We start from the raw sequence: 72,089 nt of genomic DNA on the forward strand, positions 1-72,089 counted from the left end.
TATTGTATAATTCTAATTTACATATACATAGGTATGTATAGTATATAATATAAAGACAGTACATAAGTAAGTGCGTATATATTAAATATATATTATCTAACTAATGATTAGAGCACATAGTAACGTATAGGAAATGTCCGTTACAAGGAAAACAGGTTCTGTTTTTTCTAAATAGTGCAGAGTGATGCATCAGAAGCAGAACAGGACCTCAATATTTTACTAGGAGATATTCCTCAATACTCCAAGTATGAAACTCTGAAATTAGAATTAGCGTATTGTAATTACAGCCATATATATAACCACAACTACAAAACAGTGAGGGCAGAGAGGCAAGATGAGCATAAATGCCTCTAGTTATGCTATTACTGTATATATATATTGAGGGACCAATCTCTGAGTCTGCTGTGGAGGTGAAGAGACAAAAGCACAAGAGACGTTTTAAGGAACCAGCTTTCTCAGAGGTAATTAAATTACATTTCCAATCAGACCACAGTATGAATGTTTTCCTTGCTGCAGAATTATCAACCAGAACAAGCAGAAACTGTCACAGAAGTTCCATCATAGTCTGAATCATGGAGAGGCAAGTGCTGATGACAGTTGCATGCACTTACCTCAAACAATATAAATAGACATATACTATTTGTTTCTAAGGTAAGTAGCATAGCATAGAATGATTTTCAGGATGATACAGTAGATCACGTTTACATGAACATTCACATGATGGAAAGAACTCAATACAAACAAAGGGGATAAAACCCCTCTAGTACAAACAGTTCTGTTGAAGAAAAAACAGATTCACTCTGAGGCTAGGTGATACTTGTTTAGCATCCCAGCTATCTCCACTGATAAGTCATTGTCTTCTCTGGCTACGGTGCTAAGGCTACGGTGCTAAGGACTTATACAAATAACATTCAGCCACTGTGACATGCTACAACAGACCAATGCAAATTTTAACGTAATTAAGCTGTCTCTGCATATTTTCAGAAAACAATGCTTTAGTGCAGTGGGCCTGCTTATGCTCCAGTTTGTGCAAGTTGTGTGTACAGTCTCAATTCAGTCATACTGTGTGTTGACACAGACACTGGGTCAGGTTCTGACCACTCAATTGCATCCTCTCAGCTCAGGCAAACCTCCCAGAACAACTGAAACAATCTGTCTTCAAGTATCATGCATGTACATCATGCTTACATTCAATTACATCTTTTGTTACAGAGCACAGTCTTCACTTGGTCTTTGAAAAGGAAATTCAGCTTTCTGATGCCAACTAAACAAAGGTTAGGATGCCAAGCAAACAACTCTGAAGACCTCCAATCATCTGTTTAGATGTACTCTCTTCCTCTTTCAGAATTAGCTCAATCCCACACTTGTCCTTGTGAGATATAGACTCACAAGGACACTGCTATGATTCACACATGATCTACAGGACAAGAGGCATGTCTCTTAAATGCTCTGAATCACTGCCTACCTCTCTCATCTGCAATCTAGACATCCAGTTTCAATAGCAGAAATTGCATCTCCTTAATCATCCCTAGCCAATTATCTACTTTCAGGTACCCTCATAAGGAAGATAGATTCTGACATTATGTCAACTTAAGTGGTGATTACTCTTTTTTTATAGAATGGACCAAGATGTACTGAACTGGGGAATGCGCAAACACAAGGAGAGAGTATTTGTACCAGTATTACATAATTTGTTGCATAAGCTGGAAGGTATGCAGTGAATAAGATATGCAGGACACTGCAGGAATGGAAAAATACGTAGCAGCAAAGGCAGTTAAATGCTTCCTTGGAAGAACAAAATCCTCTCCTCCTTCTGCAGTTAAGATAGCTAAGGAAGTAATTAAGTAATCTTTTTCTTACATAGTAACTGTATTATCACTTTGAATTATCCTGTGATAGTCTGATTATGTTATTACCAATCATCCTTTCCTCTGTGTAATGTTGGTTTTTACGCCCTGTACTGAAGCCATGGCTTCAGTCTGCTTTCTGGTGCTCAAAGTCATGACCTGCTAAAGCTAAGCAAATGTATCCTTTCAAACTGTCTTAATGTGTTGACAAATGTTTGCATTCACACCCTGACTTTCTCAAACATATTCATTACCTGAAATTACTCAGTCTCCCTCTCCCAGATCAAATATGGAATCTGTGTACCACTCAGCTACTGCCAAATGCAGTTCTAAGTATAGCCCCAGTTTGCAAAACAACTTATGATCCAAAATTCACTGCAAATCAGACTCAGAACACACAGTGTCTTTACCTAGGTCTTGTAAGGTTGTTATTGGGATAGCTGCATTTGTTATCATAGACAGGGCAAATTTTTTTACTATTTCACGGAAAACCTGGTTTTTTTTCCAGTCAAAGAATTTCTATTGAAGGCAATAATGGAAGTACTGGTACCACCTGCAAGGTCAGGTACCCACAGCCAGACCTATAGGAACACCAATGAGTAAAAAAACACGGGAGCTGCCATCAAGAATAGTAAAATCTACCAAGTAATTTCCACGTGAAAGCAATGACACTCCATCTCCTGGATGATTTCTATTCCGATCAGGTGACAACTATCATGAAGCTATTTCCTTATGCCAGGAGGTCATTATAGTTTTCCTGCAGTTCATGCCTTCCTGCATGGAACCTGTACATGGAAGTATGAATTTCACACTATAATTTTTGTTTCTAAAGCCAAACAAAATGATAACCACAGATTTCTAGTAAGACAAAATTGATCTCTTCAGCTCTAATATTTGAAGACTATGTCCTCAAACACAGGTAAAATTCTTCTTTTTTTAATTTGTGTAGATTCATTTTTTAAAATTATACAGATGTCTTGACAGCCAAAATATTTTATGGACAGATCCCTAGGGCACTAAGTTTCAGTATTTATGGCTTAGGTGACATTTCCTTGTAAAATACATTAAATTTGCAGGAAGCTACAGAGTGACATAAATCTTACTTCAAGACATGTTTCCATAGCTCAATTCAATTGCATATAGATTGTGCAAATAGATTTCCACAAATATACTGTCAGTATTTGGCATACATGTGAATAAAACATGCACATCTATGGAAGTTTTGATTTATGCATACCATCACCTTGTAAGAGAAACATAACTTCCTGATTACTTCAGGAAAATAACAGCTTCGTACTTGGTCATCAATAAAAATCTTACCTATCCCAATCAGATTTCACTCTGTCTAGCACCTACTGATTCACACCATGACTGACAAAGATGGTGCTAAGGTGAAGCCTTCCTTCAGTACACCAATATCAGCTGAAATTAAACAAGATTATCTAGCCCCTTCTGGCCCTTAGGTGGAGGTTATCAGTCCCTCCTTCTGGCCTAAAACAAGGACAGTTTCATCCATGTAACTTTCAGCAGGTACCTTTCTCTCTTATTTTTGATTATGTCAAATACTGGCATACTACAGGGTTTCTTTATTATCTAACTTCAATTATCTTTGGTGCAATTTAAGCTACTTAACTCCTCTTTTTGCTGTAGACATAAGGAGGTTATTCCCTTCCTCTTTTTTAATGTATTTGATGACCAGAGTTTTTATTCCACCAAACTTTCTCTTTCTTACCCAAGAAGCAGTTTGCTTCTCTAAGCATAAGGACACTAACCTGTAAAGAAAATCAATACTGATGCCATGAACAAAGGGCCTTAATTTATTTCATATTTATTAACATAATGAGGGTGTAGGTATTACCTAGTTTAGGCTGACTTCCTTTAGCTGTATGTAATTCCAATGTACCAATGAGTAAGACCTTACAGCTTCCTCTTTTACTTTCTTAGTTCATACTTCTTCTTGAAAAGCTGTTCCAACTGACCAATGTACCATTTGGTATAGTAAAGTCGTAACAGCATAGACTCAGAGTAAGAAAAAGTTAGGGAACACATTAATCTTACTTATGTTAGCTACCTGTAAAACCCAAAGCTTTTATTACTTAACATTTATGTTAAATACTCAGCTCTCTGTTTCAGGTACTTAAGTCAGATTTCACAGTCAGGATTTCAGATGGTTTCCACTTATAATATGTGCACAATGGCTACCACAGAGACAGAGTATAGTCTACAACAGCTTCCCATGACCTAAAGCAGAAGCTGCACCAGATCAAATTTAAGCTTATTTTCCAGTGGGCAGTCTTCCAGACCACAAAAACTACCACCATTCACAGACTGCTGCTGTACAGGTTCAATGTCCAGGGTTTTAAAATTTCATAACATTTACCCTTGACATAAAACAATTTATACAGTATACTGAATGTAAACCTGTATACCAATGCTTACAAAAATCAAAAATCAGGGTTAAGGTTTCCAGAGCAACATGAAGCCATGGTCTCTTCTAGTTGTGTGTCACAAGGTACTCTTCACATGGTCCCGTAGCACTGAAAAATGTGACAGACTATTTGGCAAATGAGATATGACACTGAGTATCTTACACCCTTCCAATCTGTGAAGTATAGTTTTCATCTGGAAGTTTTATTACATCCAGAATTCAAGATTATAACCTGTAAAGATGCTGAAATTCCTTACCACATATACACTGTACTGTGTATTTCCAATACATACTGTGCTGCATATTCCCTGACAAAGACATGATAGAAGTTTATAAAAAAAGGGAGATGAAAATGTAAATGAGATTAAATTTGACACCTAACATAATTTAATGAGAAAGATCAAATAAAAAAACTTGGTGGTTCTTCACATCAACCAAGCTGAGAAACTCACTATATAGGATACTGTGAAGATTTCAAGGTCCACAGCTTCAGAGACTGAGCAAAATCATGGAAGATGGGAATCCATCAAACACAAAGGCATCATCTTTGTCTCAGGAAGTCCTCCAGTCTCTAGCACCTCAGAAAATATATGAAGTATCATTGTCAAATCCTGTTATCTCTAAATTGTGTTGAGATGACTGCTGGTGTCCAAATTTTAGTAAAGGGAAAAAATAACTTAGTACTTCTGTTGAGCTGAGGAATATAATCAGAATTAAAGAAAGTAGAGTGCATTCAGAAAATTCTAAAAAAATTTAATATAAAATCATTATATATCATAGGTTACAACACACAGTACATAGGCATGACTATGCACATATGTACTATACACTGCACATGTAATTGCATACATATTCCCTTGTAAATAATCACTTGTAAAATGTAATTATGTATCACTATAAATATGAATTCATCATTTTACCTTTAAATTCATGGAATTACCATATTTTGTGGCATAATACTGTCAAAGTCCAAATAAAATAGTTATAGGGCAACTTACATAGAAAATTTTCATTTTACTACACTACAAGATTTAGCAGTGGATGGTTCATCTCAATCATCTGCACTGTATTTTTTCCACAAAAAAGTTTCATTTCTTTTCCAAAGAGAACTTTCACACACTTCTCTCTCTTCTGTCACTGTGGAATGAGGGGCTCTTTCACAAAGCTTCTCTATGACTGCTATATCTGTGAGCTTTCTGAGGCTGTCCTCATTCTGTTCATTCAGCATATCCCAGAAATCTTTTGGTCTCCCCTTTGATTTTTCCGCTTGTCCTGAAGAAAATGTCCTTGGTGATCCTGTAGACCCATTTCCATCATTTCTGAAGATTTCATTGAGAATAGAGGTATCTCCAAGTAAGTTCTCAAAAGAATTTTTCTTGTAAATCTGAGCTTTTCTCTCTCCATTTTCTGACTGAGACACGGATCTTTCCTTTGGCAGCTGTGTTTCTTCTGAGTCTTGCTGTCCTTCACAACTTTTTACAGACAGCACGTCAATTATTTCTGATTTACTGCTTAGTGAGCCAGATGCCATAAAATCCTTGAATGCCTGACTGTTTCTTCTTTGGAAATGTTGAGTAGCAATAGTGGGTGATTGTTTATATTTTGCATCAACAAGCATATCTTGCAAGTAGGAGTCCTTGTGAAGCTGTTCTGCTTCTCCCTTATGGCCCTCCTGGGTCTGTGTTTCTGTAGTTCCACTCAGAAGTAGTCCTTTAGCTGATGAAGGTCTAGACTCGGATCTTCCAAAATTAACAATGGATTTTCTTTTTCTGAAGCGTGTTGTACCCAGGTCACTTTCCTCACAGTTATGTGAAGCTTCTGCTGGTATTTCAAGTGAGAAGAAAGACTCCATCTCTGGATGCTTGGAAACATAGAATTCCTTCAACATTTTCTGCCTGGTTTCTGATGTAGCTTTTGCAATGTGTTCTGCAAGGTCCTTCGCTGATCCCATACTAAAGTGAGATACCATTTCCTCAAATTGTCTCCTGTAATTATCAAGAAGGAAAAATGTGTTATGCTGACACCCTTAACAAGGGGGTGGGGGAAATGGGGAGGAAGTAGTTGTTCCAAGTCCTTTTAAAAAAGACTTGCTAAACAAAAATTGGATAAATGCATGCACAGGAGACATTGTCCACATCAACCTACCCAGTGAATTATGGAATATTTGTTTCTGCTAAAAAACCAACCTCTAATTAAAACAGATCACTCTAGTTGAGTGATCAACAATCCCACGATGGGAAAAGATATGAAATGTTGCCTTTCCTGTTATGAGGGCTCCAAAAGGCAGGAAGATTTAAGCCTGTTTGCCTCAAATACTACTTGACTGGGTAGCTCCAATCATTTGAGTGTGGTGACTGCAGACAGCTCCCCACTCTGCCCTCCAATTACAACAAACTGAGACACGTAATCATCCTCATTCACTCCGTGGCACATCCACATGTACTACAAAGTCTAGCTGCATGCCAGGTGCTAACAAACAACCTGCTCAATGCTCAAGAGTGAATTGCTTCAGCTCTTTGCTAGATATGGCTTAAGGCTCTTGGAATAACAGCCTAAGTCACTTCACCAACTTTGAAAATTTTACCTCAATAGATTTTTCATAACTAATTACAATTTTGAACATTTTTAGAATGAAGGGTTCTCCCTTACCTGCATAATAAATATTTATAATTTTAGTGTCTATAATAGTAAAAAAACCTAACAATTATTGGCACTTTGACAATAACAGTAGGGATAACTGAAGCCAGCTAGCGGATATAACAGCTTCTGAATGCTTACAGTCATTACCTAGATACCAACTTTCATATAGTAATTTACTTGTCTCAAGACAAATTGAAAATATTTACCAAATACCTATTCTGTAGATTTGATTAGCTAGCTACAGCTTTCCACTTTCTATTTCCACAAACCATCAGGCTATTTTTATTGAATTTCTATCTGCATAACAAGGGAAATCAATATTCCTATTAACAACAGCAATCATTTGGGAAAACAGAAAACAAGGAAACAAAAAATTATTATCCCTCCAAAAATAACAGGGGGGGAAAAGGATTAAAAGAGATATTGAAAAATACTGAGACCCATGCTAAAAAAGAAACATGAAGCCCATTTTTTTTAACAGCCATTCAATGCAAGTGATGAGATCTGGGCAAAATCAATAGGCAGTCAGAAGCTAACGTTATAAAATGCCTCCTTTCTATACAGTTTAAACGTGCATCATGGGCTACTACTGTTTTGTAGTAGCCCATGATGCACGTAATACAAACACTCATGGTGATGACATCTACAGAGTTATGTAATATATGACCAACACGTTCAAGTAATTTGTGGATTCAATTAATTTTATTAATCAATTACAGTACTCAGAGTAGTGTGAGTTGAAGTTTCTCACTAATTCCACTCTTGCCATAGAAAGTAACAGTATTGCCTCAGCAGGGTTGAAACAAAGACAAATGCAACTACTCAAAAGGAAGTTTGTTTCAACCTTAGAATTTTACTTCCAACTCAGCAAAGCAGTCTCACCTGCATATTCCTTTGGGTGTCCTTCCAATCAAGAAGGTGGTTGAACCTACTCTGTGTACTCTTTTGCTTCTCTGGGTCACAGGATGTGCAACATACAGATGCTGTTGCTTACTGTTCTTCAACATTTCTTGCCTTTCCTTAACAACTTTCTTCTCTGAAGTATTGTCTTCTGGAACTTCACAATTTTTCTAGTAAAAGGAGACATGGAAGTCATTAGAACAGCGGTGCCTCTGATGTAACAATGCACCCAATGGCACCCAATTCTGTCCCTTGTAACTAGCATTACTAGACTGAACACTAGGATTGGGATTTGGAGCAGAAATGCACACTCCCTGCTCAGTTGCAAAATTCCAGGGACATTGAAGGGAAGTCTTGGTTCTCTGACATCTTGCACAAAAATATGATCCTATTTAAACCTGAGTTATTTTTCTTAAACTCTCACAAATTCTCACCAAAATTTCCCCTTTGCCAAAACATAGCTGCTTAGTGATATCCTGAGTCTCCCTACAAACTCTACTTTAGAGATTAAATCACAAATTGCATTCACACCTTGTCATCTGCTGTTCAAAATCTGGTTTCAAATCTACACTGTTTCTTCCCAATGTTTTTCTACTTGATCCATGTCCATTTCCTTTATTTTCATGGGCTGTTCACAATGTTCTTGAGCCTTAGGATCTCACATGTGTTCTCACTCCACTACTTTGGTAAGTAACCTCAAACTAGCATACAGAGAGAGATGTTAATATTACAGAAACTAGAGGCATAAATTTTCACTGTAAGACAAATGTACAGCTCCAAAGACCAACATTTTACTTCACCATTACGTTACTCTAAACAACACTGAAAGCCCATCCCAATTAAGATAAAAACCCTATTCTCCCAATAATAGTATAATACTAGTAACAAAATTAAGACTGAATTAGTAGATGTTATCTACGGGATAAATATGCTACAGTTCTCTTGCTAGTTATATATATTTGTTAACTTTTTTACTTGGAAAATGTATTTTCAAAGAAGAAAGCAACCATGGTTTTAAAAAATATTTATTTTTATGGATTATTTTTGGGAAAAACACAGTATTCTGATCTCACTATGATATGACAGACTATTTTTCACTCTGTTAGGAAATTAGGGCTGTATAATTTAATTCAAGAAAATATAACTTGATTCAAGAAAGTATAACTTGAATAGAATACAAGGCAAACCATGTAAATGTCTGTCTTAAAGTTATGTTAAACCCCCATAAATGTACATCAATCTACCTCTCATTAAACAAGACTGAAGTATATAAGGCAGTAATACTTTGGTTTACACATCTGTTCAAACAAAGAAGATTTTTAATATCTTTGGGAAAAGAGCCAAGTATTTTAAACACACTGAAAGTCATAAAATTGCTTGTCTTTGCAAAGAACCACATTTAATGTTAGAAGTATTATTAATTGCATATAAATGCACAAAGGCAATACTGAGTTCAGGAAGCATAAAATTTTGGGTGCACAGGTACACTGCACCACCCAAAAGAACAACATCAAAATACCACCAAGTATATACAAAGAGCATGTCTTCTTCTACTTAAATAAGTTGTTTAAAGGTGGGGTTTTTTTAACTCATGGCAGAAATAGTTACTGTAAAAAAAATTATTGCAAGAACTGCAGGAGCAAATTCCAGTGAAAGTCTGCAGCCATTGTGAATTACTCCTGAAAAACTTCCCAGCTCCCCAGAGCAAAGGCAATTGGTTACTCAGGATACTCAGTAAGGCTGAAACACAACAACTGACTGCTGAACAGGCAAACATTTTAGAAAGCCCAATACCCAGCTCCTAAACCCAGGAACTTATTTTTTTAAAAAATAAACTTTTTTTTTTTTTTAATAAACCCAAAACACTTTGTTTTTTTAGATGGCTCCATGTTTGTTAAAGGTCAAATCTGATGTTTATTACTCTGAATGACACAATGTGCAACAAGGTCTACGCATTAGTAAGACTTGAAAAATGAGATGAAAATATTCTAACTTTCTATTAGCATTACTATCAAAAAGTGAAAACTTCAGTCATTATTCCAGTGCTGTCAATATTCTACACTATTTTGCTTTCTTTTGAATTTGACTTCCTGCATGGCCCTTCTAAATTCATTCATCTCATGGACAGTATATTTTCAATTATCTTTCAATATCTGCCCTCTGAATCACTGATCTCATAATGAAAACTTCTTTTCAACAGCTTTCTGTATTTTTCTGTTCCCCAAGCCCTTTCACTGACAAATTACTGTGTCCACACTCCTCGCTTCTACATGAAATGCCATGTATAGTGCTGGTCACGCTCACACGAATTATCACACTTATCACACGCATAAGACAATTTCATGAAGCAAGACAGAAATCAAGACAACTTGATTCAGCTAGAAGTCTCTGACTCTTGTTCTGCTACAGACACTAGCACATTTAATCTGCTTGTACTATTGAATGTCACACTCTGTATGACATTCAATATGTCATACTTGGATATTGTATGATGGAATAATAAAGGAAACAGAACTCCTTCTGTATGCTGTATATTAAAAGAATGCTGACAGACAGAAATGACAGCAAACAGGAAAGTCTTTACTAAATATTTAAATGCATTAAACACAATATGCCTTTGCAGTGCATGCTATAAAATTTCTATGGATCAAAGTGGAAAATTTCACTTAAACTGAACCAATCCTTTTTTGCCATCTGACAAATGATGTTTGTCTATATTGAATTATCCATAACACCATTATACATTTCTGTTTTCACAAATGTGAGGGGGAGGGGCACAAGGTGCAGCAAAATAATTACACTGACATCAAAGATAAAAAATTTTGATTGAATTACTGAATGCAGTATTTTTACTACTTTATTAAACTTTGCCCACTTCCATTTTGTCAAGAAAACCTTTACAGCAGGTTCAAAAGAAATGCACACTTTATTTACTTTCAAAGGCATACATTTAAGACAAAGACCATGCAAGCAGTTTCGCAGAAGGCAGTGTTTTTTAATTGAAAAAATGAAATGAGAAAAAGTTACACTCCAGAAATATCCAACTAAATGCAAAGAAAAAGTTAATAAAAGCACAATAAAGTGAAATTATGAAGTGCTATGGTGAACTACGGAAAAACCCACAAAACTGTAGTCGGTCCTTCCTGTCTTATCCTTGTTCTCTTCTCCTATTCCCCCTAGATCTACTACACTTAAGACATTTTTTATATATTGCAATGGAAAGAAGACTAAGTAGTTGTTCTGAAAATGGTTTCTAAAGTATTTAGAAAACTCAGGGATTATTACTACAATGGAAAAATACTCCAAAGAAAGCATATATTGACCCCTTTTACGTTCCATTTAGTCTATGACGGTTTTGATCCCTTCTTCTTTCGTTATGCAATTCCCTTACTCTTGAAAAAATATATTGAGTTTTGCATACCAATAACAAGTTTTGATTCCTTTGAATTATACATTACATAATGCAGCAATCAAGAGTATAGCAAAAATGCTAGACTATCTGCACATTAAGTGTCACAGAACCCATTTAAGGGTAACACTCTTCAAGAAGAATGGCAGCAGTAATACCTACTTCAAGTTTCCATCTTGAATCTACAACTCTTGGACCTGTTAGCTCTGTATGGCAATCTGTCTCCTGATGCCTAGTTACAGCAGTTATTTAAAAACAGTATCAACCTACCAAATCAAACTTCGTTCTATCTTTGACAGTACAAAACTTCAGTATCTGTCCTTTTAACACACATAAAGAGGCAGCTCTATACTCTGGAACAATGAATGCTAGTCCACATATATGCATCATCTGACATGACTCAGATGATTGGACACCTTAAGCCAGTAAATTCCTTTTCTTTAGTCCCTTCAAGCAAGGCAAAGGACAACAATGTTTCACTTTTTTAAATACAGCAAGAGGAAAAGGCATTGGAGAGTAAGTGGGAAGAAGCTGGGAGTAAGATTAAGTAGAGAAACAGAGATACTTGTTTTTTAAACTGTCTGATGTCTGTGGCAGTTTGTTAAGAAATCAGACTTGGAGGATAATGAACATCCTTCAGAAGCCTGAAGCTGAAAATGTTTGCATAATTATTCTTCAGCCATAGTTGCACCATGTTCAAGCACCTTCCTCTCTTTTAGTACTTCATTACCCAAAGTATCCCTGCAGTAACTATTTTGCCAGATATATATTGTCTTATAACACTGGGGGCAAGGTTTATTGATGACTGGAAGTCATCAATAAACCTTGCCCCCAGTGTTATAAGACTTTTCTCCTTAGGTGTGCATGAAACCACTGCTGTCAGATATCCAAGAAATTTATCATTGCACAGTTTCATTATTTACATTTCTATAATAAACAAGAATAGCCTTCTAAAATGTCTAGCTGCCTTGCAGTCACCCAAAAAACAGAAAAGAAAGAAACAGTAAATTCAGTATGACTAACCTCTTGAAAAACATCTTACAACAGATAACAAACCATTATGCCATATCTTAATTTATATTTTCCCACTTCCCTCAAAACTTGAGAAAACACATGACTTTCCCAATACATTGAGAGTTGAAGTTGGTTTTGGATTATTGCTATTAATTTGATTATTTGATACTGCATTCCAGTGTCTTTATCTATGCAAACTAAATTCTAAATTATTTCAACTAGTCTTTTTCCCCTTTGCAGTTTTTCCTTGTGGTTTTTTGGTCTATTTTGGAGGTTTTTGTTGGTTTGGGGTTTTTTTCCCCTAGCAATTTTTCCAATTATACATATTAATTATTATGACCCTTCTCTATGCTTTTCTTGAACATATGCTATTGCTACATATTATTTTTATTTTACCAATGTTTCTTTGCTGTCAGGACATACACAAAGTACCAAGAAATGTTTGATACCTGACTGTCCATTCTTGGTCTTGTTTCCTTCTCTCTTCTATACAGACTGATAGAGTAGTTTGAGTTGGAAGGGGACCTTTTAAACCCAATCTAGTACATGTCAGACAAGAATTTCTTCCTAAATTATTCTGTAGGTCAAGGAAGAAAAATTGTAATAGTAAATTGTAATAAATTTCATGCAGTTTCTTTAAAAATGAGGTCCACATGGTGAAGACAAAAAATACAATTAGCAAAAAAAAGTAACTACTTTCACATGAATTTTAAATAAACTAGAATTACTTTTCTACTTGCCAAGAACACACTACTGAACAAAATGTACTTCAGAGACATATGGTGAGTTATAAATTCCAGTTTGAAATGAGCCTTACAATATTTCAAAACTATTTTTGATGTGGACATTAGTTTTTCCTTTGAATTTAGCTTTTTTAATGGAAAAGCAGTCTCTGAATGAACACATCTGCTGTTCTAAAAAAATAAGGTTGTAGAATGAGAATTACAAGTAATATATAGTCAACAGTCAATACCTTAATTGTCTTAGAAAATGAAGGTAACCTACCTTAACATTTTAGAATACTTTAGGATAACCATATTTATATCAAGCTTTCTGATATTTCTGAGTTCAACAACGTATGTTTGGTATGATTTCAAGTGTATCTAATATTTGAATGTATTCTAGCAAACTAACAGCAGAAATATTTTTCAAGTTATAAAAACTGTTAAGATTCATTACAGATCTTAATTACTCCTCCAAAATATTTTGCCAGCACCAACACCCCAGGAGAATTAAATTTGATAAAATTACACAAATTTTAGAGTAATACATAGTCATTTCCCCATGTGTGTCACATGTAGCTTTACTGCATAAACAAACTCAGACAAGGACATTCCATAAGCTCTAATCTTTTGCTTGGTACAGGAAAATTGACTACTACATCAATTAAGAACAGATTGCATCCTCTCTATTTCACATTTACTTGAGTCTGTTTCTTCTATAATCAGGTAACAGAGCAAGAATTTCTCATTAGGATCAATCTTAAGTTTTTGAACCTTCACCTAAAGTAACTGCTATAAGACATACTACTGTCTTTGACCAAAAAGCTGACCTTGAATCAATATAGTTATTACTGTTGAGAATGAGAGGAGATACTCAGCCTGTCCCAGAATTCAAAGCTTAAGGTAATTGCTTATTCCAGCAGAAGCTGTGGACTTGCAGCCATCATCCTTCTGTCAAAGAGTAGTAAAACCAAAGGCGATGCACATACATCATAATGAAACCTCCACTACAAGCTTCAAAGAATGCCAGATTTTAACTCACTACATTATAAAAACACTACCAAAAGTGGAATAGTGGAATGGTTAATTCCATTGCAAACTGAACCAGTAAACTCAATAAAGCAGCATTACAGGCCAATCATTTTGGTACAATTACTTTAAAGCTGAGTATTTCCCCATCCTAGAAGAGCAAGGACAAAGGCATGTTATCTCTCAAAAGCCTACTCTTTGTAAACAACTATCTAAACTTGTTGAATCTGAAAGCTGTGCAAACACACTGCAATCAGAGTTCCTACAACTGATAGAAAGTCTTTGTTTAAATAATCTACAAAATGTCAGTGTAATACAAATAAGATAAAGTAGAATTCTTAATGACACAACTTTTGTATTTACAGTATTCTCAACAGTACTTAAATCTGCATTGGAGATACAAAGGGCATGTTTTTTCCTAGGCTGACAGCATGCTTAGTTTTCTCATTTACACCACATTGCAATAACATAAAGACGGGTTTACCATTAATCCAGGTTTTACTACAAAGCATCTCGTTATTTCTCTGTCAAACACTGGCAATAGTGCCAAATGTCTGTCATCCAATTCAGGGGATTAAGTCTTCCTTTATAGTGCAATTCTTGTACAAATTTATAAAAATACAGATAAAGTTTCTTAGAGCTGGTCACAGTCTATATTTTGGCCTGAATTCATGCTGCAGAGGTTGAATATGACAGCTGGCAGGAAGCTGAGGGGAGAATACATCCTCCCCCTTTTCAGTCACCACATTTCTGTTGCCATAGTGATTAATCCTCAATTGAATGGCTGTCTTTGTACATTTCTTTTCAGTAAAACTTTAAGTAAATTTAAGTTGAAAACATGTAGTTGACAGAAAAAAAGACTTTACATATTCAACAGGTATAGTACAAGCCCTTGTGACTAATACTTTTCCATATATTAATAAGTGCAACTCGCTCTAATATGGAACATCATCAGTTTTTCAAATTAGTTAGTAGGTCCTGTTCCCATCTTCTGTCTTTCTTTGTGAAACTTCCAGGCCTTCTCCAAAGACTTCCCCATGCTCACACAGCGCCCCCCCCCCCCCCCCGGACTCCTACTGAAGAAATACTACACAAATTCAGCTGTATAAGAACTAGAGAAAGCCTATCCCAGACTTCCATACTGTGCAAAACATTTAACGTAAGCTGTTTTTGCCAATTAACAGAGAAATTAGGAAATTCATTAGGAAATGCATTCATTTAATTCAGAATAGACTAGAAACATTAGAAGATATTTAAATCTTGCCTCTGGGAGTTTTCTCTTTCTTATGGTAGCTAAGAAAAAGTTTCACAAGTAGAAGTTTCAGTGCAAGTTACCAAAACCCCAAATATGTAAAAAGCTTCTGCACTGAAATCAGGTTGCTTTGGAACCTGGAGCCCACCAAGAAAATAAAATCTCTAAAAATACTTAGTAGATGACTAAGGCCTTACAGAGTTAGTTAACACTTCCTTTCTTTCCTCGAAATAATTGTCACAATAATTCTGAGCAAAGTATCACATTAATTACTCAAGACTTTTCTTTCTCTCCGAAAGGCTGAAGTAAATGTAGGTCTGCTCTGAAAATTACAGTCTGCCTTTCCAAGTCCACCATGTACAATCTACAAATTCATTCCACACATTTGCTTTAAGAAGCTTTTGTTTTCCATACGATTCTTTCTATGGTTACACAAGATAGTTATTTCTGGTTTTCATCTTAACATATGTTCTTAACATATAGTGATGTGACAATAGACAGCAATCTTCAATTTGTTCAATGAAAACACATTGTTTAAAAAGTTTATTAGCACAAGACTTGAATTTCAACTCAAGTGCAGAACACAGAGTGCTCAATGTCATCAAATCAGGCTAAACCAAACAAAATAATCCCAGAAAAAACCCAAGATATTTATTCCAGTAGATTAATTTGCAATATAATCTTTCTCCTTCACCTTTGTATATAACATAGGAAAACGCTTCCTATGAATAATCTTCAGTGAAGCAGCATATAAAGTATGTTTTGTTGTCATATAACGGCTCTTGGTAATCTTTACTGGAGTAGCCATGTGCCAAAATGAATGACATGCATTTTCTACCTCAAGGTGTTTACTATAGCCTCATGTGATTCTCTCTTCATCATGGCATCACAAATAGAAATGAAACTCACACTTTAACCCTCATGACTTCTTAGCAAAGATTATGAGTAGCATGAGATCTCAAACTGTACAGACACACCTGTCTACTTTCTGTGACACTTAGGTTCTGGGACATGCAAGTAAAGTTTATAACTATAAAGGAAGATGAGATGTACTATTGACCTATTGTACAGTATAATCCATATCTCCAAAATTTCTTCAAAAACAGCTGTCTACCACACTTTTGCATTGAACAGAAATCCCTGGCTTTGTTTTGATTACTGAGGCTCTAAACACCTCCAAGTATTGACACATCAGTCCCTTCTGCATAAGCAGCACTATCAGAAACATCATCTCTTTGAGGGAAGATTGTCATACTGTTCTGTGCTTCATCAAAAGAAGTGTGGCCACAGGTCAAGGCAGGTGATTCTGTACCTCTGCTCTTAGTGCAGAAAAAAGCCACATATATGAGTGGAGGGATGGAACACCTGTCCTATCAGGATAGGCTGAGAGACTTCGAGTTATTTAGCCTGGAGAAGAGAAGACTCTGAAGAGAACTTCCTTTGACCCTTCAGTACTTAACAGGGGTCTGTAAGAAAAATGGAAAAAGACTTTCCATCAGGGCCTGGTTTTGATCTAGACAAGACATAAGGAAGAAGGCTTTTTGACAGTGAAGATTGTAAAATACTGCAGCTGGTTGTTCAGAGAGGCGGTGGATGCCCCATCTCTGGAAACATTCAAGGTCAGGTTGGATATGGCTCTAAGCAACCTGATCTAGTTGAAGATGTCCCTGCTGATTGCAGGAGGGAGTTTGAACTAGAATAACTTTAAGGGTCATACCCTATAGATCTTATGTATTTTCTTCTCAAAATCTACAGCAATCTTATACTGACAGTGGTGGGCCATGGTCAGAATACAGACAATCTTCAAACAAAGGATAATAACATTCAATACAGGAACTATTAGTATTACAATATTTTTATTATAATTCTAATTCTAAGCATTCTGCATTTAAGACATATCATGCCACGTCCATCAAAAAACTCCAGTTAATCTTACTCTTTTCACTCATCATACTTGCAAAATAAACTATAAATGAATCTCCACTGCTGTAGATGATTATTTATGAAAATTTATTCTCTAACAACTTGACAATGTCTTTCTTCACTGAGAATGCTGCTTCAACTCACCTAACACCTAGAGCATCTTCTTCTATTTTTATGCAATCCCACTGACTTCTGTGATAAAAGGAACATGCTTCACAATGGATCACGTGATAAAACACCTTTCCACATATGCTAGCTGCTACTATTGTCATACACAGACTTTCTTTTATTCAGGTGCTGGACAGGATTTATTTTGGATAATGATATTAAATCAAATTATGGTTTATTCTCTTGCTTGTACAATTAATGCATAGTTTACACTGTTACATTTATTACTTCTGCATTTTATCTCACCTTTCACAGCTGCTAAGTTGTGAGACAGGTATCATGATGTCTTGTTTATGTTTCTTGATGGCATACTTTATATTCTAGTTGCCGCCACCAAACTGTGTCTTTCAGAGTCATACAGCACTTATAGAAATACAGACCAAACAAGCACTCAGTACTATAAATGTGAACATTCTAGCTAAACTAGTCAGTTGGCAAAATTCATTTAAAAACCTTATATAGACAATGTGACTACACTCCCTGTCAGCTCTGGGGAAAGAAGTGTAAAAGGCTCTGCAGTCTTGAATCCAGGACTGTTATGGAACCTGGAGAACAAAGAAAGCAAGAAAAAAAATAGTAGTAAGATCTATTTCTCATAAAAAGAATAAAAGTTTTGTCTCCTTAAGTCTTTAGAGGTACTGGGCAATAGCAGATTAAAATAATATGTTCTACCTGGTCAGAGAAAAGGTAGCTAGGATGTACGAATACTAGGCCAGGTAAAATTAAGGACAGACTGATAATAGACATATCACTGGATAAAAAAATAAGCTTAATTGAAGCCTACAGTTTAAAAGGTTAAGAGAGACTTGACCCAGAACTACACTAGTGCCAACTGCGCAGATTTAATACTGGCCTTCTAAACTCAAGAAAAGAAAATATCACCAAGGTGAAATTTGATGTAAGAAAAGGTGTTCAAGTCTTACACTTTTTTACAATAACCAATTTAAATACTAGCTTGTTAGTTACTTATGTTCTTAGGTTGTTCTACATACCTTCAGTTATTTTCTGAGGAACAAGACTTGCTGCCTCCCATCCCTTCTAAGTTGGCTCTCAAGGATCTTCTTGCCATGCAACCACTCTCACTTTCAAAGAGACCTCACAGGTTTTGCAATCTGCTCCAGATTTAAGCAGTTACTACAATTTAAGCTACCACATTAGTCTCCATGACTCAACAATAAATGAAGCACTAATAAACCAAATTGATACTTTTAGGTACTACAGGTAGACAATCAGGAAGAAGACATTGCTTTATAGTGCTTTCTAGTAACTTATTTTCTCTGTTACTCATGTTCACATTATTTCCATAAATTAGCTACTGAAACTAAAGACCTTAACCTCGGTTCTAAAAGTTCGAAAGAAGTAGTGAATCAAAAATGAGATTAGGTGGCTAGTCAATAGCAAGAAGTCAACATGTCAATGTTCTTGCAAGGGGTATTCTTTATTATTTGCTTTAGCTTATTATAATATTGCTTATTATCCCTGTCATTCCAGATTTCTATGTAAGCATGAAACAAAAATGTCACTCTCCTACCAAGATTTGTAGGATTTTGTATTTCCCAATTTACAACTCATCCAATTCAACAGAATACTTAAGGTTTTTGAAAATTCTTGAACCCCTTTCACAGAGATATAAGTTGTTGCTTGGAAAATGTTTTTACAATGTATTACATCAGAGAAGTATTATTACAGACTGCTCACTGAATGAAATTGGAAAGCAGGAAGACAGAGTTGCCATAGGTAAAATGAACACACAGGGCACAAATGAGCACAAATGACATACTTTTTGGTCCTGAGCAGACCTGTCTGTGAAATGAAAATAACCTTTCTTGATTGCTTCTACTTAGAAATAAAACAATTTGATTAGCTGTTCCTAAGAAGGGACATAAATATTATCAGAGTATAAATATTATTCAGATGCCTTCATGATGGTATCACATAAAGCTTCAGCCTAAATACACTGTAAAAAAAGCTTCTAATTAAGGATCTAATATAACTGATACCCAAAGCCAACAGAAAGAGCTACACAACAGTTTCTGAGAAACTATTAGACCAATGACACTTGAAATATACATTAATAAGGAATTTCAAAATTTCTGACAAAACTTTGTTTTTTCTTCAGTAACTGTCAGTTTCCAATTAACATTCCAACATTCAAAACTGTAATTTTATTTACGTAAAACAATTATGGAAATTTAAATGACTCAGCTGTATGTTTAATATTACACATGATGCTACTTTAATCTACTGAAAAACATTTTTATTAAGCAGCATTATTTACGATAAAACAGGTAGATGCTGAGACAGTGAATGTCCTAACTTTCAGCAAAAGCCTGAGGGCCAGAAGCACAACAGTGACCATGTTTTTTCACAAAATGTCTTCTAAGGAAATACCAAGTAATGAAGAAAGAAAAACAGTATCAATAAAATTCTAAGTAGAGAACCTTTCAAAATTGTCTAAGAAGCTCTCTTTTAAGCAGACCACAAAAAGCTCAAAACGCCACATCTAAGAATAGGCAGTCATCTATCTTTTATTTCTACTTTAGTGCCTTTATGTAAATGAATAACAGGAAGTGAAAAAACAGAGAGGCAGCCTTCTCTGTATGTTTTGATGCTCTTCCTACTTAGATCTCCAAGAGAAATGATACTACTGTTGCTTCTGAGTGAAAAGTGCATACCTTAAAAAACCTGATGAGTTAATCAAGGTAAGTTAATTTGCAATACTTGCAGTCACATAACTCTACATAATAAGCTCTAAGTTACATGAACATCACAAACTAGTTTTTAACAGAGGTGGATCACAGACATTTACTCAAAATACTCTCTTCAAAGTTTTCTTTCATTTTTATTTGGTTTTAATAATGTTGTCAGCCATTGCCAATTAATAAGTACCTTCCTACCGTACTCTTGAGTATTTTTGACCAACTTTTCTGCTAATGAGGAACATTCTAATGCAAATGTGTTAAAATTGAAAAGGCCTTACTTTTACTGGTTCGCCTGGTTTGATCTTCACAGTATAAAAATTTTTGGCAACTCTGCTAATGGCTTAATTAAATACAGTAAAACAACAGCACTGGAAGAAACTCTTCTGGCCACTGTGGATGTTCAACACCCCAGAACAACACAGTCATATGTCTACAATTTCTGTAAGGATAGCTAATGTGTCTGTAAAGACTAAGCTGCACATTCATCAATGACTTATTCTGTGCTTGTGGTTTATCTTAAAAATCAGTCTAGGAAATTGCAAATGTTTATTACAAAGCAAGCAACCAAGTACCCAGATAATCAGAGCATTGTGTAGTAAGAATAAAAAATATGAAAGATGTACCTGAATTTATTCCAGATTTGTGTGTATTCCAAATGCAATTAAACAAGCTACCAACAAGAACCAAGCTACAAGAACCAACAAAAAACATTAAACATATCCATTGCTGCCAATAAGAACTCCCAGTAAACTCTACTTCTATGTTTAAGACATTAAACATAGACAGTTTGACTTAACTATAGCAACTGCATATGCTCACCTCCCCAAGAGAGTCTGCAAAACTGATGTATGTTCAAATTTCTATGCTACAGAGTGTCCAGAACATACTGTGGCAACTGGATTTTTGTTAAATGGATCCAGGACAAACTGAAGATTTTTCAAGGCTCAAATCAGAAAAACATGGCACAGAATTTGATTTCAAAACTCTGCCTTTAATCTTAACATTTCTCCCACAGAAAAATCCCACAGAGGGTGCTGTGCTGTTTAATTCCCAGCTCTTTCAAAGCTGGCTAATGTAAAAGCCACCCCAAAAAAACAAAGTAATTTATTAGACTTCCAACTGAGCATTCTCTTCCTCCCATCCTCAGTGTCTTTGATCATTCACGGTGGCCAGTAACAGAAAAACAAGTTTTTTAGAGCTTTTTAAGATGAAAAATGAGGATAAAGAAAAGTTAAAATGACATTTCCAAAAATATCTCTTTACCTTGGCACTATAGACAGCTACATTAGCAGGGAGCTGGGAAAACTGCTTCAACTCAAACACGTCGTGCACCGCCCATCGGCTCAAGTGATTTTCAGCCTTGCTGGACCCAACCACATTCTGATTTGAGTGAATATATGCCACTTCTTGAACGCCATCTGATACATCATGAGAAAAATACAAGGATGTTAATCCAAAACACTGAAGGTACACATCTGCACTGAAGGATACTATAATTTAAAAAAAAATTACACTGAAGTTGTAAAATTTCTTACGATTTCACTCACCACCACATTACTCAGTTCTGTGAAATTAACAACAATCATTAGACTTATTTGTATTTATCCAGATAGTTTAATACTACTTCAGTTTTAGTGTGGTTATTTTCAGATTGACAAAGACATTTCAAAGCATCTATGACTTAACAGCTGCAACATCAGTGGTTAAAATTAAGTCTTTAGGGATCAAGTCTTCCACATGGTGTTTAAAACTCCCAAACCACATTTTTTTCTGTACACTTTATTTAATAGCCCTGTCAAGACTTGTAAGATTTTACAAATATTTAGTTTGTGAATTTTTAATAAATCTTCAATCTCAGCATATTTCAAGAGATCGTAAGAGTTTAACCAAGAATTACAAAGCAGCCTATCACTCCGTAAGACAGAAAAGTAAGACTAATAAAGAGAAAGACACACAAAGATATTTTTGAGTAACAACTTTTAGCAGAACATTTACTACAACTTATAACAAAAAAATGTACAGCAACAAGAATTTATAATCTGCTGACAATGGTAAATTAGACATATGGGATTACTTTAGCTGAAATAAAATTAAACAAATTAACTTAATAGTCACCTAAATATTTGTCCATTGATTCCATTCTTTTCTCTTGATGCTCAAATACAGTTTTACTTGCGTAAGTGCTATGCATAGCATAATTACTTGACTTCATTTGTGCAGCAGATGTGTCTTGAATAGGACACAGCATTTTAGACCCAAACTGAATTCTGCTACTCTGTTTACTCCTATAGCTTTTCTTCCTGGCATGAATTTTCTCAACTGGAAAGTTATCTTCAGAGGATGAGAATTCATCTATATTCTGGGAATCACTTTCCTTTCCTTTTCCATAGGGCTTCTTTGCTTGTGGTAGAGATTTCTTCCACTTGGGAAAACTCAGAGTTCCTGGCTTTCTTGATTCAGAATTATGGGGAAGTTCAATATCATCAGACTCATCGCTTACATCGCTCGTTCCTTTCAAATCTACGTCATTCTTGACATCTTCAAAAGACATGGCAAAATTTGACTCAGTCCTGTGGAATCCAAATTGTCTACTGTTTCCCTTAAATACAAACCCAGCTTTTTCTAACTCTTCACAATTTTCAGATGTTGACCTATGTATTTTAACTTCTTTAGTAAGTACTGGTTGCTGGCATACTTGAACTTGGGTAGGAAAGATGACATCATCCTCTGCTTCAGAACTACTTTCAGTTTCCATGACTATGTCACATTGCTTTAAAATGCTTTGATTCTCATTTTTTGTGTCGCCTTCCTCCTCAGAGCCTGATAAACCAAGCCATGCTGTACTATGCATACTTTGTTTATCACTTCCATTTGGAGACAGAACAGCTTTCCCATGCTCCAAAACAGGCACACTAGTTTGACATTTCTGAAAACCATCGTGCTTGCTATTTACATTTTTTCTTACAGTGTGAGAATCAAAACTTGAATGATGAGAGTCAAAATTGTGACCCCCTTCTCTGGTAGTCTCAATTTCTCTCTGCAACAACTTAGAGAATCCACACTGCATTAAGGAAAGCTGTCCTTTTGTTACATTTTCATTGCATGGCTTCCTTCTGTCAGATTTTTTCACAGAACTCTCCAGAATATCATCATCACTCAAATCATCCCAAAAATCAGTTTCTTCTCTTTTTAATTGTGCCTGAATGCTTTGGGGATCTCCATCTTCTTGACAGTCTGGTTGTTCATACTAAAAAAAAAAAAACAAAAACAAAAAAACACCTGCAAAGTTACTTAATATTTATAGTATACTCAACATGCCTAATTTAAAAGCAGTGTAAAACAGTGGATTTTCACTGTTACTCAAGCAAAAAATACACAAAATAGTATTATAAAATGCAAAATAATTAATAATGAGAAATTATTGAAGTCTTATTTTTAGCAGAAAAACACTGAAAATAACCAAAAGTACTTGAGACAATATATGCTGTACACTGCTAAAACAACTTATGCCTTCCCAATCCACATCCATATATTTTAAGTTTATACTAATCTCATTGCTACTTTTCATCTTTCAAGGGTGCTTTGGAAGGTGACTTCATGATTCAAGCTTTAATATTGTGTGTAATGACATTCATAATAAAAATAAATCTAAGGTAGTGGTTTACTTCCTTGTATATGAATGCTAACATTCCACTCTAAAATTCTCAAGGCCTACTGTAATCAAACAAAATAATGCCAGGCAATCTTAAAATGTTTTTAAATAAAAGTCCAGAATCCCGCTCTACAACTGAATACTACTGAGGTAAGAATTATGACAGCCTGTAAATAGAAGTCAGAACCATAAATACCAAAATGCTGTACTCAGAGACATTTTAAAATTAATATATTAATCCTGATATAATTCTGCTCATCAAAAAGCATTAACATAAGCTTAAAAAGCTGCCGTTTGTCAGCAAGCCATATGTGAGATCATGACCATCCAGTTATGTATTATGAATATGAGACTGAGATCAATGTAAGGGCACATTAAATACTGACATATACTCACAGAAATCTCCAACAGGCATAAGAGACAGTGGCTAATTTGTAATATAATTCAGTGCAATCTAATCCAATGATACCTTTACTCAAAGTATCTGAACATGGCACTCAGTGAAAACATTCCTACAAATGCAATGCTCCTATTAAAACTGGCCTTTGTTGGAAAAAAATTAAAAAAAAATCTTATTCCGGAAGGAAACCATTAGATAATTACATACATTAAAAAGAAAAAAAAAGACAGTATTGAACAGACCACTGGTTTGGTGGGAACCACTCTGATTGTCTGACTACAATTACTAAATAGCCCAGATCTTCTAGAGTTCCACAAAACCTGAAGCTTGCAATCATCTAAACCCCTAGTACTCTTTTCCACAATTCCCTAAACAAAATCTTCTTAACAACCCGGTAAAAGTATCATCAGCCTAATGATATATTGCCCACATTTGCCACTGCAATATTGGGAACTGGAGGCCTGTCATGCTCTGGTCTACAGTCCACAAAGACATCTCACCTTTTCTGAGCTGCACGAACGATTCTCTTCCTTCAGCCATGTAGTTGCTGTCATGACTCCTGCTTCTACCTGTCCTTCCCTCTAAGACAATCAAACAGTTAACATAAACAGATTCAGTTTTTATTACACACAAGGACAAGCACAGGAAAAAGAAATTGCCTTTGTTTTTCAGAAGTGTAAGTACCAGAAGTAAAATCAGCATGGTCCAGACTAAATTCTTAGCAGAGGAAAAATAACAAAATAAAGGGAAGGATGGAAAGAAAAAGAAACATGGACTAAAGCTGCAGTAAATCTGAAGATGTAAGCTAGCTGCAGCAAACTTTTTAACAGTTATTGACATCCCAAAAGTACTCTAAAGAGGTTAATGTGATCATAAAAAATATTTTTATGATATGAATTCTGGCTTAAAAGGCCAGTATGAGTTTCTGATGAATAAGAGGTATCTGTGCACAAAGCTGCATGAAAGGATCAAAAAATAAGTTATGTAGTTTTTAATGCAAAAAATATATATAGTAGGAAATTTTTGAAAATTATAAACCAAGCTTTTACCATTCTTGGATTTAGAGAAATTTATCTGGTTCATATCATAACGAGAAATTAGCATGCCTAAGTTTAGGCATTAGCATGCCTAAATTTAAGTCATTGCCCAGATAAGTATTGGTTAAGTATCATCATTCTGTTTTATAGTGTTTCTGTTCAAAACAATGACCAAGAAGTCTCACAAGAAAGTAAAAATGTAAAACTAATATCCAAAAGTAAAAGGGTAGTACTTCATACCTCCAGTATGTCTTTGGTAAGACAGGACCCATGAGTCCTAAGTTTGAAAAGGTTATGAATCCCAAAAAGCTCTCCTTGATGTTCCTTTGATCCTTGCACTGCCTCGAAATACCGCCTGGCATTTTCAGTTCCAATCACTGCACAGTGAAGTTGCTAAAACAGCAACACAAGAGATTTCAGAAGTGTTTGCTACAACAACACGTCAGAATTTCCTGGCACCCACATTATATACACAGCTTTAGCTGGAACAAGCAGAAATTCCTAAGCAAGGATATTTTGTTTTAATTTTCCCCGGTTGGTATAATAGATTGTAGTATAATATGAACCTGCTTGGCTTTACCAAAAAAAAAAAAAAAAAAAAAAAAAAAATAGAACATTTGAAGTCTTTTACTGCATTGTTGCCTATCATCAGACACCTGCTATACATGTTACTGGCACTCCTCTGTATCTTGACAGCTCAGCTTCCACTATACTAAATTATCAGCAATCTTTTCACCTTCCTTTGCACTGTATATTTACTTGCTAAGGGAAAGCAATCCAAGTATAGCTGAGAAAAACTCAACACTCAGACTTATAATTACTCTTGTTTATTACTGCGTATCCAACTTGAAAAATACAAGTCAATTTGAAAAAAAAAAAAAAGAAAAAGAAAAATATTTATACATCCTTTCAAGACTTATACATGCTTTTTGGAAATCCAAACAGACAATATCCAGGTCTTCTTTTTCTACGAGATCATCAACTTTTCTTCTATAGCATCAGCAAGATTTCTCCTTTCCTTTCTCCAGACTTTCATGAGAAAAAGCTGTGTGAATCAGATTGCTGCAGATACTATAACTATCACGGGTGTACTTCATACGCCTTCAAATAAAAACAGTTTTCTATATAACCTGAATAATGTACATTGCATAATTAAATTGTGAATAGTTAAAGAAAAACACTTGAATAGAAATATTATTCTGTACCATTCTTTAACAGCTACTAAGCTTGGCTTAGTATGTTAAGGTAACATCACATACCATAAACACAAAGTAAACTACAATTTTACTACAGGCTAGATTAGCTTTCAGTCCCTGAAAAAAGATTAGCTTTCAATCCCTGAAACTGCTGGGAAGGGCTCCCCATTTAAACAGTTTGTGAGCTTTACCTGCTTATACACTTGTCGCAAGTACATCATCTCTTCCACAGTTCCCAAGGATATCAATCTAAACACTTTAACAGCTCTGTGTTGGCCAATTCTATAAGCTCTGCAAGGACATGGCACATTAAAAACATCTGAAGAAATGAGAGCTCTTAGAGGTAGCAATAAACAGTAAACAAACTAAATATAAGAGCATTCTAATAAAACAGGACTATTTGAAATCATGCTTATGTTGATTGGGCTGTTTTCCTTACTTTTTCAAATTTTCCACAGTAATTGATTTCCTTTACCTTTAATATTTCATATTTCTCCCCAGGCCTATCCAGTTTAAAAAGCCTTCTCCTCATTTTATATCACTAGAACTGTCTCCCACCTCTCCACAAAACACATCCACTCTGTTTATCTCAGGTTTGTTGGGGTTTTTTTTCCCCTTTGTGTCTCCACCTACTTTTGCTCAAAGTATTCTCCTATTTCCATTATACAGAATTAACTCAATTAACTGCTACTTGGAGCAGTCAGTTCTTTCTTAACTTCATAAATTAATTTACAAGATACAACATCATAAAAACAGCTAATGAACTGGCATTGTGTTTTATTCAAATGGTAAATTCTGAGACGTCTAATAGACTATATTCCACAAAATTCACAGGAGGCTAAAACAATTCATAATAATGTGATCTTACAAAGATTCTTTAAAGATAGTCCGCAATACATGTTTGTGATATATTTCTCTAGAACAGGTGCACATAAACACATCTCAGAAACCAGAAAGACACTTAAAACAGGATTACATAATTGCATGAGATAACAGAAACAAGTGTATTTCTGCTCATGAAAATATATAAATCTACTGAATTTTTAATATTCTTTTATAGGTTTTAAGTATTCTTTACTTCAGTTACTAAAAGGTCTGCCTTGAATTCCTAGGGAAATATCAAGAGTCAAAAAGCCTTGAAAGAAAAATCTGCATTACTGTAAATACTCCAACACCATAATATCAGAGATTGATATGAGTGCTAAAAAGACACTAATCTCCACAATTGTGAAGCAGAAGAGAACATAGGGAGCCCCTGTCTTTTATGGTTTGGGAATTCAAAACACCATTTAAACTGGGGTCAACTGCAATGTATTCTTCAAGAAAAATGTCATCTACAGACACATATATATTCTAGGGATCACAAAAAGTTATAGTAACCACAAGGAGTTTTTTGTTCAGTTTTTGTTTGGCATACTGCTGCAAAAAAAAAAAAAAAAAAAAAAAAAAAAAAGAAATAAAGGAAAATATATTGTAAAATTTAGGTTAAAATAATCGTATCAGAGTTAAAAACTAATTTAGTTGGACTTTTCCTATTGTCTTGTAGATTAATCAGACAAAGTAAAAAATTTCTTACTTGAGAAAAAAATTTAGTTGGACAATCAGATTATGGAATCAATGGAAGAGTGCAACATGGATCAAGTTCTGTATTTTGAGAGTGTACCTGTCAATTGCTTGAAGATCATTTGCTGGATTCCATGTAGGATCAAACAGTATAACAACATTGGCACCAACAAAATTAAGACCCAGTCCACCAGCCCTGAAAACATAAAAATGAAAAACCAAAACTCTATGATAGTAAGAAAAAAACCTGCAACTAGATTGTTCTGTATTAGGTTCATACTTGCCTACCCTTCCCCAACTTAAAAAAAACCAACAAAACACATGAAAGATACTGAAAAAAGTGCAGTACAGCTTTGTGTTACTGTTGTACTAACAACCACCAAGTACTCAAATAACCACTGCCATTAATTTCCCATTAAGTCCTACACAGGGCAACACCCCCAAATATTATAACAAAATTCATAACCAGCTTTATGCCAGTTAATATTACAGGTGAAATTTTACTTCAGCTAATCCCAGTACATAGTTTTTGACAATAATGCTGCGCAACTTTCACTAAAGTGGTCACAATCTCAGAAAAGCCATATCTGTAAGCAATAACAACTAACACAGGTGTATTTGTACAGTAAGTTATTCAGCTGTTAAAAACACAGTTGGCCACGCTGCATGTGAGCAACATTCGTACCAGTCATTAAAGGGAAAAAAGTCACAGTGAGAAATTTATCTGCTCTGTGGGTCAGGAGTCACAGGGGTACACCTGCATCATCTCAGAACACTCAACAGCTACAGAGTGTTTTCAGGTAAGGCCTGCAAGCCAGAGAAGAAATTGAGCATACATCTAACCTGATGCAGCTAACTCCTGAACCCTGCAAAACTGCTCAGTTACTCGGAGTTTAGCATGTGCTTAGATGAATGATTTGATAGGAGCAAAAGAGAGGAAAATACCACTTCTCATCCAGCTGCAAAGGAAGCAAATACTGAATTTTTTATTTTGACTGGCTCAACCAACTATCATACAAAAGATTTAAGTTCCTACATGAGCACAAGCTAAATACTATCATTAAATAAACTATTAAAACAATTATTCACATTAGCATAGGCATCACTAATTCCAAGTGCGCTATTTTTCTGAAACAGGTACTGCAAAATTGAAAAAGTAAATCCCATTTAACTTATCAAGCACCTAGTTTAACAGATTACTTTAAATTTTGCTTGTTTGAAGCAGATAAGAAATACAAGGAAGGTAAAGTTTTCAGGTGTAAGAGTGAATGGAGACAGAAACCAAAAACTTATGGAGCCCCACCACCTTCTGGTTTTCATGGAATCCATGTCAATGTAAATGCAGCTGTGGCCTTTCCTTTCTAAGTATGGTGTAGCTTTGGGTCAGTTATATCTGGAAAGGAAGGGGATATAGAAACTTGCCAATATTAATGGATGTTGCCAGAGAACTCACATTCTCAAACTGTGAGTTACTGAATAACAATATTTGGTTGGGTTTTTCTTTCAGAATACATTGTGGTATTTTTCAAATTTAGCGTGCTTCTTTTTAATGAAAAAACTCTTTCTTATTAGGACTTCAGCCTCTCCTGATTCCAAACCAACCCTGTAGTTGGACTGAAACATAAGTAAAGATGTAAAACCAACTGTCCATAAAAATTAACAAAACAGGATATCTAGATTTATACTAATTTTACCTCTCAGTGTTTTTAGGTATGACCCAAAAATTCAGTTAGTCCAAAACAGAGAAGAATGGCTCTTATATCCTTCATAGACAGAACAAATGCAGAAGTTTGTGCATTGTAAGTTACATACTCCATTTTACCTCTCATTTTAACTAGCAGCTAGTCATTACTGCAATTTGGTCCATGCAAATTAGTATGATATGGCTTAAATAAAGAGTTTCATTAAAAAGAACAGTTTTCAGAAGACGATCATACTTAAATCTGCACAACTTAGTACCTCAAAAGGTACAGAACAATACTATATTAGGAAAGGTTTTATGAAAGCTTTGATTATGTAATTCTGTTTACCAAGCTAGGTTTTCTATAGTTTCTATGCTCTTTGTTTCAGAGAGAGATTTTTGTGGCTGAAAGTTCTTTGGATGCCATCATACTCACACTGAACAACTCAAAGTTGTTCAAAACATTGCTGTGAAAAAATTAAAGCTAAATGTAAAGTAAAAAGTAACTAACAGCAGTCCAGTAATGGACAGTAATAGAGAATGCTGCAGGTAGAATAGAAGTGGACATGTAACCTTACATGATAAAAACTACCTACAAATTTCTCTAGACACTTCTTTTTACATAAAAAGAAAGCTGAAAAGCAGAAATGGATTTTCATTAACAATTAATTCTGACAGAACCAATCTAGAGAAAGACTAGCACAAAAAATTCAGAAACAGTGATTTAAAGGCAGGCATACTTGCTGCTTTTATTTATTCCAGAAAACTAGGATGGAACAGAACTGTGCTGACTTTGGTACTGTACATATACAGTTTCCCTTCTTTTGGCTAAGCAGCACCACTGGAACTGAAAGCCTTGATATTCTCCTATCAAGTTACAGCAACTCCAGCAATTATTTTAATGTTTCTAAGCATGCCTAAAAATCCTCTTTTTCTAAATAATCACATATTTTCCCGGCAACACCAGTGCAAGACTGAAGGATTCTCATGAAGTATTACTTCATGAAGTATTACTTCATGAGACTTAAAAGTTCCAACAGGTATATACCTGTTTTTCCCTAGTGCTCAATCTGAAATTCATGATCTAATGGTTTGATGAAATGTACAAGCTCTGAAGAAATCAATTACACTTCCTCTCAACACCTATAAAATACATTTATCCATAAAGCTGTATTAGTCACAGCTGTCAATGAAAGCATTAGGGATAGCCATGTGACTGTGCTTAGTACCAATGTTAACTTCAAGATTTGAGGTCAAATCTACAGATGGACAAACATTTATTTTTTATTCTTTATTATTTTATTTTCTTTTTTAAGGTCCCATTTCTCAAAAAATTTCAGTGATCAATTAAAACCAGGATTTTCAAAGCTCTATGGGCTATATAATGCGTGATTTCAGGCAGAAACAGCATTTTGAAAGAAAAGGAATATAAAATACAAACACTACAAATGTAATAGTGAAATCATCAGTGCTGCACTGTAATTCTCTGATTGGTGTTTTATGTTTTGTAAGTTGCATATTAACTGTGCCAGTGAACATAATGGCAGTCTCAACATTACCACGCAGAGAATTCGTCCTTTGCAGAAAGCACTTACACACCCAAAAGACCATGCAAGTATTTTCAGTGAAAATCAACATTTGGTTCTCTGAGCAATGAGACCTTCAGAACACACATAAATTGACTACACAGACCAGTCAGCCAGAAACTTTGCAAGAAAGTACAGACAGAAGAGTATGAACCAATTCTGTCAATGTACTCTGCAATGAAAAATATAGAATTCTATAGAATATACTCTAGATTTACTCTATATTATTACTTTATATGTGCCTGAAATCTGAGTAAGAGGAAAGATCAATCTCTTGTACAGCAGCAATAGGATAAATCACTTTCTAATTTCCAAAGGATTACAAATGTAAAGATGCTTCCATTACTGTGCATCAAGCAAAATATCACTTCCTGCTATCTGTAATAAACTGGGCAAACAATTACACCCTCTGTTTTGCTTACAACACACTAGTTATACTGACTCTAATTATGGTTTGTTCCTTTCAGTTTTCTCATAAGATAAGTAAAACTACAAACAGAATCAAGCCTTTTCTCCAGCACCATCAGCAGGCAGAGAAGACTCACTAGTCTCTACACACAAGCTCTCAAAACAGAGAGAAGAAATTCCATCTCTGTTTAGTTAACCTTCATTCTTATTTTGATTTAAATTAATGAAAGAGAACTAACAGCTCCATGATTACAGTACTGACTGAAGTAAAAATTAGTCCTTCATGATGCTACAGCTTCTGAAATTTCCCTCTGTCTTCAGGGACAAGGGCTATGGACTCACAAAGGTGTTAGAGAAGCTGATGGCACATGTCACACTTGACGGAGAATACAAGCCAATGGACACGACCAGTATCACAAATCTCTTCACAACGCTATACATAAGCACCAGAGTATTTGAAGATTGCTCTGATCCACTTGCAACAGCCTTTAAGATGATGTCTGCTGTAGTTATATAGAGGTAGTTTGGATCCTCCTAACTCCAACATACCCACTTCCACAAAAAACTACAGTGAACAGATACTCATACTTCATTAAGTTTCACTGAGTTTTCCCCTCTGGATAGGAGACAAAAGGAGCAAAGCTTTTCTTTGCTCCTTTTCTGCCCCTCCCCAGTAAAATATTTCATCCAAGATGAAGCAAGGAAGTAACCTGAATAAAACAAATAAATAGTCATTGTAGTAACAATAACTTTAGTTGAACAAAACAATCTATTTCAAAACAATTTGCTATCCATCATAAACTGATAAGCAAATCTGATAGGTACATTTCAAAAAGACAATAGAAGATCTAGCTGAAATATTTTAAATAGACATGCTAGCTAATTAACATGATTAATAAATTGCAGTAATAGTGAGAGAATTTTTCAGCTCAATATGGCATTTCATGTTCATTCTCACTTGTTAGTTCTACTAATGTAAAACAAGAAAATGAGTCTGTCTACAATAAAATTAAAGGCCTTTTGTAGATAATGACATAATTTTTTAATAATAGTGTTTAAAACTGTTTCTTCAATCCTGCAACAACTTTAAACTAGGATCCAGAAGACCCACTTCTTTCTGATCTTAGAAATCCTCATGAAGCAGGAAGGAGGGAGGGAGGGAAGGAGAAGGTGTCTAAATATTTTAAGAAGCTTCCGACCAAAGCATCAAGTCTATACTTACTCTCACCTTCTCAAAAAGTAATCCTTCACAAGCTCAGCAAGAAAAATGCAGAGTAACTGATTTACTAACACTAGACAGACATATTGAAACAAACTACAAGTTAAATTTTCTTACATTGTAGATACAAGACATAAGTTAATTTCCTGAAGGCTGTTGAACTCTCTCACAATTCTGATCCTATCTTCTGATTTTGTATTTCCATCAAGTCTTCGGTAATCTAGCCCAGATGCCATGCAGTACTGTTCTAGCACATCAAGCAACTGAGTGGAAAAATGAAGAAAAAAGGAAAATAAAAAGTTACGTACTTAAAAGTATCTTTTAAATTAAACATGATCACAGGGACCATGTTTATAAAATATATTTTTAGTACACCACCCATTGCTAATTACAGTAAATATCTGACACTTTGGTATCAACATTCCTGATTCTCTTTAGCTGTGATTCTACAGCACTCGAGGTGATTAATATTGGTGTGCTGTGGTCTGACTTCATCATCCCACCCTGGCTGCCTGTTTCATCCTGTCACTCAATCCAACCCAGTCAGCAGGCAGTCCATTTAAGCAGCTTTCTCCCATCTTAGCAAGCTGAAATTACTTGAAATACAGTAAATGAGCATTACAGAGGCACAGAGTGCACAGTCAGAGTTCAGGGGTATGGGGTGAAAGACACTGCAGTAACCAGCAGTCAGTCTGGTACTGGACACCATAACACATAACCTAAGAGATACATGAGTACTCTACAGCTGCATCTAAACATCAAACTTGCATTCTTTCTTAAAGTCAAAAAAAAGAAAAAGAGGTATTTAAGACTCCTGAACTACCATTCAAATTACTATGCTTTAAAATACTTTTTAGTGCTATCATTACAAATATTTAAATAAAAGTCCCAATACAGCAGAGTGAGCTATTTCAGGAAACACATTACTCCCTAATAAGGAAACCAAGGAGCAAGTACCTTAAAAATAAAATGTACATATAAGTCTTGCTCCAATTAGAGAGTTTTAACTTCAAATCAACTAGTGCAGCAAGAATTTGAGTTTCATTGCTGATGATGAAAAGTCAGCAGAATGAGGAAACTTAACTTTCAGTGCTAACACAAAGGTTTTATGATATGGCAGTCATACTGAGCTATGACAGTGCTCTAATTCAAGACATACCAGCTGAACTTAGCTATCTGCACCTGAAGTAATACAACTATTTCAAAAACATCTAGGGACAGCAGAAGAGTGCTACACCTGTTTTGCTATCACCATTTTTATAATGAGGTAACAAGGTTTCAATATGCTTGTGGAGTATGGCACACTGACCTTGTAATTACTCCTAACAGTAGAAGCAATAAGGAAATGTGGTTGACAAGTTGTCAACTTTCAGATTCACACTTCAGAACTTACTGCTGCAGTTAATTGATAAAAATCACATGGAGCTCACCTTTGTGGAAAAGGAGAAAAGAAGAACTTTATCCTTATTTTTTCGGAAGTGATTTAAAAGCTGCTGAAGGACCTGTAAATGAAGCACAGCAGAAAAATGAAGACATTTTTACCTAAAATCTAAATTTTTATCAGGTCATCTTACACACACTTAACTCATGTTTTCAACCTCCAAACAGGCTACACTGAACTTAATTACTTGCAAAGCCAAGCAGAGCCATCACAAAAATCATTACTAACATAATAAATGGGCCAAAGGTAATGGAGATGCTGGAACTTGGCATTTTTCAATGATGTACATGGAAATCCTACTGTGAAAAGGTCATCAGACCACTAAGAGGTAGATTCAGAAGCTACCTGTGTCAGTGCATAGACTGCAACAAAAAGTTACTTAAGTCACACACTAGCTATGATTCGGAGTTTTTTCATTTAAAAAATGCACACATTTATCCTGAAAACTCCAAGGTCTGCTTAAACTTTCTGTCCTACATCTGAGTTCAGAGCTTCTTGGAACTTGTCTTCTTAAAATAATCAGTGAGATGTATGCCCCTCCCCGCTCCCACTCTCATCTGTTGCTCTGTTTACAGTAGGATCCAGCTTCCCAGACTCTGCGCAGACCTTGAAATGCCAATAATCCGCCCACACACAACGTTCTTCTGGTGGGGAAGCAAATAATCCAGAGCCTTGTGTATAATAGTGATACTGTTATTTTCAAAAGAACCATGTCCACATCTGGCAATGGCAGCTCCAGAGCACTGTGGTGAAGCCATACACAATGGGAAAAGAGGAATTTTCTGTACCATGACTGTAGCTTTTTTCCACTGGACAATAAATATTTTTGAAATTGTATTTATTCACTGATAAATAGATAAACTGTTAATCAAGAATTATTTCACTACAAGCTTAGGAAATCTTTGACCATCAAATAATGATTAATGTTTGTATTAATGTTACAATTTTGGACAATATCTACAATATAAAATGGTAATAATATGTCACTTCTGAGCTCCTTAGTAAATGTTAGCCAGCTTGTTACAAGTGAAAACAGGGTACAAATGACAGATTTTTTGGCCTCATTTCATTGTACATGAACATATAAACTAGGATTTATTTTACTGGGGAAAAAAATACACAGCAGGCCATTTAGCAGAGCTATACTACTCAAATTTGCATTTTATTTGGCCACATTAAGAAAAGAAACAGAAGTGACATTCTTTTAAACTAGAAGGAATTGGCTTCTGTGTTGTTATTATTAAAGTACAGGTCAAATAGTGAATTTCCTATAGGAGAATACAAAAATAAATCCACACAATTCACTTAAATGAAATGGATCAATTTCATCCCATTGGGAATTTAGGTATTCTGGAGTAAGAAACAACTCTAACAGCAAAAAGTAATGAATGTTTTTGCACCAAAGAGAAGTAAATTCTACACTTGCTCACCAGAATATTATCCTTTATGTTTTTAGCCCAAAACAGAAACACTCGATCATACTCAAGCAGAAGTCACATGTTCTTTGTAAGAGTCCCCATGGATTTAAACATACATCTCCCCATTGCTACACATTGTGAGTCATCTGTATGTGATGAAATTTTACCTCTTGCTTTTGAGAACTTTTTTTATGGAGATGTTCAAGCTAGCCTACAGTATTTTTTAAGCCTTCAAAGCCAGCCCTGCCTGGATCCGAGTTATGTTTAATGGTAGAGGTTACCATTTCTTGCAAAGTACTCCAATAGACTTCCAATTTCCTACTGAATGATAATATCCCAAGCAAAAATAATTAAATCAATACAACAGTTATTCCTAAGATATTTGTATTAAGAACAGTATTCTGAAACCCCACAAATAGGTCTCTGGAAATGTATGCAGTTAAAAAAATAAAACTTAAAAAAAATATTTCAACTGCCCAGACATTTAATAACCCTTTACATCTAGAAAGCTCATAGTGTGTCTCTGACACAATTTTAACAAAACTGTAGAAATAATCAGACAAGGTAGTCTGAATGAGAATTACTGCAGGATTGTAAATCTATCCTCATTCATCTTCTTCCAACCAGTCCCCAATACTTCCGTGTGGAAATCCAAAATCATTGCATTTCAAAAGCAATGAACCACTTGTCCTTAAACTTTGCAGGTCCCCACTATTTTACAACATCATGATAGAAAAAGAGTGGTTTCCAAACAAAGCAGAACACTCCTTTCACTCAGTTCTCATATACTCAACTACTTCTATTTAAAAATCTAAGCATGACATTTACCATGTAATAAAACACGTCAGCAAAGCTTGCAAACTGTACAATCTGCAGTACAAGTGAAAAGGAGGGGATAATTTCACAAAAAAAAGCTGAAGCTTTTAATCTGCATATTACCCACCTCCCACTGTAACACAGATATATTAGTGTCCTTGTTATACTGGATTGGGTACACCATCAATGATTATACATGTTGTACATTTGGACTGTAGGAATTGTTTTTTTCAGGCTCTTGTTGTAATTCAAAATTCAGAACAGAAAACCTGGGGTGGCATGTTAATGTTACAGTTTGCAAAACACAGAGAGATGACTCACAACAACAGGTAGGACACAAACACTACATACAGGCCACTCTTTACCCATTGCATACAAGCAGATCTAGTTTTACTGGTGGAAGTAATTCATATCCCAAAACAGAATGTTTCGCTATGTGTTTTATCTCTGTTTGGCTGGAGAACAAATAGGCTGAGTAATGGAACCTTTTCAACTCTGCAAAACAGTTACAGCTGCTTAGCTATTAAACTTCCTTAAAAAAAAAATCACAGCCTTTCCCCCTTCCCTGAATAATTTTTTTAAAAATGCCACAAACAATTCCTTTGCAACTACGCTTATCTACAAAAGAATAATTACCTGTACCTAAACTTCTGTGTAGTCTGTAGTGAATTTTAAGTTAAAAGATAAAGTAATGCTTATTCAGTCTACACTACCAGATGAAAGTTACAAAAGAATGTCACTTAGTTTCTAGAATTTATTTATTAAACAAATTATGAATTTATTTATTTAGGAAGTGCAAACTACTACAGTGCAACAAGGTTACTAAAAACATTTTACTATCATTTGTCTCAGTTATTTCCAAATAAACACGTTAAAAATTTATAAAGCCATTTCCAAGCTTTAATACTAGTTGACTCCTCTGTGATTATTTTCTTATGTTACAACAACTTTCTAAATTACATACTTCCTGAATGATTTTGCTTTCATAGCATAAAATGCAAAATCATCACAAATAGCTTCCATTCTATAATTTAGGAAAAAAAAAAAAAAAGCCACCACACCAAAAAGGTATGAACCAGTTTTTGGCACCATGAAGTTAAAATTAATGGACCCAAAAGCCAGCTTATTTTCAATAATAGCTATATAACCCATTATCTTCTTTCCAGCCACTAAGATTATCAAATCATACGACAGTTTGGGTTAAAGATAATTTTGTTTCAAACCATGCCACCATGGGTAGGGATGCCACCTACTAGATTCAAAGTTCCATCCTAACTGGCCTCGAACACTTCCAGGGACAGGGCATACACAGCTTCTACAGGCAACCTGCTCCAGTGCCTCACTACTCTCACAGTGAAGACTTTCATCCTATTATCCAATCTAAACTTACTCTCTTTCATTTTGAAGCCATTATCCCTTTTCCTATCACTGTAAAAAGTCCCCCTCCAGATTTCTTTAGATTTCCTTCATCAGTGAAAGGCAGCAATAAGATTCCTCAAGAGCCTTCTCCAGATTCAGCAACCTCAATTCCCTCAGCCCTTCCTCAGAGAAGAAGTGTTCCACCCATGTAATAATCTTCATGGCCCCTCTGGACTTGTTCCAAAATATATTTTTTGTGCTGAGAAAGCTGGATACAGTACACTGCATGAGTGGAGCAGAAGAGGAAAATCACCTCCCTTGCCCAGCTGGCCACACCTCCTTTGATGCATTCCAGGACACCTTTGGCTTTCTGGGCTATACAGAATAATCCCTTGGCCACACTTGCACCACTTCAGGCAGCTACTGGACAAAATTAACTCTGGCCAGAATCAGGACCACATCTTACCAAAACATCATTTCAGGTAGTTGTACAGAGTAATGAGGAGGCTCAAGGGAGACCTTTTTTGCAGGCTAAAAAAATCCCAGCTCTCTCAGCTGCTCGTCATAAACCTGACACTCCAAACCCTTCACCAGCTCCTTCACCCTTCTCTGAACATGCTCCAGCAGCATTTCAGTGTCCTTCTTGCCAGAGGGGCTCAGAACTGGATACAGCACTCAAGGTGTGGCCTCACTAATGCCAAGCACAGGGGAAGAATCACTTCCCTGATCCTGCTGGACACAAAATTTGATACAAGCCAAGATGCCACTGGTCTTCCTGGCTGTCTGGGCAAACTGCTGTCTCATGTCCAGCCACTGCTGACCAGCACCTCCATGTCCTTTCTCACCTGGCAGATTTCCAGCCACTCTGCCCCAGCCTATAGTACTGCAGGGTGTTGTTGTGGCCAAATGCAGGACCTGGCACTGGGTCTTGCTGAACCTCATACCATGGTCTCAGCCCACTGATCCCTCTGCAGGGCCTTCTTAACCTCCAGCAGACCAACAATCCCACCCATCTTAAGTTTACAAACCTACTGAGAATGCACTTGATCCCCTCATCCAGATCATCAGTAAAGATGTTGAACAGGACTGGCCTCAAAACTGAACCCTGGGAGACACCACTGGATGCCAACTGGATGTGGCACCACCCATCACCACTCTCTTGGTTCACTACCCAGCCAGTTTTTAATCTGGCAAAGGGAAGCCATGGCTGCCAGCTTTTCCAGGAGAATGCAATGGAAAAAAAATTGAATATAATAAAATAATAACAAAAATGTAAAATAGGAATGTGAATGTCATGGTAAAATAATCAGTAACAGAACTGCTTCATAAGCAATTCTTCAACTCCTGAAGATGACGGATTTGGTTTTTAAAGCTATGTATTAATTTAACAGCTAAATTCACCTTCTCAAAATAATCCAGTGTATACAACAAACTTAATATGCAGGCATTTCATACATATGTATTATTAACAATAAAGAAAGATGCTGTTTACACAGTAACAAATCAGTAAAGTGATAACAGCCATTCCTGCTACAGCAACATAATCTTCCCACTGCCACCAGTCCCAAGAAGAAAATGTTAATATCCAGGTTTATAGAGAGCCAAAATTCTGCATAGCTTCTAATCCTCCCAGTCACTCTCAGCTCCAGAGTACTACTAAAACTAGTATGGTTTTATTTTTAATTAGTTATAGTAGACATTTTTTTCATCTACATTAAGCAACATCCTAATAATCTACACTATATGTCATCACGTCATCTTTTGCTCCTTTCTGAAACCAGAGAAAGACAGTTTCTGACATGAGGGGTTTCACAGATTCATACTAAACACATTTATTTTGGTCATCTTCAGCACAACTACTAATATTTTAATTTAATGTCCAAAGGGTTCAATAAATCAGTAAGCACTCGGTACATTTTCACCAGTTCCATGCTATTCCATGATTGTGTGTAGGTCCCACTCACATTTACCCTAAGACATTCTTTATAGTCTGGAGGGTCCCAGCCTACTTGGCTGCTTCTGACACAGTTACTAATGACGCTTGTGGCCCTTCTCTGAACTGTCCTCTGAACCTTTTCAAAGTCTAACATCTGCTTTTTGAGAGGAGAGATTGGAACTTCACACAAAATTGAAGCTGTGCACAAATCATTAAGCCCATAATGATTTTGTTTTGCTTCCTTTTCTTTGCCAAGTATTTCTGACTGTCACCAGAATCCATGGTTTCATGCAACAATAAATCTGTTGACTACAAGGGTTATTTCCATGCCCACCATCAAACATGTGAAGCTTAAGTTTTAGAAAATTTTAGCATCACAAATTATTCTTATCCAGTCTTTGCCCAGATAAATACTGATCCATGACAGGAGATTCCTGCTGTTGTATGATGAACAATAACCATTAAACCCCCCAATAAACAATAAACCCCCAAAACTATTAGGGGTATATTTTCTTATATCCATATAATACAGGCCAAATCTATTACTATTAATAAAATTTATTTTTCTTCTAAGGAAGGGGGTTACCTTCATTTTTCCACTATATTTTGGATCTGAAATAGTTTCAAAGGCTGCATCTTTGCTTAACTGCACAAAATCTGGAAAACTGGAAAATACCTGGCTGCAAACTCGTTTGATATGCGCTTCCTGGAAGAAAAGCAGAAAGATTGAACAGGTGTTAAAAATCGGAGCTTTGTTAAGCCATGCAAAGAGTTAAACAGGTTGAAACATGATCTGCCAAAGTATCTCAAGCAGAGTGATGTAGTTTTTAATTTAGTTCACTAAAAAACTGCTGGATGAAACATATCCTGTGTGTTTTGCATAGTTTCATTAAAAAAAAAAAAAAAGAGATTCCTAATCTGAAATTATGGATTGTATTCAGAATGTCTTCTCCTAGCCAGAACTGTCAGTTTCAAAAAATCCTCTTGCCTTGACATTTGCAGTACCAAAGGGTTCTGCACCAACATTTCCCTTGACTCTTTCAGGCAAGCCAGTATGGGAATTACATATTGTTCCACAACAAAAACTGTACAGGAAATGGACTTCAAGTGTTCTAAAGCCACGTAAAGCTCCATTGCTAAATTTAGCACTGAACTTAAGCACAATCTCACACTTTAAAAAAAAAAGTGAACTTTAAGTTCACTTTTACAGAAAGAAAAAGATCGCATCTCTCACCTAAGAATAACACACATAAGGGCCTTCAACACTCAAGGTAAGAAAAACTACTAAGTGTTAGTTTCTTAGTAGATGTTGGTAAAATTAATAATTATGCATGATGCAGAAGACTGTAAGTCACAAAATACCTGCATTCCATTATTTCAGAGGTTATTTAAATACCAGCTGTTATTACAACAAAAACTACATATGCAATACACAAAAAAACCCACTAAAAACATCTGGCTATATGCTGTGTGTAGTGTGCTGGACACTAAAAGTAACATTTATAAAAAGGCAAAACTGCTTTAATGGAACAAACTCGCAAAATTAACTAGGACATTCTGATATATCTTCCTTGATAGATTCTAAGAAAAAGTTGTAATGTCCCTAAATCCATTTAGGGACACTCCTAGATCTTAAGGGTCACAAACAAGCATTTCTGAAACTGCCATTTGTGGGTCTGGTTGCTTGCCATAGTAACAAGATAAGCTGATACTGATCTTTCATTGAGCAATTTTTTCTAAAACATGTTTCTCATTATTTAAACAAACTCAGCTCTTGACATAAAATGCTAGAGAAGAAACCCATTCTAATTATCTATTATTTGTTTATTTGCACAAAGACATTCCTCTTATAGGTACTCTTCATAAATGTAACAAAAATTTGTTTTTGTTACATTTATGAAGCCCTATTAGAAATCATGAAAAGTTACTCTCTCTCCTAACTTCTTCAATGTTTTATAACCCTTACTTTCAAAGATGAATCAACTAAATGAACATGTTGTTTTGTAGAACATCTTTATAAGGTATGCATTCTGTATGACTGAATGGAAAAGGACTCTTACAAAATATCTTAATTGCAGTTAGTTAAGGAGGCCAGCAGCAATTTTCATTCAAGAGTTTTCATCCCATTTATCTTCCAAAAGACCATTTTTTAGATACTTCTGAAACTAACCTGCAGTTTGCTAGTGTTGTCTGTCTGCAGCAGTGCAGCATGATTTGCAACCTTCTGTAGGATCATTAGGTAACTGAAGCGCAATGACTTAATTGTTTCACCATGTGCATTTACCTACAAAAAAAAACCAGTTTATGCAACCAAATACTACTGAAAATAAGTAATAATCTCAAATAAATGCTATTCTTACCAGGCTTAATGCATTAACAATACTATAACTGATGCCCAAGAGATGAATACTGATGTATTCTGATAAAAATGAACCAAGTTTTGTTTTTTCTTCAGCTTTGTCACCCTATTAATAGAAACATCTTCTCAATAAGAAAAAAACCCTACAGCTACGTTCATTGCTTGCCAAGCATTTCAGATAGCAACTTCTACAGACATCCCATGGAGATAACCAAGAATTCTTCAGTATACAAGAAGATGGTAACTTCATAACTAATTAAATCAAGCAAGACCAGTTTGAATGACTTCTTACCTTTCAACTGCTAACTTTACTTTTCTCTCCAGCAAAAGCTTTACAAGCATCTCAAATAACAAAATTCAAGCTTCAGACATTCTACAGTGCAACAGCAACTGTGCAACAGCATCAGCTATCTTCCTAGTTATGGCTGGCTGGCTTGATCAGTATTTGTTTTCCTTTGTCTTCTCAAGTTACTAAATTTGACCGTTAACTTTGGAATAAAACAGTCCATAAGAGCACTCAACTATCTGCAGGCCTGCCTACTGCCTTTTTGTGAATCAAGTCCACAAGCATTTCTTTTTTTCTACGAAACATCACTAGAAACAAAAGCCTGCAAAGAGGGCTAGTATCCATGGAATATTAAACAAAACTGATAAGGGGATTGCTTATAAATAAAGATGTAGGAGACTGAAGAAGCCACATCATTTGGAAAAAACTCAAAACACTACACAAGAATCAGAGCAGGCCAGAGAGATAAAAGGGAGAAACAAGCATGTGACATATGCTTCTAAATGTTTAAAAGATGTGCTTAATCTGAGCCTACTGAGTAAGGTAAGCAAAACAAATACAAAGCTAGACTGATCAAGGTTTAAAGAAGTCCAGAGAAGATTAAAGAAATCTGTAAAGCTGTTACTCATGGACAAAGTTTGACTAGTGCTCTGCGGCTGCTGTTACAGTTCTCCCCTCATGAAGCAAGGGAAAGTGAATGTTTAATGGCACAGAAAGGCACGACTGCAGTTAGAACACAAGGAACTACCCAGGCAGCCTGCTGAGTTCAGCATGCCCTCCCATTCGCAGGTCCTGCACAAACTGTCTGAGGCACCTGGAAGCAGCATGCCTGACACATACTGAACATCTCAATGCAGTGCCCTTGCCAGTATCAACTAAATCATAGGTGCATCTATTAATACAAAAGATCCAGAATTTACTGCATAGGGAACAATCACCTGCTCAGGGCATGCAAAGCAGCTTTGCAGTAACCTCAAAAGTGCTTAACTCTATCATGCTGGTGATGCAGCTCCCCATGTTTCCAGCTGGGATGTCCCAAACAGATGAGCTACAACTAGGCAAATATTTCAATCAGCTCTTCATCAGCAGAGAGTCTCCTGAGAAATTCAGAAGACTATGCTCTAAAATCCAAACAGTGCCAAGTTCTTACTTTGTAACAACAGTTCTTCCTCTTACGGCCACTGTTGCAGCTACAGGGCTCTCCTGCTCTTAACACCAAGGTTACATCATCTGTCTCTAGCACAGCCTGGTACACAGCTCTCTGGAATTCAGTGAGGGAACAAAACACCATCTGCCAAAGAGAAAACACAAGAAACACTATCATATGCATCATACAATGAAAGGCAAAAAAACACTGCATCAAAAAAAACAAATCACAGATCACTGAAAATAAAGTAGAAATAAATTTTACACTTGCTCAAATAGTTACGCAGGAAATTATTCTACCACCAAATTAAAAAAAAGTGGATCTTGACACCAAAATAGCATGAAACTGTAGCAAAAATGTATGCATACTTATTCTACTCCACCCCAAAATTCTACAAAGAATATCAATACCATTCTACAAGAACCTGCTATTATTTTGCTCAAAACCTTAAAACATGGCTTTTGTGAAGGAATAGGATGAGGAAGAAAAAGTGAGAGAAGTAAATGCATAATGTTAATTACAGATTTCTCTCTGTTTTGCAAGGTGTTTAATTTGCCCTCTCTTTCCCCTTTTTAGGCATTAGCTGTTTTAGGGCACTACCGAAAGCCACAAGCGGGACAAACAGAATAAACAATGAGAAGGGAAGGATCTACAAAGTGCTATGGTGAAAACTCTGATCCCTCTTCTGAAAGACCATGGGTGGCATCTCCATGACATCTTTAGTCTTAAGCAGCAGGAGACAGAAATCCCAAGATCATTCCTTAACCTATGCTATCCACATAGCAGCAGCACCATGCTGAGCTACAATAATACAGCAGTAACTTGAACATATACTCACATTAACAAGATAATGAAAAGAATAAAACCTGCTAGATTCAGAAAGGAGACTGACTGATGTTTGTGTTAATCTTTCCTTCAGAAGACTGCCTAGATGACATTATTATAAACTAAGGATGAAGAAAAACCACCAAATTTTGAAAATAAAACCAGATGCAAACTTACATATTTGTCAACTCAGAAAATATTTAGCAGAACTCTTATCTATATCAATAAAGTATTATAATTTCATGTAATATTTACAACTGCATCAGATGAACAGGATTACAGGCCTATCACAGAATCATTTTGTCTGAGATTTTTCTTTTATTTCAGGATCGAAAATGAAGGAGTTAAAAGCATACTGTTCCATACACAAAGTTTCAAGATGCAAATTCAGAAGTTCTGCATAGAATTTCAAGACATACATTTACAAACATTGCTTTGGGCTTGCAGAGATAAGGACAAAAACATACATAAAACAGATGTGTAAATCACTAGTCAGAAGACTGGCTGAGCATTTTCATGCTTGATTAATTCCATTTCAATGTGCAATCATAGTAATTATGTGAACAAAGCACACTACTTCAAGTGCACTTTTTCCAAGGCTATGGATTCTTCTCAAGTTAAAAAGATGAAGAGAGAACCATAAACTACAGACATGAGGCAAGAGAGAAAATACAACAAGAAAACAAAAAAAGAAGAGATACATTCATTAGCATTGTATTTGAAATGTGAAGGCACTCTTACTCTGTCTTCCTTTTTTGGCAACTGATCACTGATAAGCGCTTTGGTACGTCTCAGAAACCAGCCAGACATTATTCTTGCTAGATTCACCATGGCCTTACGACCGGTTGCTAGCTCTCTTTTAGTTGCAGTGTGCCTCTGGCCATGCTCCACTGGATCAGAAAATTTCTTCTTGAAATGCACTCTGCTACCTAAAAGTCCTGGTACAGCCCTATTAAAAAACAAAAGTGGATGGGGGATTGATTCACTGATTTAAAGCATACCATAAACTTTTTTTTTTCTGACTAACAGCAAGCTATCTTAAAGTAGCAGTCACTAGAGAAACCACTAAAAATTTTAAGTACAAATAGAAACATATACTATTTTAAGACATGCCATTTTTCCTTTGTTTTCTGTGACTCTCAAATGCTAAGACATACCCCTCAGGAAGAAGGTTCCAATCTCAAGAAAAGAAAAAGTTTAACAGAACAACAGAAATCACAATTATATAGAAGCTCTAAACTACAAGGCTGCTAGTGTTGAGGAGCCTAAACTGGAAGCTAAACAGTCATGTTTTCAATTTTTGCTGGTTTTATGAAATCAGAATATGCAGATATTACAATTAACTAAATAAAATCTTGAGAAACCCAATGGTAGAAAGAATTCAGTAACTGTTGGCAGCATTACACATTGGAACAATTTACTAACAATATCAGCATAATTTAAATGAACCAGATGCAAGACTAAGTTTAGAATATTCTTCCTGCTATTTCTGTTCTGTATATCCTTATATTTAAAGTATATTTGCTTTGTTTTTCCTCTGCAAAGCATTCCCAGAAGATTTAAATTTGCATCTATCATGAGATGCACCTCTCCTTGACCATTAGAAGTTTTTCCGGACAGGACTGTTACTTTTCAAATATGTGTACTTGTGCATGTTGGAAAAAAAAAAGCAAAATATTATTATTTTCATCCTCCAAGTAGGTCAGAATGACCTGCACATACTGGACAGAGCAAAGGTACTATGTTGGTCAAGGTTGTGCAATGATTTCCTATCTACTGGGTGAAGGACAGAAGAAAAAAAGAGTGTCCCTAGGGAAAAAAAAAAAAAAAAAGGAAGAAATAAAAAAGGGTAATATGGGAGGTGGAGGAAGAATAATTCTAACTACTTCCCAAATTCTCCAAAGAAGCCAGCTGGGATGAACTCCAAATGTATTAAGCAACTGTAAAATACTGGGAGCTTACCTCCCCAGTAAGTTATATTCTCAAAAAAAAGCAGGTGTTTTGAAGTTGAGGGTTGTGCTTTGTTGTTGTTTTTTTATAACACAGATGGGTCCATACCATCCAGTCCTGCCCCAACCCCTCTGCACAGCCAACACACAGAGATGTTTAAACATAAAAGAAAATATTTACCAGTCCATAACACACCAAAGTTCCTTCATATTGTTTTGAAGAATGGTTCCAGTAAGACCTATGCGAACACGGCATTTTAATGACTTCATGGTTTGAGTTATTTGAGCCTTTGGATTCTTGATTCTATGTGCTTCGTCCACTATCACAGCAGACCAGTCTATACTGCAGATCAAAAAAAGATTTCATTAATTGACACTACTTGTCCCATCATCCCACATACATACAAAAAGTGAAGCCAGCCACACAGACAGCTATGATTATAACACATTATTACTTTTTGATTTCCCTGTTTTGCTATATCACTCCATTTCCTTATATTGTTTGTTTAGTAAATGCAATTAACATAGTTGAACATAATGGCTAAACTACATCATGAAATAAATAACCTCCTGTTTCTTGTATCAAATGCTTTCTGTGAACAAAGAAGTTTTCGATCTGTGGACCAATGAATCCAGCATATCTCACTAAAATTAACTCCACTCATAATTAAGATTTACAAAAAATAAATAAGTCTCTGGAGGTAAACTACTGAAATATACATAACATAGGTATACTTCATTTTACCAACAAAAATTATCCAAGGCAAATACCAGTGAACTGAAAACATTTCAATCTGCATGGTTTCCTACAGTAAAGTATCACTCAAGAAAAAATATAAAATACCAGTATAGCAGAGGAATTTTAATATTTTGGGATTGTGATGACAATGAACATAGCTATAAGCAGTGACCAAAAGATATTTTGCAGCCAATTAAGAATAAAACTTAGGGGTAGAATGACCTGTATACTGAGATAATAATAAAGAAAGACTTCAAGTCCCTAGGAAGAGATTTACTAACTTTATGAATTAAATTTATATATATGAATATTTCAGAACACAACCATATCCAGACTGATATGCTGCAAAAAGTTGAAACAGACATGTTTAGAGATGTTTAGTAGAAAACATCTCCTGAGCAAGCTGCATTTAGTTCACCAATGAAGGCTGATCTTGTGGCATTTTTCCTAATCACTAAATACATTCATTCATGTTTAAGTTCCTACATTCCCAAAATATGCTAAAAATTGGAGTTTCTGAAAAGTCTAACGGATGTTCATATCCTAGCTCCTTACACTTAAATCTCTCATACATGCATAACTGAACATATATATCCTTATTCCTGACAGCTAATTACTTAAGAGCAGCTTTTGAGGCCAATCCATCACTGTATTGAAGCAAGACACAAAGCTTCTCCTGGTGTCGAGATCACAGACCCATCCAGTCACATCCTGTGCGGAAACAGTTTGATAACCTGCGTGTTGAAGAAATGTATTTGCAGGCAGTCACACATTAGATCTCCTCCACACATGCACCTATTTTCTGACCACAGTCTATTCCATGATCAGGCATGAAGAGTTTCATGCTTCAGAAAGAACACAAATAGTTGATAACAAAACTACTTTATTCTTCTATATGTACTTCTCTATTCTCTGTACTTCAGACCTGAGGACAGAAATGAAGATCTGATTGTTTTGACGATGGATCTCCAGACAACTAAGGTACTCTCTGGGGCCTGGACCTTTCCCAACACCTGAAATGCCAAGACCTGCAGATCCACTTATATCAGCTGCTGAGGGCAAGCTGCTACCACCAGCCACTTATACCCTACTTTCAAGATGACATAGGGGAAAAGGACCTTTAGGATTGCATAAGAAATGTGTGGGTTTAAATCTCAAAGCTTTTAGGGTTCAATAATCTCATCAAGCTGGTGAAAACAGCAAATAACAAGGAAAATACCTTTTTGAGCATTTGCTAAAAATTCCAGGTGATTGCTCTCCTTATACTGCCAGACAGAAATACTTCCTAAGTATCTTTTAGCAGTCATCAGGTTCCAGGCAGGCAATTCCTGCATCTTTCAGAGAACATTTGGTAACTGTGTTACCAGCAAAGACTGGGTTCATTCAAACACTTACTGCTACCAAGTGTCCTATTACAAAGACAGTTGTATTGAGTCTGTCTGAGATGTAGTTAATTTTCCCACAGCAGCTCTCACTGGTCTGTGGGTAGCTGGAAAGGTGTTGTTAACACACCAGTGCTTTGGCTACTGCTGAGCAGCGCTGGCAGAGCATCAGCACTGTCTCTCAACATTCCCCCCACATCAGAAGACTGGCAATGGGTAAGATTCTGGGAGGGGACAAAACTTGGCCAGCTGACCCAAACTGACCAAAGGGATACTCATCCCATATGGTATCAGCTCAGATACAAAAGCTAAGGAAAGGAGGAGGAATGGAGCATTTGTTATTTATGATGTTTGCTTTTTAGAGCAACTGCTACGTGTGCAGAAGCATCATTTCCCAGGAAGTGGCTCAACACTGCTAGCTTATGGGAAACAGAAACAAACCTTTTCTTCCCCCTCTTTGTTTGTGCGTGCCTAAACTTTGGCTTTAGTAAACTGCCTTATCTCAACTGAAGAGCTGGTTTTTATCTTAATTTCTCTTCCCTGTGCAGCTGGGAAGAGACTGATAGAGTGGCTTGGTGAACACCTGGTGTCCAGTCAAGGTCAACCCACCAGAACTCTACAGGTTAAATTCAGAAGTACAGGATAAATTCAGTAGTACAGGGATTCTTCTCTGCCACACAGTAAGTCAATGGATTTAACAGCAAATATATTGTACAGAAAAAAGTCCTTGAAAAGAACAATGCACAATTAGACGGTTAAAATTCAGTGTGTACAAAAACATATTAAAACTATTACCTGTTAAATTCATCCAAATATAGGCGAAGTATCTCATATGTTGTAAGAGCAACTTCAAATTTCCCTTGCTTGATGCGACTCAAGTCATCATCTTTTTTACTGCCATGTAAGACAGAGACTTTAAAGTATCCCCATGTGTCTAACTCATCCTTCCAGTTGTACAGCACTGAAAGAGGGGCCACTATGAGGAAAGTCTGAAAACAAATATATATTACAGTATGTCACTAGAAAAACTACAACATAGCAATTTCTCAACAACCGAAGTCAAGATCTTGACTATTTTACTGCTCTGAGCAGTCTGACTGTTTAATTCTGCCATTTCAAAGGATGTATGGAAAATATCTAAAGTTAATATAAATTCAAAAGTAATCCATTTACACTGAGTAAGTACACAATACATCATAAAAATACTGTCATACTAAAATTAAATTAATTAACAGATAGTCCTGAAAAGAGTTAAAAAAATTAGGACAGCTCATACAATTCACTTAGTATCACAGGATAATAAAATCAAAGAGGTAGGAAGTGACCTTGGGCAACTTCCCACTGTGGAAGTTGGTAACACTGACTTCAAACCCAGGCTTAGCCAACTGAGGTCTTCAAAACCCCATAAGGATGGATGGGGTCTACAACCTCTCTGTGACCTCTTTCAACATTAAATGTCCTCAAAGTGACATTCTTTCCTCACATACAGTCAAGAGGCAGAATCATTCCTATTTCTTTGCACGTGAAGTGCTATCCCTTTACCCCTTCCTCTCACCCTGTATTTCCTGAGGAGCATGTATCCATGATTCACAGAGCTACATTCATATGACCCATTATGCCAGTCAAATTCTCTAACTATTGCAGCAAAATAAAAATAACAATGGAAAATAGAAATCACATGGTTTCAGTAATGGGTAAAATTAAAATGATCTTCAGACGTATCTTATTCACATAGAACTTTTACATGTATCTTTTATTTGCTGTCACTGTATTTCACTACCTAGATTATCAGCCAGACTTACTTCCAAGATTATGACAGCCAATCAAGAAAACACAGGACATCACAATGCTATTAGCAATACACTTTCCAAAAATATGGATTTGTCTTAATTAAGTACCTCGTTATTTAGATACGCATGCTTTTTTTACTTTAAAACTATCATCACTAATTTTCTACTCACTGGGTTTTTCAATGTACTCTAGCCACAAATCTAACCCAGACACCTCCAAATGTTTTCCATTCGTGCAGGTGAACAGTAGTAATAGATTAACCAAAAAAACAAACAAACAACCAAACAAATCCAAGTATTGCCTTTTATCAAAATCCTTAAGCTAGTATCTCTAAAAGTTGTACCTTCTTGGGGTTACAATCTGAGCCCTTTTTCATTGTCCGCAGTAAAAACTCCGGCATATTATTTTCAATATCCTCACGTGTTCCCTTTTTGTGCAATACTGCAGCCAAAAATGAAATGACCTTGAGAAAGAAAACAATTCTCAGTAACTATTTATAACAAGAAATTGAATGAATTCCACAAAAAAATAAACATTTAGGACAAAATCCTGAACAGGACTCTGGAAGGTGGTTTGGTTTAGTGGGGATGAAGATTTTTTCTGGGGGATGCAGCAGGGGGTGTTTGCTTGCTCTAAATAAATCTGGTTTTAAAATGGGACCCCTCCCTCCTCTGGATTCCCAAGAACTCCTTGAACTAATGGTAAGAGCAATTAATTGCTCTATCTCATTCTTTTATTCTTTAAGTAGAAATGTCACAAAAATATACAAGAGACAGAGTATGAATGAGCCAGGAAAAAATAGAGATAAGGTTTGTCTTGCAACTCTCCTCCTTTTCAGGGTACTTGAATTTCAGATGAGAAAACAGAAGGAACAGATATCCTCTAACTATCCTCTCAACTTTATTTCTGCAAAAGGAACAAGAGGCTTATCCTACAGGTTTGTTTTTTACTAATACGCCTTTTTCTGTATGTTCCATTCTTTTGAATTCCTGTTGTTGACATCAAAAGCATTTTCCTCCTTTTGTGTTGTATTCTCCCATCTGCTTCAAACCAGTTAAGGTGATTATGAGAACACATTTATTACAATACACCACAGCAAGGACAAACATCCCAGCACAGGCTATTCCAAACTACTCCTATCATGTTCCAAAACAGGAAGAAGGCAGAGGAAGATCTGGCCAGAACATACAAATTAAAAATTCACTTGGGATAAATGGTATCCATGGACTAAGTAGTAGCAAGGACCAGGTGCATCATCAGAGAGGTGCCTTTCTTTTGAAATGTCAACAGGCCCCTTTTATTCAGAGCAGCCAGCTCCAGCCACTTCCTTTTTGCAGCTGCTACACAGCTGCTCATAGCAGGCTAGAGGTAAAGCTACCAACTGTTGATGTCCAAAAAAAAGAACTTTCTCCCTCTAATGATGGGGAGAAAGAGCTAGTCAGGAGAGCAGAGTGCAGAAAAAACACCACCCTGAAAAGAGTAGTTGGATGGACAGAAGAGAGAAAAAATCCATCCTAGGTATGGCCACAGAGTAAAAGAAAGCTATGTAGAATAAAAGTAACCCAAATATTTTTATGCATAATATCTCACAAACTGAGGTTGAAATGAACAGCCAGTTTGCAGATGTTGTTTAACTGATGAGTTTTACTTTTAAATCCTTTGAGAATTAGAATCAAATTCAACTGAATAATAAATCTCCATCTATTTTCTATAGTCTCCATTCTCAGTAGAATTTACCCCACATATTTCTAAGAGTAGCAAAGGCAGTGAAACAGCAACTCATTATCAAAAATCTTTGGCTCTTCTAGAAAAAGCAACCTAAATGCCTAGTTTACTGTAATCACTAAGAAACAACATTATTCTATTTGCCTTCACCTAAACTTCAGCTTGATATGAATGAACCATATAGCCAGGACATTTAAAGCAAAAATCAGTTCAGAAATAGAAAGAACATAAAAATTCAAAGGATCTCTAGAAAAGTTTATCTCATGAACCATCCTATAATTCAGAAACAGTAAGCTTCAGCCAATTGACAATCATAAGACAACATTTTTCTAAGACTGTATCAATTATTCAATGAAGTTTAAATTTATTTTTTCATATGTACTAACCTTTTCTAAACAAGCGAATTCTACCATTTTACTTCATATCCACTGAACTGACTTTCCCATGCTGAACTTTGAACACATTGAATACAAACACTGGGTTTAATAAAAAATACACGAGATCACAGAATCATAAAATGGTAAGGGGTGACAGGAACTTTAAAGATCACTTAGTTCCAATCCCTGCCATGGGTAAGGATGCCATTCACTAGACCAGATTGCTCAGGCCCCCATCCAACCTGAACACAAAGGCTACTGCAAGGCCGCAATGAGGTCCTCCAAGAGCCTTCTCTTCTCCAGGCAGAACTGCCCGAAATCTCTCCACCTCTCTTCATAGGAGAGGTGCTCGATCCCTTGGGACACCTCGTGGCTTCCTCTGGACCTACTCTAACAGGTCCATATCCCTCCTGCGCTGGGGACCCCAGAGTTGGATGCAGTGTTCCAGGTGGGGTCTCAGAAGAGTGGAGCAGAGGGGAAGAATCACCTCGCTTGACCTTGTGGACATGCTGCTTCGGATGCATCCCTAGGCTGCAAGCACACATGGCTGGCTCATATCCAGCTCTTCACCCACAAAAATCCCCCAGTCTCCCTTCTCAGGGCTGCTCTCTACAACTTCTCCCAGTTTCTGTTCATGTCTGGGGGTGTCCTAGCCCAGGTGCAGCACCTTGCAGTTGGACTTATTGAACTTCATAAGGTACTCATGGGCCAAACTCTCAAGCTTGTCCAGGTCCCTTTGGATGGCATCCCACCCTTCTGTTGTGTCAACTGCCCTGCTTAGATTTGTGTCATTTGCAAACTTGCTGAGATTGCACTCAATCCCACTGTCTGTGTCATTGAGGAAAACATTGCAGAGCAGTGTTCTCAAAACACAGCCTGAGGACATCACTCATCACCAGCCTCCACCTCAACACAGAGGCACTGACCACAACTTCCTGGCTGCAGCCAGCCAGCCAGCCAACTCTTTATCCATTGAACTGTCCATCCATCAAATCCAGGCGTCTCCAATTTGGAGTTAAGGATGTCACATGCAACTGTATCAAAGGCCCTACAAAAAGCAGAGACATCTGTCCATCTTCCCACATTGACCATTATCATAATTTCATCATGTAAGGTCACCAGACTGGTCAGGCATGAGTTTGCCACTGCCTCAGATCAGTCCCCTCAACCTTTCTTTTCTGACCTCTGTACCTACAGAATCCTTTCTTGTTATTCTTCACATATGATACACTTCACATAAGATATTCTTTGAAATCTCTACCTTTCTTCTGAAAACTTGACACAAATTAAAAGAAATAGCCATCAGATGTGAATTCCACATAGGAACATACGGTCACTGTGTTCCTATGTGGAATTGTGATAAATGTACCCAGAGAAGCAGCTCTGAGATTCAAAAATGCAAGATGCAATCACAACAACTAAATTTAGGTTTTGCACCCCAAGTTTACTATTATCTTTAACATATATATATAGACAGATAAATATATAGATATGTCTTACTATATGAAATCAGATTATTTGCAGCTCTGAGTAGAAACAGAGCTCTTCAACTACCATGGACTAGAAACATGGCCCTTCTTAAAATGAAGCATCTGCTAACAGAGCATCATCAGCTATTTATACAAATCCATGATATACCTCTAAATGCTCTATGCAGAGTTTTGACAATTTAGTTTACCCACTCCTCTTGTTAAGTTTGCTACAGGACAACACTTTTGTTGTGCTGAAAGGCATCTATCAACATTCTCCTAAATGGAAACACAATAGATACCACAGCCAATACCTGTCAGTGAAGAAATGAGCTCACATTGGACACATGGAGCAGGACAAAAGAGAGTGGGACAAAGACTATCTCCCACAGAACTCAAACCACTCACTTTAAATCAGACAGACTGTAGAGAATTTCTACACATAAAATCACCCTAATTATAGCAGAGCAAGGAAAGAGCAAGGAAAGAGCAAGGAAAGAGCAAGGAAAGAGCAAGGAAAGAGCAAGGAAAGAGCAAGGAAAGAGCAAGGAAAGAGCAAGGAAAGAGCAAGGAAAGAGCAAGGAAAGAGCAAGGAAAGAGCAAGGAAAGAGCAAGGAAAGAGCAAGGAAAGAGCAAGTAAGTAAAAAATAAGTAATTTAGGTTGGATGCAAATTCCAGATTCAAAGTATAATGAAAAAAATCCAGCTACACTTTATCCTCTCATCAATCAAGCTGCATTATCAAAAGAGTGATGGAAGTAGCATGGAATACCAAAGCACTATTTCCAGAGATGGGAGTGAAAGTGTCAGTTCTTTTGCATTCCCAGAACAGTGATACTATTTGTTTTCAGGAAAAAAGGAAAAAGGTATTTTAAAAGCAAGAGTCACATAAGGGTCTCAAGTTCTTTTAGTGTACTCCAGTGCAAATTGCTTTCATGTTAGGTCGGTAGCAATCCTCAAAGTAAATTTAACACACTAACATTGTAACTACCATAATTACTCGTGCTTATACTAAAAGGAGTCACATCCCAGTTTTATGGCCTGTAAGGAGTGAGTCTTAAACCAGCACCGCACTCCTGGCTCTGAGCGCTGTCCTGGGCATCCTGTCCTGCCTCATCCATCTCTGCAACAGCAGAGGGAGGCTTGAATTTCATAAATACAATGCTTTTTAACAAATATTTACAGATCCCAGAAAATACTACATTCTCCCTCTGTAACAAACAAAAAGAATACCTGTATTGTCTTTCCAAGGCCCATATCATCTCCAAGAATACACCCTCTTTTATTAGCATAGTGTCTATACAGAAACTGGGCTCCTTCCCTTTGATAATCACGCAGGTATCTGTTAATTGTATACGGGATAAAATCGCCATTGTCAGATAATTTAAAAGCAACTCCAGGAGATGGAAGATTTTGGTCAGGAAAATATGGCTTTTCCAGATCACCTTCATCAAATATTAAGCTTTTCCAGGGTCCTCTACTGTCTTTGACTTTACAAAGTTTTGTTATTAGTATTTTTCTTTCTTCAGACTCCAAGAATGATACAACAGCAAATGATTTTCCATTCTTGTCCTTTTCAAGAGAAGTTATTGTTCCTTCATGAAGTTTTCCATTTTCAAAACAAGGGGCAAGGCATTTCTCCCCAATACGCCAATGATCTATAAAAAAACCAAACACACATAGTGATAAACTGGCCTGATGTACAAAGTAATTAATTTCTTCACTATTAAAACAATGGATATAAATTTAGTTTACAAAATTCATACAACTTCATACAAACACTTTATTGAAGATAGCACTAGAATCAAAATCGCAATTACTGTTTACAGCTAGACATAAAATTACAGTTTGCTCTAACACCACTATTTTAGAAATAACAGAAGGTGTATAGGAAAAAAAGCAAAATCCAGATTCCAATGCATTAAGTTAACACAGTGGCTTCACACAGGCAAACACACAAAATGGAAAGACCTCACATTGCACTGGCAATGAAAAATAATACAAGATACCTCTACTAAAAAAACCCAAGATCTTCAGCCTTCACAGTAAAAAGACCTCACAAATAATGGCTCCACACAAAGTTTTCCAAATCTCAACTGAGAAAGGGGTGTTCTTCTGAGTTTGCAGAAACAATTTCTAATCTTCCCCTGCTCAGTCATACTAAAACAAAGGGATGATTTGATTAATTTCAGAACCTTTATTGTTTCTTATCTATTTGCTGGAGTAAGTTTTGATACTTACAAGAAAGTAATTATCAATTACAATGAGATGCACCTTATTTATAGGAAGGAGTGAGCCAGGGAGAATCTTCCACCAGAGCAAGTATTCATCATTCTGTGACCACTGGTGGTGTATATTCCTGGACACATCAACCCAGACACTTTTCACAGGTAAGGAAAAAAGTTCTAAAGGCAAGAAACTCCACCTTAGCCTATTTTAATGTTTCTGTGTAAAAACTGTAAGAAGACTCACCAAATTCTGAGCACCTAGAAGCATACACTTACAGGATAATGTCCACAATGTATTAGTCAAATCAATGATAACCATCAGTCATTTACTAGATTTATTTAATTATATAGAGAAAACAAAAGCATCCATGTAGCCAAGCCCACTATTCTGCAGCCAGCATTGCCCCTAAGCTGACGTGCAGGTAACAATAAAAACAGTACAAGCCTACAGAACACCCTTATTCAAAAATTCTTTGGCCTCTAAAATATTATTTTAGTTACAGAGATTTCATGGGCCACAGGTAGTTTGTCTGGTTAGTAAATACCAGCAGACTCTCTCTTTCAAGTAGCTCCAGTCCCCTTTCAACACATCCAGATTCCTAGAATTTGGTGACCTCTGATTAAAAATATTGTGGGTCTGCTCTGGATACATGTCACACTTTTGCCTGATATGAGCTTCGATCCAAAGACCTAAACTGACGGCCCACCAGTTCTTACACTAACAAGATCATAAACCAAAGCCTCTCCATTCAATTCACTATTTTGCAGATCTCTTTAATAATGGCCCCATCATCCTTATTTGGAGTTCAGCCCCACACCTTGTGACCTGCTACATAAGCTGCCCTAAGACCCTAAGCCATTCCCTCAGATCTTCTCAAAGACTTGAAGCTCAAATGTAACTTTCTGAGGCAAAGGGTGAAGTACAGGCTGCATATTCAACAAACCATACATAATTAATCCTTAAAGTTCATGGTATTTGTACACATCTCTCATCTCAATGCAAAAATATGAGTACATTAACGTCTTCCAGTAGCATCTAATTCTTTCTGCAATTTCATGAGAACAGGAACCAAAACTGAAAAACTGAAACCAGCTATGTTCAGCACACTGTTATATATGCAAATCAAAGTGCTACAGGGCACTTCTGTAGTTCCTTTTTTTTTACAGCAGTGAAGGGACATGCAACACGTCAAAGCTTTTACTTGAAGCTAAGGAGTTGCAGATGGGTCCTCACAACTCCAGTTCAGGTGCAAAGTGGAATAAATTACACTGGGCAATAGTACTAGTGTTACTAAACTCCAAACTTAGTGAGAAGCAGGAAACAATGAGAAAAAGGCTGAGACATGAAATGGTATTAAGAACACCATTGCTGCAAAAGGCCAGAAAATAATGCTGTTAAAGCCAAAGCATGAACTCCTTAGTTTAACTAGCCTGATTCACCAAGTTCTTGGCTTTTGAATTAGAACCATAATTTATGTGGATTTCAGTTTTTAAAAATAAAGACAATTATCTCACATGGCTTCCTAGCATGGGTACAATACACTTGCCAGCAATGATGAAAGCTGGTATTTAAGATGCTTACGTACTTACGCCTTTTACTACAGGTGGAAAAAATGTGCCACTGTCAACTTCAAATGTACTAAATCATGGTGGTAAAGGCCTCCTGTCACATACTAGTTCCTTTCAACCACTACTCCTCCATGAAATTATGTCGAATGCTTTCTAACTAGTGAGGGTTGACCACTTAATTTAAAATGCAAAGTTTCGTTTTCCTTTCGTTTAATTTTTTTTCTTTTTACACTCTAATAAATGACCGTAAAAAAAGAATTCGAGGATATTGTAGAGCAAGACACATGGAAGACGCTTACCTGGGACACCATCACCACACATTTTAACTTTTGGCGGTGCAAAGCCCGACGGGGGCCGCGGGCGGAGGCACCGGGGGCGGAGGAGCACCGGCGCGCTCGGGACCCACCTCCGCCCCTCCGCCGGGCGGGTCACGGCGGTGCGGGCGCCGAGGGAGGGCCCGGGGCGCCTCAGGCGCCGTGGCTGTCCCCGCTGCCCGCACCGCGGCGGGCTCCGGAGCGCCGCACCCGCGGAGAGCCGAGCCCCCGGCCGGGGCCGCACGTCGGCCGCGCCCCGCCCCGCTCGGTGCCGGTAGCGCCGCGCGAGTATCGCGAGAAGTGCGTTACCATGGTGCTCCGTGCTCAGGGCGCCCGCGGGAAATATCGCGAGATGTTCCGAGGGAGCGGCGGCTGTCGTCGCGCTGCTCGATAAAGCTGTGTTCAGCTCTGTCCTCCGCAGGAGAGGAGAGGTTTGGAGCTCTTGGAGTGGGTCTAGCACAGGGCTAGGAAGCCGATTAGGGGCCTTGGGAGCATTTCTTTTGTGAGTACAGGCTGAGGGAGCTGGGCCTGTTCAATGTCGAGAAGAGATGACTGAGCGGACCGTATCAATGTGTATAAATACTTGAAGGGAAGGTGTCAGAGGTTGGAACCGGGCTCTTCTCAGTGGTACCGAGCAATAGGACAAGAGGCAATGGGCACAAACTGATGCACGGAAGTTCCACCTTAACATGAGGAAGAGCTTCTTTACTGTGGGCAGGTGACCATGCACTGGAACAGGTTGTCCAGAGAAGTTGTGGGGTCTCCTTCACTGGAGATATTCAAGAACTGACTGGATACAATCCTGTGGAATATGCTCAAGGATAACCCTGCTTGAACAGGGAAGTTATACTAGATGATCCCCTGTGGTCCCATCTAAGTTTAACCGTTCTGTGATTCTGGGCATCAGGGGTAAAGAGATCTAAAGTTATTCTCTGCGAAAAAAAATTGGAGAGGTGAGGAAGCAGGATGAAGAGTTGATGCAATGGAAGGCAGAGCTGGCACAGTACAGAGCAGCTAGCTGAGTGGAGATGATGGGTGCTGAGAGCCAAGGATCTGATATTTGGGAAGAATCAAAATCAAGAAAGACCCGCTTGTTTACAGCCATTCCACCTCCATCCATGAAAACCGCTCTGCTTTCAGGGGAGCTGGACTGGACACAGTTAGGTTTTGCAGATTGTGAAGGCAGTCAGTAGCAATTACCCTGTTCTTTCTAGAAAAAAAATGGAAATCTATCACCAAGAAATCTATTCAGATTGACTCATATCTCAGTAGCAATGCAATGGAGTATTACATGAACAGTATGGCTTCCCAGATCCCTGCTATTATTTTGACAAATGCCTTCACATGCATTTAATTGCGCTATACTAATTTCACTTCTGAAAGTTAAACGCTTGTGTGTAAGGAGCATGTAAGATCTGTTTTTAAATCAGCTTTGATTTTTAATGCAGAAGACAACATATTTTGGATGATTTCTCCATTCATTTTAATTATCTTTCCATTTATATAATTTTGGTGAATTTTTAGAAGGGATTGAACATCAGCAGTAAAACACCTATATTCTTTTGGTATATGCCACAAAATTCTGTACAATGAAGATGGATAATTAGACTACCTAATCAAAATTCTGCATCCTACAGTATTTTCAGAAGCAAGACAAGGCAGGAGACACAGGTCTCCATGCTGTTTCTGCTTGCAGCAAACATGCAAAAGGCTGCCTTGCCTTGTTTGCTCTAGGAGTAATATAGACTTGTGCAGCCTAGGGCAGCATTAATTTGCTTCTTTATCTGCTATTAGCCAGAATTTTGTTCCAAAAGAGGTTAATGGAAGATAGGTGATGGTTGCTCAGCCACTTAAACTAGACTAATAGGAAAATAGCAAGTATGAAAGAACCATGTTAGTGCTATGTTAGAAAGCTCCACTATGAACTACGTGAGCATTGAGCACCCCATACATTACAGGAGGCTGCTCAGCAATAGAGAATAATATAGTACCAATGTTACATTATTTTTAAAAAGTGTGTAGTCATGCCTTCATTCCAGAGGAAGATGAAGGGAACTATGCCAACCACAAAAATATCCCAAAACTGAAAGGAGTGGCATGCCACATTTTAAAATTCTCACTGAAGAAACATGTGTAAACTGTACAAGACTTCAGGTACATAACAGACCTTGATCCTGAGAGCATCTTTGAAAAAGGAGCAAGAATATAGGTTCTGATTCTAAGGAAGCTTTAAAAATGTATTGTGTTTGAAGATAAATGTGTGTTTATTCTACAAGGTTGCATTTGATTCTTATAAAGCTGTTTGTGCTTAATAAGGACTCTGATGCAGGCTTGAGCTGCTGTTTTACAGTGACAAATTTGATATTCTGCCTTCACAATATAAAAAATAAGAAAAATTCTTTCTTAAGCACTGCAATTTCTCTGATAAAAAAGGCAGAAAAATTCTGCATACAGTTCAGAGATCCATTGTGCTTCTATGTCAGTGATAAGACCTTGGTGGCTTAGCTGGAAACAGAATTTGACCTGAAAATCCTGATGAAGTCATTAGGATGAGTCTTCCTTACATTTAGAGACACACTTGAAGCTTTTCCATTCAGGAGAGAGAACAAAGGAAGGAAAGCACCCTTAAGAGGAACAGCTGGGTGGCTGTGTGTCAGTGGGTAGTTGTCTTTTTACCTTTAATGTTTCTCTTGCCAGCTACAAGCAGTTTCTGTATCTTTACTTCACTTTGAAGAAGAAGCTGACTGAGATTAGGACTTCTTTCATGCAATACCATGTTTGGACTGGGCCCATAATGAAAATGTATCCCAAGGCCAGAGAATATTTAGCTCTGTCACGTATCTTTAAAAGTTTTTGGAAAATATAAGTCCTTTCAGGAATCTTTCTAGCACAAGTTAGAAGTTATTTTCTGGGATGTCAAAAATAACTCACATCGTGTTTCTTCAGGAAAAGATTTGTAAAAGATTTCATTTTGAAAAGCTGTTACTGTTACTGAAAAATTGAATATATCCAAACTCTATATTAAAATTTGAACTCTCTTCATATCTGACTTGGTTTAGATTTCATAAGAGAAGTGTTAGGCTCAGATAACAACCAAAGCGAATACCATAATGGGGATAAGCACTTTTTAAATATGTGCTATATCCCTGAAAGCATTTCACATGTAACATTGTGGCCTTCCTGTTCACTCTTCTTTGACAGAGAGAGGAGACAAATTAACTGATGTGCATCTAAAAAGGGCAGCTTGGTTACAGCATCCTCCACATCAGTATGTCTGAAAACACAGCAAGACTGATTCTCAGATACACTCAGCATTTGAAAGCCTAACCAAAACCCACAGAAAGTACAGGCACCTAGAATTCTTTTAAATGTTGGTTGTTCTATCCTATATTAGAAAATAGAATATAGGAGAAAGAAGAGGTGGTTCAATTAATTGGCATTAACTAAGCATGATAGTGTTAAAAGTGCCATAAAGAGGAACTTCACAATATGATATTCACCAAATTAACATATTGGAAAGCCTTTTGTATCTTCAACAGTTTATTTGCCACAGTGTTTTAAACATTACCCATCAACAGTATTCAAGAAGCTCTCAGAGTCCTTCATGAAAATGAGCATGACTGGGTGTTCTGAATCATATCCATACCAATCAAAGAGAAGGCATTAGAGCCCTGGTGTGCAGCTGCAGGGCCACAGTTCCTCCTTGGGATCACAGAGATGTGGAGGCATAGCTCACCCAGCTGAATGCCACAGTGGGCAGATGTGGGCAGGATTTAGAAAGGACAGGTCAGGACAGTAGGAGCAGATTTGCCATTTTATCTCAGACAGCAGCAGGGATATGTGGAGCTCTACCTGGTCTGTAGAGACCACGAGATGTTGGAGTCCAGGGTCTTGAGAGAAGGGAACAAGGCAAATCTAGTAGTAGGATCATGACCCTGAACTTCAGGAGTTTGCTGGCTTAGGCATTAGGGGAAAGCAGTATATGTTGTTCATCTTGATTTCAGCAATGCCTTCATTCTTTTCTCCTGTAGCATCCTCAATATACAGGCTGATGAAAAATGGACTATGTAAATGAGCAGTGAAATGATTGAAAGCAGGCTGGTCTTGTGGACTTAAAGGAGTGTCATCAGCAGCACAAAGTCCAGCTGCACTCCCATTACTAGTGTATTATTTTGGAGTATGATACTGAGGCTGGTATTGGCCATTAATGACTTGGATGGTGGGACAGAGTGCATCCTCAGCAAGCTAACAGATGACACTCAGTCGGGAAGAGTGGTTAACAAACCAAATACTCATGGTCCCATGCAAAGGAGGGAGTGACATGCTGGAAAATGGTAGGTAGTAATCTCATGAAGTTCAGCAAAGTCACACACCAGCAGTCAAATAACCCTGCACTATAAACTGGAGGTCAACTAGTTGGAAACCAGCTTTGCAGAAAAGGGCTTAAGGGTCCTGGTGGAGATCAAATTGTCCATGAACCAGTGGTGCATCGAACAGCATGGACAGCCAACAGTCTCTTGGGCTTTGTCAGGAAGAGCACTGCTCAGCAGCCCAAGGGGAGTGAGCCTCCAGTTCTGTTCAGCCCAGGTTAGACCACATCTGAAGTGCTGTGTACAGTTCATATCTCCCCACAACAAGAAAAACATGAAGATAGTGGAGAAAATCCAAGGCCATGAAGTTTAAGAGATTGTAGTTGGAATTGTGTAGCCTTGAGAAAAGTCTTGGGAGATCTTGTCTGTGCACAAACATTTGATGAGAGGGTAGTAAAAGGATACTTTGCTCAATGGTCCCCACAGCAAGAGGCAACAGGTGCAAACTGAAACAGGAAATTCCATGTAGAGATAAGGAAAAGCTTTTCAGCTGTGGGAGTGGCCAAACACTGCCACAGTTTGCTGAGAGGGGTAGAATTCCACATCCTTGAAGAGAGTCAAAACTCATCAGGAGACAAGCCTGAGCAACCTGTTTGAGGTGACCCTACTTGGAGTAGGCATAGTTGGGCTAGATGTACTCTAGGGCCTTCCACCCTTGGTCATTCTGTGAGTGAGGAATTGTGTGGGTTAAACTGAGTTCTGGTTAACTGCTTGTGCTATTATTTAAAAATTAAGAGCTGTAGATAGCAGGCAGGTTGCTTAGACAGAATCCAGCTTGTCCTATTGCACAGTGCTGTTAAGATATGGCACAATTTCTAATCTACTTCTATGTATATTTCTCATCTTATCTTCTGGTTATTCTTAACAACTTCAAGATATTCAAGTCATTCCTCTCTTTTGTACCCTCAATTGTAAAATAAAAACCTGAAAATGCTAACTAAGGATGTTTGGAAATGCTGCACACTTAAACATGGGCACAACCCATAAAATAGATAACACCTTGGGAGTTTAACTTAGTGAGTCAGATATTCCTTGTATTGTTAACTCATTTTCCCTCAAATTATACTCTGGCTAGTCCTAAATTTTACTAACTCTTACAAGCCAGGGTAGTATAATTCTTATAACTGCTGCAAAGTTGTCCTTTAAAGTTTGTCTGCCAGATGATGTGTTACTCAGCTTGAATAAACCTGAGAGACTGCTTCCACAAGTGTTATGAAGTATTGATTCATTTCCTTTGAGTGTCTGGCTAAAGGGTGACTTGAGGAAAATGTCAAGTTTTGTTCTTAAATAAATATTGTATATAAATGGATCATGTCAGCAACACTCCAATTTCATGATTGCCTGGAGTGGGAACTGTGTAATGAGCCTTGTCAGCTCCACTGGATTTTTAGCAGGTATTTGTATAGAGCAGTTTTGAATGTTTCAGAAAAGTCTGTGAACATTTGAGAGGTTTGTGGACCAGTCTCAGTTACACTCTGGGTATGGTTAAATGAAATCAGAATAATTGTTCTTCAGAGAATCTTTTATTACGTGTTACAGATTTCACTTCACAAATAGAAATTATTTTAGAAAGGGAACAGATCTTTCCATTAGGACTAGTAGTTATAGAAATATTTTATGCTTAATTACAATTGAGTTTTGTTCCTGTAATCTCTTTTTTCCTTGAGGAAAAAATAAAAAGTACTTGCTTCCTCAGGTTTAATTTCACTATGTTTTGAGGTCTGATTGACAGCAAAGCATGAAGGGAATGATTTAAAAGCAGTGCACACAGAAAGAAAGCAAAAAAGACTAAATGGTAGGGGTCAGCTACGGTGACATGGCAAATTATTCTCAAGAGATGAGAAAATCTTCTTTTAAACCTCCTAAGAAGATGAGATGAAAATGTGATCTGGTGTGGGAGGTTTGACCATCTTTCATAACTAAAATCATAAAACCTGTAATACGCAGCCCTTGTAAGCAGCTATCTGACTCAATCATAAAGTCAAACCTAGCCAAAATATCTCTAACCAAATGAAAGTGTAGGAAATATGAATGCCCGCTGTAAATTGCTAGGCTGCTGTGAGGATCCAGAAATAAAGAAAAACTGGGTAGTGATTTTCTTAAAGATAAATCTTGGTTTTCTTTCTTACCTGTTTTAAGCAGTTTACATCATTAATTTTGTGAACACCTGATAACCTGATGGGTTATACTTTTGAGGAAACGAGCAGAGACATACATACATACAGTACACACAAAAAAGCATATTAGGAAGCAACTCTGGAGCTCCATTAAGTATAGGACTTCCGTTTAAACACAAAAAATTATATTCCAATACTGTGAGTAGAATCCAGTGCTTTTTACAAGTTATTTCCTGTGTTTCTTCTTTGTGCTGTCTATATGTCTAACAAAGTAGGGTCGCTTGATGAAGTGGCAGTTTTTAGGGGAATATTATAGCTGTGTACAAATATGCTAGAGATGTAAACTAGAGACAGGCTAAACTGGGGTCTTGTCAAACAATTCACCAGTCAACTCCCCTAAAGCATGTAAGAATGCTGGGGTTTTGTGTGGAAGGCAGGGATATTTTTGCTATATCCCTGAGGGTATTTTTCTCTTACTCTGAAGTCATTTAACCTCTTTTAGTAGGGGAATCAGACTGCTGGTGGTGCCAGAAACCACAAACGTCTGGGACCAGTATGTCAGAGATTATTTCTGCTGAATCAGCTCTCAATATAACAAACGTATTGTCAGTAACCTAAGCACATTTTATAATACAATGGTAACTGAACTGTAAAGTATATCTTTGATTTAGACAAATTTTCAGCCTCTGTTCAATGATTTACAAAAGTAAATGTGTTACGAAAGTATGAAACCTTTTGTGACACTGGTAATAGATTATAATATGAGTAAAACTGTGGTAGATTTTTTTCAAGTTTTTGCTTATAAATAAAATGGAAGATAAAATAGGAGAAATACCATTATATGATTTCTAAAACATCAAAGGACTTACCAAGCCAGCTACCATAAAGGTTACTTTAATTGAAATTAATCAAGAGAAATACATCCTATATTAAAAATTAAGTTGCCATGCATATCTTTTAATGTATAGATGTAATTTTAAATTGTTTCTAGGTATCTGATCGTTTTAATAGATAACATCTCTGTTGGGACTATTCAAAGCAATCTCTTGGCCTGTACATATACGTGCATATGTAGATTGTGTGTTCCTGGCCCAAAACCAGGCTGAAACCCTTTCCTAGTTTGAAATTAAGGCTGTTCAAATGCAAGTATCAGTAATTAAAACATAATAAAACCACATAATAGCAAACTTTACCCCTATGCCATAATAGCTAAGTCATAATGTCCAAACCAAAGAAATGTAGCCAGAAAAAAAAGACTAAAATATACAGCATTCTATTGCTTCTGCCTTCTGCACAGGCCCACCAGGGACTTCCCACAACATTCAAGATTATTGCCAATCCAGACTTTACTAGCCTTTTTTCAAATCCAGCTGTCTGTTGTGGTTGAACCTGGGAGCTGGTTCTCTCCATGTGGGTCTTTGGGTAGAATGAACTAGTAACTGACTACCTAGGCTAAATGTAAAAGGAGGTCCATTGACTTTGACCAAAAAAGGATGTGGTAAAACTCCAGAACTGCGGTCGTAGGTTTAATGAACTGGAAAAAAATAGCAGAACAAAATGTTCCCAAGAACCAGTCACCCATTGCGTGTCTTTTTTCTCTTTTTCTTAAAGATATTAACCTAGCTTTGTATGTGTAGGTGTGAGGAAATAATTCTGGTTTAAGACAAATTTGTTGTTATTATGACTTCATTGATATTTATCATCTAACTACTACAACTATGGAGACATAAAAATAAATGGAGTAGAAGTTGTCACCATAGATACTGTGGCAAAGAAGTCACCTTCTCAGCCAGATAGTTCAGGTTACATTTCATCTACATGATATAAAAAAAATTAGTTACATTCATGTAAATATTTTCTTAGAATACTTTAGGTAAACTGTAGGAAGATTAGAATATCTCAATTAGTATGTGGCTTGTATGCATATAAGGTTTATGTAACTAGTACAAACTAGTTACACAATCAAGTAAGTTTTCTACAGGGTCTGGGGTGTTCATTTACAGCACCAAATTTGTATAAATATACCGAAGGAAAAAAGTGTTCAAACTTTTGCTTGATGCAAATTTTTGGATCACTACCATCCTTTCACAACAAAGATGGAACATCAGATTCTTTTAGCTCAGTGATGCTCCAATTATTTTCTAAACAGAATGAGATTAGTCAGTACTTAGTTGTAGAACAAATGAGACCCTCAGTTATTATGCCATCTCGGAAAGAAAACAGAATCCAGAAAGAATTTCACCTTGTTTCTAAGAAGCCATGTAATCTTGATTGCTTAAAAAAAAAGAAACCAAGCTACTATTAACTCTTGTAGGGTAATAGGTTGTTTTGACAATGATGTCATTATGCAGATTTATGGACGTATCTTTCAGCTTCACTCAAGATCTAATTTGCCTCAATAACTCCCAAGGCTTGAGAATTCAAAGGCTGCTGGAACACTTCATGAATTGCCTCTTATCCTCAAGGACATTACAGCAATTACAAAGTAACTTCCAAACACATTTATTTAAACTGCATATCCCACCTTGGAAAGAATAATCTACAACATTTACACATTTACATATACACAGAACCTTTAAATATGCAACAGATGTTTCATTTTTTAAAGAGCTCTTGAATTCATTGACAGGCCTTTGGCTAAACTGATGAATTAATTTGTTCAGGGCGGATTTCATAAGTCCTCTAATAATTCATACCCTTACACATCTTGACTTGATTTCTGAGGTCTACAGCATGTGTTTTAAATGTTTTAACCTTTACTACTTTAATCAGGTAACATTTATTTCAGGGCTGGATGATGATCAGTCATTGAAAGATACAGTTGACTAGGAAATAAAATTCAATTTGTCAGTTAAACAAACCTCCACATCTGAAATAAGAAATAATCAGTCTGTATTACTGGATTTCTGAAATGCTTAGTGGTTTTCATGTCACTCTCCCTTTCAAGAATATATAGTGGTGGATTGCTAAGTATAGCTGGATGCAATGCTCATATGCAGAAACCACAGTTGCCATGGTTATTTATAACCAATTTCTGAGGGTGATTTTAATGTAAGCCTTTAGCTCTAAAATGAGAATTTATTTCTATAATTTTAAGCTATTTTTCTTTAATACTTAGAGGTTAGATACCAATTTAAACAACAACAAAATCAGTCTGGAAAACAAATTTTGCCTAAGCTGTTTGCTTTGCAGACATTTTCAGTTTTGTTGCTCTGTTGTGTCTGATGTAATGTATAAAATTGTGTAAAATTGGGAGGGTTTTTATTGGTATGTCTGATCAAGTGCAATAAAATGTTCAAGTAAAACTGTATAAAAAAGGCTTTTGTCTTCCATTGCTAGACAACTAACATAACAGCCACCCACACACTAAAATACATATTTTCTTACTACACTGGGTCATTGAAAGGTCCAGAAGTCTAAAATCACTCAGTTATTATAAGAATATATTATATTTAGAATGTTTTTATTTTAGATGAAAACCACAAACAGTACAAATGGCCATTTTTTGCCATTCATCTTCCATGATATTGACTCATAAATTGTGGTTTTGAATATTGAAGTCTGAGTACATCTGTGTTGACTGTATATTTCTAGTCCCCATCTGTAGGAATGTGCAGAATTATGAGTACTAGAACCTTATTGGAGATACTGATATTAATTCGGTAATGTTTGATACTTTTTTACTCTTAAAGTTTTCCAAAAAGCCTATGCTACATCAAGTACATTATTGGACTTGTGAAAGAATCTCAGGATTAGAGAGTACATAACAGACCTGCCAATCTTTCAGCCAATTCTTTCAATTCTTTCAGCCTTCTAAAACAAACTGAATACTGCTTAAAATGCATCTAAGTGGTTTACATTTATTTCAAACAGGTTTGCAAATAAGATTTCTTAATCTGGGCTAGTTACGTATATTTGCTTTTTACAGCTCTATTGTAAAATGCTGTTCAGGAAGTGGAACTACATTACATAGGTGACAAAAATAGAGGAAAAATGAAAATTCTGCTTACCATCATGTGTTTGTTAATTTTCCAATATATTCTGAAAACAGGAGAGTTAACAAAATTTATTTTTTACCCTTGATGTGTTCACTAATTTCCTTCTTGATAGTTTCTCTGTGTGCCATAAAAACCTCAGCCATGAGCTCAGAAGTTAACTAGAGAAAGTGAAGCAAAATGTGTATTGTCTTCTATGTGCCTTTTCTTTGACAATGACACTTTTACTGACCTCTCTATCCAGAAGACAGGTTTTATTAAATTTTAGAAATGTAATATAACAAGAGATTTTTTGAGGAAATGGATAATAACTTTTCTAGATATTTTTAAAACTTGACCGGACAAAATGCCAAGCTTCTAACCTGAAATTAGGCTTCTAGCTTGAAATTGGGTTTCAAGCTTGAAATAAGATTTTGAGCTTGAAGTTCTTCAAGCTTCTCTGTTGAAATTCTAATGTGAAATTAGTCCTGTTTTTAGCAAGAGGGTGAATGTATAATCACCGAAAAGTTCTCACAAGACTTGTCAAAGATTCTCCTCCTTTTCATTGAAATTGGTTCAAAAATTTAAGAATTACAAGAGGAGGCTAGTAGATAATATAATCACATCTAGTTTGCTGAATTACTTGGAAAATTGCAATATATATGATCCAATATCCAATGAAAGATTCAAAGTACAGAGTACACATAGCTGAATAACAATTCATCCTGTGAACCACCATGCAGCTCTCATTGGATATTTCAGAATTCATTGTTATCAGAATTCTTTAAATTATACATTCTGTAGAAGACTGGCAAAATCTCCTGGTTTACAATTTGTTAAATATGTTACATTTGACAATCTGATCGCACTTCAGAGATTGTGAAAAATTATTATATCTGAGAAATTAGTTGCTTTCATCCTGTTCACTAGATGGAGTTTTCTGCAGGATAAATGCAGATTACCGTATTCTCCGGGATCAGGATTGATATTAATCAGGATTGATATTCAGATTGCAGTCAGAAAGCAGACATCTTTTGCCTTTGAGTTGCTCACTATAAACAAACCAAGCCACTGGGGAAAAGGCTAGAAGCATTTTCAGATTGTTGTCAGACACTGTAGCTTGCAAGTGCAAAACAAACTACAATGTGTTATAGAAACAACTGTGATAACATACTAGTGGAAAACAGGTGACAGGATAAACCTGCATCTGAAGAACAAATATACCATAAACTGTGTGAAGTTGTTGCTAAGTAATTTTCTTCAAATATTTTACTTAACAGTAACAATACCTTCTGTCACAGCATCTCTGCTACCTAATCAGTAACATATTGCAGCATATACAGAGGACAGCAAAGTATTTCACAGCTAAGCAATCAAATATGAGGAGGTTGAGTGAAAGACTTGCCACAAAGCAAAAAAGAATTCTTACAGTATTCAGGGAAAAACCTGGCCTTTGATTTTTAGTTTCTCATTTCTACACTATAGATCTGCACTGCTAAACTAAAATTCTGAGGTCAACTTTTACTGGTATTATGTTGTTTTCTACTTTGAAAAAAAGTAGAAAAGTCACCTCCAAATTTAGCTGCAAAAATACAAAATATACAAATCTGCAAAAATACAAAAATACAAATCATTTCTCAGAAACAGCATTGTCCATGCCAAGAAAACAACCTTATATAAACACAGAAGTAATTCTTGTACATCAACTAAAGTGGGTGAGGCCATTTTCTCAGAGTAGCAAGAAAATACTACCTGGCTCCATACTTGACTTCATACTCTTTACTGAAGTCCAAGCAGACAGGGCCCAAAGTCCTTCTCATCCACCAAGGGGGCTACCTTGTCTTTAAAAGGAGATCACGTTGGTCAAGCAGGACCTGCCTCTCATAAACCCTTGCTGGGCTAGCCTGGTACCTTTGCTGTCCTACATGTGCCATGTGATGGGTACTCCAGAAAATCTGCTCCATGACCTTCCCCAGCAGCAAGATCAAGCTGACAGGCATGCAGTGCCCTGTGTGCTTCTCCCAGTGCTTCTTGTAGTTGGGCTAATTTCAAATAAAATTCAAATGCTTAAGGTACAGGAACTAAACTTTGAAAAGTGTTTTCCAATCACATAGCAAACCAGTATCTTACAAAAAGTTTTTTCTAACCTTTGAGTAATATAAACCACTTCAGTGAATTTGGATGAAGACAGAGGTTATGATCTTACTTTAGGGTTTGTTTGGTTTTTTTTTACCTAACCTTCCCTTTCCCTTGTCTTCCTTCTGAAACAAGAAACACAAGAAATCACTTTCTGGTACTGGAAACCACAAGGTGATAGATATATACTTATGTAGATTTAATGACTTATAAAATTATTTATGTCCAAACATCCTACAGATGGAGCTATAATGCAGTTTGTAAGGGCCTGATTACTTTTACAGAAAGGAAAGGGATGGCATCTTCACAAATGGGCTTCTTGTTTAGACATCTTATATTGTGTTTCAAATCTACTTGTCTTTTCTAGAGTATTTTTCAGATAAGGTTCATTTTAAAGGTACTGATCTGCTAGGTTGACTTTTACACAAAAAACCCCCAAACTTCTGAGATTAAAGAGCTTCATTTTCTAACTGTTTAATGCTAACAGATTTAGCTTATTCCTTCTTTAAATCCTTTCTTCAACATGACGGTTAATACAGAAGAGAAAAATCATGAAAAGGATATTTGAAGAAAACAATGTTATCTTGTTGTATCATTCTACTCTCATTGCACGCTTTTTGCCACTTTGCCTTTGCTGTTATCTACTGCAATGTAGACTTTTGGAACCAAAGCTACTTCCTCCATCTGTGGGGTTACATCGAGGAAGGTTACAAGGTTCTTCAGCCTTTGTTTTAGAAAAAAGATGAATTGCTGCAATTTGATTTTTCATGGGTTCATCCAGGGAGTTAGAGAGACATTTTAAACTGTGTCTTTCAGACTCTTCAGACACTTTCTCTCAAAGTTTTCTTGTTTTCAGATCTTCCATTGTGCCACTTAAGTAGCAGATAGAGAGTAAGAAAGAGCCTTGTCTGGCACCATGGACAGAGGCCCCCTACGAAATGGCTGGAGTAGTGGACAGTATATTCCTGACAAATCTTTATCATGTGTGCAACTAAAATATTTAAAATATTTCATTAGGTTAACAGAATTAACTGCATTAGCAGATTTTGAGTGTGGATAATTCTTCACTCAAAACTGGACAGAGCCAACAATACCTTTTCTCTGAAATATCTGCAGTTTGAGGGAGTTTGGAATGAAGGGAGGCTGAAAGATTTGACAGTTGTATTCCATATAGTCTGAGAGTAATGTTGATGGTCTAATCTTATAGCATACACTGACAGGCTGCTCTTTAGTAGTGGTCTTTTGCCCTCCAAAATACGTTTTTGCTCCCTGCAGTGTTTTCTTTTGCTTGTATCTGAGAAATACATTAAGCTCTAGCCCTACAAGAACACAATCCATCCACAAGAACTGTGGCATGTGGGAGCTTCTGTTTCTATTTTCATAATGAGAAATAGATTGAAGATGGAAGACGTTTTCTGTCTGCAAAGGGTATTGTACTTCAAACATTGCTTTTGGAATTTCAGCACTGCATTCTGATTAGCTATTCTGACTAATCAGAAAAACAAGAATGAGGGGGCTGTGTGGTGTGTGTGTCCTAAAATTATTCTTGTCATTTATTTAATGTTCAAGAGGTTGCCACGCATTTAT

General features: G+C 36.5%; 1 protein-coding gene across 9 annotated transcripts; it reads right to left on the reverse strand.

Moving 5' to 3' along the window:
- Nucleotides 1–5,007: 5,007 nt before the first annotated feature.
- On the reverse strand, nucleotides 5,008–58,177 carry ERCC6L2 (ERCC excision repair 6 like 2). Of its 9 annotated transcripts, XR_013180149.1 has the most exons (20): nucleotides 57,891–58,177; nucleotides 55,028–55,452; nucleotides 50,568–50,687; nucleotides 49,229–49,422; nucleotides 46,494–46,655; nucleotides 45,105–45,312; nucleotides 43,542–43,682; nucleotides 41,917–42,030; nucleotides 40,333–40,452; nucleotides 34,207–34,278; nucleotides 32,894–33,039; nucleotides 27,983–28,078; nucleotides 26,511–26,610; nucleotides 25,364–25,516; nucleotides 24,587–24,667; nucleotides 22,150–23,281; nucleotides 21,298–21,452; nucleotides 12,688–12,815; nucleotides 7,798–7,985; nucleotides 6,133–6,260 (listed from the first exon to the last, which is right to left on the reverse strand). XR_013180149.1 is itself a non-coding variant. In XM_077172135.1 (19 exons), the coding sequence occupies exons 1-19, from the start codon at nucleotides 57,910–57,912 to the stop codon at nucleotides 5,327–5,329; spliced, it is 4,563 nt and encodes a 1,520-aa protein (XP_077028250.1). In that variant the 5' UTR covers nucleotides 57,913–58,177; the 3' UTR covers nucleotides 5,008–5,326. The 9 variants fall into 9 exon arrangements, 7 of the variants coding, with proteins under 7 accessions (XP_077028250.1, XP_077028251.1, XP_077028252.1 ...); XM_077172135.1 differs by lacking the exon at nucleotides 12,688–12,815 and having other exon boundaries at nucleotides 5,008–6,260; XM_077172136.1 differs by lacking the exons at nucleotides 6,133–6,260; nucleotides 7,798–7,985 and adding an exon at nucleotides 8,347–8,516.
- Between the last annotated feature and the right edge of the window lie 13,912 nt (nucleotides 58,178–72,089).

The sequence above is a fragment of the Agelaius phoeniceus genome, chromosome Z (assembly GCF_051311805.1).
Source record: "Agelaius phoeniceus isolate bAgePho1 chromosome Z, bAgePho1.hap1, whole genome shotgun sequence".
NCBI lineage: Eukaryota > Metazoa > Chordata > Aves > Passeriformes > Icteridae > Agelaius > Agelaius phoeniceus.

What these genes read in the sequence shown, in the direction of transcription:
- ERCC6L2 (XM_077172135.1), bottom strand. Translation starts at nt 57,912, where the DNA reads ATGTGTGGTGATGGTGTCCCAG. An exon ending in ACAACACTAGCAAACTGCAG is followed by an intron (nt 40,453 to 41,916) that starts GTTAGTTTCAGA and finishes CTTTTCTTCCAG; the next exon opens with GAAGCGCATATCAAACGAGT. An exon ending in ATCAATGGACAAATATTTAG is followed by an intron (nt 21,453 to 22,149) that starts GTGACTATTAAG and finishes ATGATGTATCAG; the next exon opens with ATGGCGTTCAAGAAGTGGCA.